Below are 69,158 nucleotides of genomic sequence, written 5' to 3'. Positions count from 1 at the left end.
GGAAGGACTTTGGCTTTTACTCCAAGTGAGATGGAAGCATTAAAACAACATGATCTGGGGCCAGCCCGGTGGCTCAGGCGGTTGGAGATCTGTGTTCCTAACTCCAAAGGCTGCCAGTTCGATTCCCACAGGGGCCAGTGGGCTCTCAACCACAAGGTTGCTGGTTCAACTTCTCGAGTCCCGCAAGCGCCCCCTGCAACTAAGATTGAACAATTGAACACGGCACCTTGAGCTGAGCTGCCACTGAGCTCCTGGATGGCTCAGTTGGTTGGAGCACGTCCTCTCAACCACGAGGTTGCCAGTTCGATTCCTCAACTCCCAGAAGGGATGGTGGGATGCGCCCCCTACAACTAGCAACGGCAACTGGACCTGGAGCTGAGCTGCGCCCTCCACAACTAAGACTGAAGGGACAACAATTTGACTTGAAAAAAAGTCCTGGAAGTACACACTGTTCCCCAATAAAGTCCTATTCCCCTTCCCCAATTAAAAAAAAACAAACAAGAAAACAACAACATGATCTGACTTGTGCTTTAAAAGGATCAGTCTGGCTGCTGGTAGGAGAAAAGTGCCATGGGGGGCGGGCAGTAGGGAGGCTCCAGTAATCCAGGAGAGGGGGACAATGGCCATGGAGGTAGCAGTAAAACTGGGGTGGGGGTGGGAGGGTGAGATGGGGTCACATTCCGTCTGCATTCTGAAGTCGGAGCCAACAGGACCTGCTTCCAAATTGGATGTGGAACGTGAGAGAAAAAGGAGTAAAAAATGTCTTCGGATTTTTAGCCCAAGAACTGTAAGGTGCCATTTGCTGTAGGAAGAGCAATTCAGTTCAAGAAGTCAGCTTTGGATGTGCAAAGTTTGAGAAGACTATAAACATACAAGTAGAGATGTTGTAAATAAATGAGCCCGGAGTTCGGGAGAGAGCTCTGGACTGGAATATATAAATTGGGGATTTGCCAGCACACAGGTGGCATTTACAGCTTGAAACTGGATGAGATCGACAAAGGGCATGAATGCAGACTGAAAAGAGAAGAGGACCAGGGAGTGAGTCCCAGGCACTTCACTGTTCACAGGTTGAGGGGATGAGGAGGAAACCACAGAACAGCTGTCAGTGAAGTAGGAGAAAATATCAGGACAGATATCTTAAAAGCCAAGTGAAACAAGTATTTCAAAGAGGAGGGAATGATCAGCTGTGTCACAGGAAATTGATAGGTCTGATATACCTGACAACGGACATGTATCTAGAATATATAAAGACCTTTCAGAACTCAATAATAATTTTCAAAATAACACAATTAAAAATGGGCAAAGAATTTGAATACACACTTCTCCAAAGATATAGATGGGCCAATAAGCACATGAAAAGATGTTCAATGACATTAGCAAATCAAAACCACAATGAGATACCACTTCAAACGCACTAAAATGGCTATCATCAAAATGACAGATAATAACAAGTGTTGGCAAGGATGTGGAGAAACTGTAACCCACATACACTGCTGGTGAGACTGTAAAATGGTGCAGCTGCCTTAAAAAATAGTCTGGCAGTTCCTCAAATAGTTAAACATAAAGTTACCTCGTGGGGCAGATGGGTGGCTCAGTTAGTTAGAGCGTGAGCTCTGGGCAACACTGCTGCTGGATTGATTCCCACAGGGGCCATTTTCCACATGGGCCAGCGAGCTGCGCCCTCCGCAACTAGAGTGAAGTCAATGAGATGCCCTGAGCTCCCCAGGTGGCTCAGTTGGTTGGAGCGGGGGGGGGGGCTCTCAACCACAGGTTGAGAGGTTTGACTCCGGTTCGACTCCCACAAGGGATGGTGGGCTGCGCCCCCTGCAACTAGCAACGGCAACTGGACCTGGAGCTGAGCTGCGCCCTCCACAACTAAGACTGAAAGGACAACAACTTGAAGCTGAACGGCACCCTCCACAACTAAGATTGAAAGGACAACAACGTGACTTGAAAAAAAGTCCTGGAAATACACACTGTTCCCCAATAAAGTCCTGTTCCCCTCCCCCAACAAAATCTTAAAAAAAAAAAAGTTACCTTATAACTAGTAATTCTACTCATATATATACCGAAAAGAAATGAAGAAATGACAATATACATCCACACAAAAACTTATACATGTACAACACCAAGAGAGCACCCTAATGTAAACTATGGACTTTGGGTGATTCTGAGATGTCAATAAAAGTCCATCAGTTGTAACAGACCACTCTAGTGGGGTTTTGTTGATAACGGAGGAGACTATGCATATGTGGGGCAGAGGCTAAAAGGGAAATCTTTGTACCTTCCTCTCAATTTTTCTGTGAATCTAAAACTGCCCTAAAAAAAAGTTAAAAGAAAACTTGTACATGAATATTCATAACAGCATTCATAATAGTCAAAAAGTGGAAACAACCCAAATGTCCATCAACTGATGAATGGATAAATAAAATGTGGTATATCCAGATAGCCATGGAATACTATTTGGCAATAAAGAAAAAATGAAATACTAATACATGCTACAACAAAATGAACCTTGAAAACATTATGCTAAATAAAAGAAACAAGTTACAAAAGACCAATGTTATATGATTCTATTTATATGAAATGTCCAGAATAGGCCAATCTATATAGAGATAGAAAGTAGTTTAGTGGTTGCCTAGGGCTGTAAGCTGAAGGGTTTGGGGGGAAATGGGAAGTGACTGCTAAAGGGTACAGGATTTTTTCTGGGGGGGAGTGATGAAAATGTACCAAAATTGATTGTGGTGCTGGCTGAATTATTCTGTGAGTATACAAAATAGCGTTGAGTTTTATAGTTTACATGGGTGACGTGCATGTTACGAGAATTTATCTCAATAAAGCTATTACCCCAAAAAATGATGATTGGATTTAGCAGTGTGAAGATCACAGATGACCTTGACAAAAACAGTTTTGGTGGAGCTGTGGGGGGAAAAGCCTGATTGAAGTGTGTTCAAGAAAGAACAGAACAAGTCAGCAAGTATAGACATTTTCAGAGTTTTGCTATATAGAGAAATAGGGGAGAGGGGAGGAAGATGTGAGGCCAGAGAGAGTTTTTTGGTTTTGTTTTGGGTTTTATTTGAGATGCAAGAAATTATGTTTTAATGCTGATTAGAATGATCCAGTAGAGAAGGGCAAAATCTCCCGAGTGAAGTCCTTGAGCAGGTGAAAGGTGGGGGTTCTGATGTATAAGTGGAGGGCTAGAGCAAGTGGAGCAAGTGGGTTCCTCCAAGGCAGCAGGAGGGAGGGTAAACATGAGGCCCAGACCCAGTGATTGGGTAGAGGAAGTGTTGAGAGTCTGCAGAAGTTCTCTTTTAATTGCTTCTGTCAGTGAAATAGGAAGTAAGATTATCAGCTGAGAGTGGGAGGAGCTGTCAGGAATTGAGGACAGAGGAGAAGGTTAGCAATTGTCTATAAGACTGTGAGAGAGTGAAAGGCCTGGGTCATATAGTAGGCTCGCCAGCCAGTGCCCTGAAGGATGGCGGAGGGGATGTTAAAGTGAGACTTTAAGGTCAGCAGGACTATATGTCTTTCTCCAGCTTCAGTCAATTGTCTGGGTACGAGTGCTGAGTTTGATTAACCAGGGTGTGGTTTTGCAAGGTGGGCACAATTTAACTAAAGAGCAAGGGGTTGAGGGTGTAGGCAAGGAAGTAATTATAATGATGGTCCATGGACTCTCAGCTGGTTAAGGAGGAAAGTCAGGACATGAGGGAGGCGAGGAACAAAGTGGGAAAAGGTGGGAGGATCAAGGGATTGAGGTTCTGGTGGGTGAAGAAACCATTGGAATGAGGGTTCTAGAAAGAGTGAGCAGGAAAGACAGGAGATGGTATTAGGAGCACAGAGGACTTGATATTGAAATTGTGCAGGGTAGGGGTGAAATTACTGGTGACGACAAGGTCCAGTAATTGATAGCCGTGAGGGGCTGAGGCAGGGTGGAGGACGAACCATGGCAGTAGGAGACAGGTGATTCACCACAGGGGAGGATCATTTGTGTGTAATTGAACAAACCGAGTCATTCTCAGAGGCAAGGCCCTGGGTAGGGCAAGGACAGGGAATTCAGCCCCTCTCTCCAAATGTGGGGCCCTGCACAAATTAATTAGCTTCTCTGAGCCTGTTTCCTCTCATGCAAAGTGAAAGATTGCTTCTGTGTCAGAAGATTATGTTCTAAAAATTGGATGAGAAACGGTGTGGAAAGTGCCTAGTGTTGTTCCAGGCTCGGGGTGCTCAGTAGTGTGACCTGATCCCAGAATGTTCTTGTCTGGAGTCCCAGAGCTGAGGAGGGGACAATGTAGAGACCAAGACTCTCCCAAGGAAACTTTTTCCCTTCCCACCACAAATTATACAAGGTGGGATTGGAACAGTCTAACTCCTATTTCACTCCCATTTTACAGAATAGGAAATTGAGGTCCAGATAGGAAAAGTGACTTACCTATGTTACTAAGACTCAATTAGCATAGAGAGTAAGTTCCCTTTTAAAATCAATCGAAGTCAGAATTAAGATGGGAAATTTGTACAGGGAGGAAAGGCTCATACATAACATTTGAAAGCCAGTTGGACTCTTGGATGTACCCCAGCTATCGTTCGCCTCCATTCACTGGGACAATTAAAAGTTGGTTTTGGTGAAAATAAGAAACTCTTCTGAGCTCTCTCTCATCTATCTTCTCTTCCCAAGTCACCCCCACACACATCACAGTGATGTTCAGGTCCTGTAATTGGGTAAACAGTGAACCAATTAGCTTAGGAATAGAAGTGTCTACAGAAGGGTGATTCACAGTGCATGAATTTGCTAATTGCTCCTCCTAGCCCAGATAGAAGGAAGGAGAGAGGAAAAGAGATCTTTTTTCCTTCCTAAAAGAACTTGATTCAAGTGTGTGGGGTGGGCACAGCCCCAGGCCACTGCCACAAGGCCCTGCCCCTATGTACTTCCAGCCCTAGCCAGTCTCCCTGGGGAAAATCCTCCCTGTTTACTGGATCTCAGTTTTCCCATCTAAAAAGTGCAAAGACAGTAGACAAAATGATTGTCAAAAGACCTCAGAACTTGGGGCCTTCGGGGTTCCAGGACCATGTAGTTTAGCACCTTCTCTGCTGCCCTGATTGTATAGGAACAAGCATGGGGAGACAGGGCAGAAGTGGATCCAGCACATGGAATGGAAAAGTTCACCTCATTAGGGAGACTTTCCATGATTACACCATCTAATGATGGAGATTGATCTCTCCAGTTGTCTCTTATTCTCACCATATCTTTTTCATACTCACACACATGGTTCCTCTCTCTCTCCTATTACCCTGTTTTATTTTCTTCTTAGCACTATCTGAATTGTCTTAAGTATCTGTTTACTTGACTACTGTCTCTCTACACTAGAATCTAGAAGGGCAGGAACCTTGCCTATCATACCTCAGGGCCTAGCCCAGCACCTGGCATGTAGCAAGTGCTTAGTATATACACATATGTGTTGGTTGATGAATGAATGAATGAATGAATGAATGAATGAATGAATGAATCTTGTGGGTGGTACCAGAGCTGTGCCAAGCATGACTGTGATCTGTACCAACTCTTCCATGAGGAGCAGTTGAAAAATAAGAGCACTGGAGTCAGGAGACTTGGATTTGAGTCCCACACTGCCAATTAGTGGTTGTGTGACCTTAGGCATTCCTTTTGACCTCTCTAAACCTTGGTTTCTTTATCTGTAAATTGAGGATAATGATCCCATATCTTGAGGTGTATGTTTAGTATGTAAAGTGATCTGGTGCATAGCAAGTATTCAGTAAATGTTAGCATTCCTTCCTCTGCTGGGGCATGGAGGTGGTGGGTCAAGGGTTTGGAGATTCTGGGCTTAGCCACAGAAGGTTTCTTACCTATTTCTTAGCTTTCAAGAGAAGGCAAAACAAATAGCAAGCAACTGTGCTAACCCTGCAAGTGACTTGCCCAAAGTCACACATCCAAGCAGTGGAGTAAGCAGCAGCTGCCCTCCCTGGGGGCCAGAAGAAACCCCTGATCCCAGACAAGATGGAAGGAGGGGACAAGGGCAGGATCTTGCTTGGGCTGGGCCTCCAGAAAGAGGAAGTGGCTGCTCTAGTCTGCAAGTCAGGATCCTGGGTTCTAGTCCTAGGTATGTCAGAGGCAAGCTGGTGCCCTTGGAATGTAGTGTAGAGAAGGCTGAGAAGAGGCTGGCATAAAAGATTTCTAGCAGCCCTCCAGGAAGCCCCTGCCAGATGCAGCTGCAGATGGTCCTGAAACGCTGGGTCAGGAACACCAGCCCCCTGTTCCAGCTTCCTCCATCCTCCAGTCTCGCAAGGCCCTGGGTCTGCGCAAGTGTAGCGGAAAGGGCATGCGCCCACAGATTCTGTAGCCCAGGGTTAGCACCAGGGCCCGACTTGCTCACTGTGTAACCTTGGGGGGAGTCACATCCCCTCTCTGGGAAGGTTTCCCCTCCTCTGAACATGAACATTAAGGCTGGCCAGGCTGTGGCTGGCAAAGGCCAATAAGAGTGCATTAAAGAATCTCTACCTTGGTATACTCTGAGTTTGTTACTTTTCTTGGACTCTGGAAGATTGCCGGAAAGCAGGAAGAGTGCTGTGTTGAATTGAACAAGTGGAGCAATTTCTCTGGGCTTCTGAAAATAGCGGATGACCAGGACCAGGCCAGGTGATTTCTAAATTCCTTCCAGAGCCAAAAACAAACAGCCAAAACAAAAAAACAAAAACTCTGGATTTTCTTAGTGGTCCGACGCCGCTACAAACTCCACCGGTCACTTCCCTCCGGCCGGCCCCTAGAGGGCGCAGTCCCTTTAAGTCCAGCCTGCTCCTCCCCAGCCAATCACCGTGAGCAGAAGTTCTTTAAGGACCAAAGGAGGGAATTCAGCCCGAGAAGGGGGCGGGGCAAGGGCGTGCCTTCCAGCCAATCGGAATCTCCCTAACGACTAAGCTCCCGCTGTGTGACAGCTTTCGGGACCAATGGGCATGTCGCCCGCGGCCTATAAGACTGGGCTGGGCCCCGGGCGACAGGCATTAGGGTCGGTTGGCTGTCTCCTTTGTAGGTGTACCCTGGGTTTGCCTCGCCCTACCTGCCGTCCGGTCGCCGCAGCTGCTCCCCGCGCCTTGGCCCCGGCCCAGCCGCTCTCCCTGCCATCCTCCCCTTAACCACCCCCCGGTTTCTGCCGTCGGGGCCCCGGGGCTAGGCTAAGGATGCCGTCTGGGAGCGGAGCTGAGAGCCGGGACCAAGCAGCTGCACAGGTGGGGACGGCTGCGGTCTCGGAGGTGGTCACGGCCACCCAGGCAGGCGGCGGCCCCGACCCAGAGACCTCATCCGCCTCCCTCGGACGGCACCTGAGTGGGCTGGGCTGGCCACAGGTGAAGCGACTGGACGCGCTCCTGAGCGAGCCGATTCCCATTCACGGACGCGGCAACTTCCCCACGCTGAGTGTGCAGCCCCGGCAGATCGTGCAGGTGAGAGGACGCTGGGTGGGGTGTCTGGCGTCTGTGCTGCGGCTCTCGTGGCTGGAAGGCACCCGGAGTCTGTTCGATTTCCTGGACAGCTAGGGGGAAAGAGGCTCAGTGAAGGACAAAATCGCACACCATGTCTCCTTCTCCCTACACCGCATAGTCCTTACCCACTTAGCTTTCTCGTCCCCTGCCCCTGGGGAGCCGCGATTCCCCTCGGACCTTTCACCCAGGTCCTGGCTTGGTGAGGGGAGGAGAATGAGGAGGGACCCAGTGGCCAGGGAAGAACTGTGCCGGCTGCAAGGACAAAAGATGCTAGGTAGCTCGTGGGATGGGGGGGCGGGGTGACGGGGGTGTAGGTGTGCATGCTTGGGTCCAAAATAGTTTTTTTCATCCCCAAATCGTCGTCCCTGGGCCTCACTCTCACCCCTGCCCTCTCTCAAGGTTCTGGGGGAAGAATATCCTGTGCCCCAGACAGCCCTTGGCTCAAGAGCCCCCTAGCTAGATGTAGATGGAAAAGCCTAAAAATCCTGACTAGGACTCCCTCCCTCTCAGTTGAGGTTGTAGCAGGAGATTAAGCACCAGACTAGACCTGACGCCCGCAGGCTGAAGGCAACCTCAGGTGTCCAGTTTAGGTGTTTTTTCCCCATCCCCGGGATTGGAAATGAAGGCTGGCCCAGCTCCCAAGCCCCATCTCTGTCCTGAGGAGTGGGAGAAGAGAATTCTGGCAACCCCTCTCTTCCTCAGATTCCCCCTTCCCTTGACCTGACTCTCAGCGACATTAAAATTGCTCTTTCATCTGTATAGCCCAGGCACTTTCACGCTCTGAAATACCAGGATATGACAATTGTACCCATTTTATAGCTGGGGAAGCTGAGGCCCCAAGAGGGGCAGTGAGCTGCCTAAGATTACCTAAACAGGTGAAAATCAAACCTGGAGAATCTTGGGTCTTTCCAGGAGTGGCTGCCACAATTTCAAGGTGTATGAACCCCTTCCCCAGCTCCCAAGACTCAACTTCTAGGTCTTAGGGGTGTCTTCTGGTAAGAAGAAAGCAGAAAATCAGCCACACATTCCTGCACATTCCTACCAGCAGATGGACTTTCTGCGAGGCAGCCTATTACCGTGTTTCCCCGAAAATAAGACCTAGCTGGACAATCAGCTCTAAATGCATCTTTTGGAGCAAAAGTTAATATAAGACCCAGTATTATATTATTATATTATATTATATTATATTATATTATATTATATTATATTATACCCGGTCTTATATTATAGTAAAATAAGACCAGGTTTTATATTAATTTTTGCTCCAAAAGACGCATTAGACCTGATTGTCCGGCTAGGTCTTATTTTCAGGGAAACACAGTACTAGCTAGGTGAAGCAGGTTATTGCCCTGCCTCCTGCTGCCTTAGTTTCCACAGTGGGGGAGGGGTGCTCGCTTGGGATTTACCCAAGGAATGGGAGGGAGTGGGGGCAGATTCCCCAGGGCTGACTCATCCGAAGCCCAGTGGCACTTAACAGAGGCATTCCGTTGTCGTGGGGTAATTAGGATTCCCGTTGAGGCTTTTCTCCCCAGGACAATCAGGTCAACCTTGGATCCCCAACTGCTGTACCTCCAGGACTGTTGTCCCAGGCATGGGAGGGGTGGTGGGGAGCTCAGTGTGGCAGCTCCCCTCTGCAAGGAAGGGCGCACCCTGCAGGAGAAGTCCCTGCCCTTGTCAGTTTGGTCCAAACTGCTGCCTGCTCTGTGCCAAGCTGTATTCAGGACACAAGGACATAGATATGGCTGGGACCCAGCCTCCCTGCCTTCCAGGTCCTCCCAGACAGGTGGAGGAGACTGCAGGTCAATAGCTGACTTTACAAGGGGATAATAGTAGATAATAGTACAGTGTCTTCCTAGACAAGGGTCAGAGACATCACAGAACAGGATGCTGCCAGCTGTGGTGGTGAGGGGCAGCAGAGACTTCAGAGCTGGATTGGGAAGTTGGACATCTGGCTTCAGGGTCTGCATTGTTGTCTGTTCCCTCTGCTGGGCCCAGTGTCCCCATCTGTTCAATGAGGATGGGTTGGACTGTTCTCTTTCTGGTTCTAGAATCCAAAGAGAATGGGTGCCTTCACCTGTTCACCTGTACAATTGCCTCCACAGGAAAGAAAGACCATCACCTGGCAGGAATCTACAGCTGGCAGCTTCACAAGCTGTTGGGAAGTGTGTGGTGGGGGTGCTGCATCTTGACTTTGAGCTTCTCACCAGTGCTGAGTTGCCCTACAGTTCAAGAATTAGAATCTTTTTTCTTCTCTCCCCAACAAGGTTTCACTTACAGAGCAATCTGAGTGGCTAAAGATATTCTAGCTTGTACTTAGGCTAGGGGGACCCATTCTTCTGTAGGAGGTCCCCTATCTTCTGGGAGGCTTGGTTCTAATTAAGCTTGGCTATTTCTTGGCTGTGTGACCTTGGATAAGTCCTTTGCCCTCTCTGGGCCCAGAGGATTGAATTAGACAATCTGATCTCTCCAGCTGCAGCTAGAGGGCCTGCATTAGGCAGCTCTGAATACGAATTTTATAAGCCTGCTGGCTGGCAGCACCTCCAGTCTCCCTACAGATCTCAGGAGTAGCTTGGGAGCAGAGTGGTTCTGTGGAGGGCCTTGGCACAGGAGAAAGGAGGGTGCAGCCACTGCCCCTTCCATGGCTGGGAAGTCTGATTCAGGAGGCTCTAAGCTGCCCTGCAGTGCAGTCCTTGGGTGTGGCGGTATCTGGGGATTGACTGCCAAGCTGGCTGTAGTCACACCTGGGAAAGAGACAACAGCCACTGTCTGGCTGACACAGCCAACCCCATGGCCTGACGCAGGTGATTTAACAAGAGTACTGCTACCTACTCACCAGGCTAGATGCCATGCCCTGGGGTGGGCATCAGCCTGCGAGTAGGAGCTGGCACTGAGTAAGGCTTAGTCAGCTCTAATAGGATTTGGGGAGGGGGCTGGTCTGTTCTGCAGGTCTGGCAGGGTACTCGGGACAAGATCTTTGGCCCATTTCTCTCTTTGGCCTACATGGACACAGCTGCCAGGGTGTGGGTGAGAAGTCCCATAGGCTGGACTGCAGCAACTGGCCCCTTACCTTCAGCCTCCCCTGTCTGCCTGACAAGGGCATCCTCCAACCCCCACCTTCCTGCTCCCCAACTACTCTGGCTCTGGGCTTCAGTGACTGGAGGGTGAGCCTCACTGTGAAATTTTGAAAGGGAGAGAGGATTCTGGTCTCTGCTCCTTCTGAACTGTGGGATAGTAATATGGTAGAAAGAGAATAGACTTTAGAGTCAGCCATACCTGGATGTGAAGGTACCTCTGGATGATCTTGGGAGGTGACTTCACTCTTGTGAGCCTTAGTGTCCCCATCTATTCCTTAGAGATCATAAGACCTATCCCCTATAGATCTGGTGAGAAGGTCTAGTGCCTGGCACCCAATAGGTGTCTAACCAATATTCCTTTTCCCCTCCCCAGCGGCTCCCCACCCCAAGTTCCTGATGGCCAGTTGTTTAACCTCTCCCCCACCCCCATAGCCATGACAATACCTTCCCCTAGTCCTCCTCCAGGAAGCCTTCCTGGAGGGAGCCGCCCGCCTCAGATTGCCCCACTGCAGCTTGCTTCCTCAGCACTCAGGTAAATTCTTTACAGTAATTCCCTGGGAGGCGAGGAGGGCAGCCTGGCCGGTGCTGACTTGGCAGCAAGGTTGCAGAATCACTCAGGGTAGGAATGCTGCCTGGTCTCTTTCAGGATGGTGTGTGAAGTACTCTGGGTTGCTGAGAAAATTGAGTGTCTAGCCTAGCTCCTCTCCAACTGGTCCTAGGCCCAGGAAGACAGGTTCTAGAATCCAAAGGGAACAGATGTCTTCACCTGACTTGTATAATTGCTAGAGGAGCAGGTTCAAGATGATTGTAGGTTTCTTGTCATGTTCCTGTATCAGCAGATGGGGTCTGCTATATCTTTTTCCATTTGGCTTGGGAGGCTTCCTGAGATCTTGACCTCCCCTCTCCTAAGAGCGGAAAGGGTCTGGGTTTTAACTTCCAGCCCTGCCATTTCTGAATGACTTCCCCTCTGAGTTTTAGATATTTCGCTGCTGTAAGCCTCAGTTTCCTTATCTATAAAATAAGTGTAATATTTGCCCTACTGGGTCCTTGTTAAGATGAATTAAGATGAATGTCTCATAGTCAAAAGAGTATGCATGGGCTTGAGAATCCAACTGACCTGGATTCTAGTCTCAGCCTGGCCACTCTGACCTTGGACGTGTTTCTTAACCTCTCTGTGCCTCAGGTCCCCATCTGTAAATTGGGATAATACTCAAACATAGGATTAATGTGAGGAATAATGTACCATGTTTCCCCAAAAATAAGACCTAGCCGGACAGCTCTAATGCATCTTTTGGAGCAAAAATTAATGTAAGACCCAGTCTTATTTTACTGTAAGACTGGGTATAATATAATACCAGGGCTTATATTAATTTTTGCTCCAAAAGACGCATTAGAGCTGATTGTCTGGCTAGGTCTTATTTTTGGGGAAACATAGTAGTAGTACGTGTGAAATGACAACTATATTCTCGATACATTTGAGCAGTTAGCATCATGTCTGGCACAAAACTGTTTTACTTGCAGTTTTAGAGGTAGAATAGCATATGATTAAGACATGGGCTCTGAGTTTAATTCCCTGCTGTGCATTCACCAGCTGTGACCTTGGGCAAGTTACCTGGCCCCACTGTATTTCCATTTTCCCATCTGTAAAGTGGGAATAATTACTACCTCACAGAGCTATTGTAAGAATTACTTGAGTTTATATCTTAATGTATAAAGTGCTTAGATCACAACCTGGCTTTTAGTAAATTCTATGCTTGTGTTTGTTTGCTGTCATTATTGCTATTCTTTCCTCCAAATGGGCCATTCTCCAGATTAGGAAATCGAGGCTTAGAGCGTTAAATGTCTTTCCAAAGGCACAATAGCCGCTAAGGGGTCAACAGTGGTTGATGTTATTGTTACTATTACATAGAAACCTATAGTGGAAGCCGGGGACCCAGGCTCCTGACACCTCTCCCTCCTGCCGTCCCCTCTGCAGGTTGTCCGCAGCAGCCTGGAGGCACAGGGACTGCACGTGCATGGAGTGCGGCTGCACGGCTCAGCTGCCAGCCACGTGCTGCACCCTGAGAATGGCCTGGGTTATAAGGACCTGGACCTAGTGTTCCGTGTGGACCTGCGCAGCGAGGGGTCCTTCCAGCTGACCAAGGAGGTGGTGCTGGCTTGCCTGCTGGACTTCCTGCCGGCCGGTGTGAGCCGGGCCAAGATCACGCCACTGACACTCAAGGAGGCATACGTGCAGAAGCTGGTGAAAGTGTGCACAGACACGGACCGCTGGAGCCTCATCTCGTTGTCCAACAAGAGTGGCAAGAACGTGGAACTCAAGTTTGTAGACTCGGTCAGGCGCCAGTTCGAGTTCAGCGTAGACTCCTTCCAGATCATCCTGGACTCCCTGCTGCTCTTTGGCCAGTGCTCATCCACGCCCATGTCTGAGGCCTTCCACCCAACAGTCACAGGCGAGAGCCTATACGGGGACTTTGCCGAAGCTCTGGAGCACCTGCGGCACCGAGTCATCGCCACTCGCAGCCCGGAGGAGATCCGAGGTGGCGGCCTCCTCAAGTACTGCCACCTTCTGGTGCGCGGCTTCCGGCCACAGCCCAGCACCGACGTGGGCGCCCTGCAACGCTACATGTGCTCCCGCTTCTTCATCGACTTCCCAGACCTGGTGGAGCAGCAGCGCACACTGGAGCGCTACCTGGAGGCTCACTTCAGCGGGGCTGACTCCGCCCGCCGCTACGCCTGCCTGGTGACGCTGCACCGGGTGGTCAATGAGAGCACCGTGTGCCTCATGAGCCATGAGCGCCGCCAGACACTGGACCTCATCGCCACGATGGCGCTCCAGGCGCTGGCTGAGCAGGGTCCGGCTGCCGCAGCCGCCCTGGCCTGGCGCCCTCCAGGCCCGGATGGGGTTGTGCCCACCACTGTCAATTACTACGTGACCCCTGTGCAGCCTCTGCTGGCCCGGGCCCACTCCTGCTATCCCACCTGGCTGCCTTGTAATTGACTCAGACCCTGGCCAGAGGGACTGAGCCTCCTCAGATGGAGCGGGGCCTCCAGGGGTGTGTGGAGGACGTGACCGGCCTGTGCCAGGTGGCCCAGCACCGGCTGCAGGTTTGGGCCTTGGACTGAACAGACCAGACTCCCCCGAGGGAGGCTCCTGAGGGCTTAAGTCCAAACGGGTCCTTGGCAGATGGACCTTTTGCTTATTGTACCACACTTTTAGACCAGCATGATTGTGGGGTACAGGAGCAGTTTGTCTTAGGGATCGATTGCCTTTAGGAGATGAAGCATGTTTGGGGTGGTAGCCTCAACGTCCATCATCTTGGGTTGATTTCTGTGGCCTAGAAAGGGTCTTTTTGGCTAGGACCAGCCTTCAGTGATCCAAGGGCCTGCAGCCTACACAGTGGCTAAAATATGGTAGGTTATGGGAACTAGTCACGTTGAATCAAGCTGGGCCACTAACAGGGCCTGGTGGTCCACCCTGGCTAATTACTGGGAGGAGGGAAACTGAAGCATGAGGCCGATACCTGGGTTTGGAGAGGGATGTGCCTGAGCTGTTGAGTTTGGTGAGCAGGAGCCAAGTGGCCTGGGGTGGGACACAGCCCATAACGCTTTTGGGGGATTGCTCCCTTCCCCCATGCCATGAGGAGCCCTCCTACTTGGGAGCTTATTCTTCAGAGTGTGGGCCCAAAGGGGCCACAGGCAAGTGCTCCCACCCCACTTGCCTGGTTACAGGGACCTCACTTGTGGGAGGAGAGCCATGCCCAGCCTCTTGTTACTATTTTGCACTCTTAACACCTGCCAATAAAGATTGTCTACACTGAGCCTAGCACCATGCTTTCTCCTGGGAGGACTTTCCATGGCTGTGGGAGCTGTGGCTGCCACCCCCAGCCTGAGTCTGGCTTATATTGTGGGAGGGTTACGTTTTGGGGTATGTGTCCTGGGCTGTGGCTGGGGGGAACACCCCTCCTTCCCCTAACACCAGCCCCAGCTTGACAACTGTGCTAGGAGCTCCTGTCCACATGTGGGACTGGCACCTGCCCGTTGCCTCAGCAAGTCTCTTATTAAAGAGTAAATATTTCAGCGTTTCCTACCTAGAGTCCTAATGACCCCGGACCTGGCCTCACACTCTGGTACTCAGGGCTGCCTGACCCTATCTCTGCCCGCTCTACCCCCACCCCCACTCCTTCCCAGGAAGCAGGTGGAAAATAAGCTGGGTGAATCCAAACTAGAGACCCCTCCCAATAGTGGCAAGGGAAACTGGGAGACTTTTAGAGTCCCCCAAAGCCAGAGCCTAGGTTTGGCCTCCCTACCTGGGAGAGGTTCCCTCAACCCTCTGGCTCCCTCTGTCACCCCCAAGTGCTGACAGTACACTTTGGCTTATTCCAAGCAGATCCCCTAGAGGGGCAGGTCTCTCCTTCCCAAACCCACTTGGGGCCGTGCCAGGCTGGGAGTGAATGTCAAGCTCTCTGGGAGCTATTCCCTCAGGCATTAGTCAGTCATGGGCCTCAACGCAGCCCACTCTGTTTACCCAGCCTCTTTGATCCAGGGATTGCAAAGCCCTTAACACGTTCAGCCTCATTAGTGGCCTCTGAAGTGGTGGCTTTGATGGTTTCATCCGGGGTGGAAAAAACAAATCCATAGAGGAGGCCCCAGGTCACCTGGGTGAACCCAGCCACTTCACCTGCTCAGTGGGTCCCTGCTGGGCTCAAAATGGTTTGAAGAGCCAGTGGAAAGGCTTTCTTTGCTTGGTGACTGAAAATAGCCTCCCCGCCTTCACTCCAACCAGGCCCACCCCACTGGGTCCTGGGAGGGACTAAGGTGGTCCCAGCTCCTGATTTGGGCATGTTGTGGATGCTCACAGGATAAGCATATAGGCTTAGCTTGTTGGGGTAGGGAGGGGGCCTCACCTGGATGTGCTTGTTTCCGAGGATGAGCAAGCCAGGAACCCGTGGTTCGTGCGTATACCTACATTCAGCCCACGGTGAGCTAGCTACCCCTCGAGGGGTTGGGAATATGTCAGTACACCAAAGACCAAGATTCCTGCCCTCGTGAAGATGACCTTCTAATGGGGTAGGCAGAAAATAAACTATATAATCTTAGAAGGTCTGCAATGCTCACAAATCTACGTAGCAGGGTAAGGGGTTAGAATAGCTGGCATATACAATTTTTAAGACTTCAGGGTGCACCTCATTGTAAGAGTGACACTTGGTTGAACAGATTTAAAGGTAGTAGAAAGCAAGCCACATGGATGTCTGGGGGCAGAGGGTGCGGGCAGAGAGAACTGGTCTGAGAATGTACACCTGCTCCTGGCAGGCATGGCTGTCTGAACTTGAGCAGGTGCCTGTACTCACCGGTGCCAGTGTGCAGCCTGCATGGGTGTGAGCAGCAAGACAGAGAAAGGAGCTTCTGGTCACAGCTACTGTTTCTGGAGTGCTATACTCCAGGGCAGGACTATGCTGAAGTCTCCCCGACCATTACCCTCATTTCATCCTGGCAACAACTCCAAGAGACAAGCGCAAGGATTATCTCCATTTTACAGACCGGGAAACTGATACCAGAGAGGCCAGAGGTTTGACTCCAGAGCCATTGCCATTAACCCCTGCACCGCCCTGCCCCTACACTCTGATTTCCCACGAATGAACTTGACAGTGTCTCCTGTACATATATGCAACGAGGCATGTTTGGCATTTGACAGAGTGAGTCTGCATTACTGTGACTGCCATTTTATGTACGACTATAGCAGGGTGCCAAGATGTAGATTTTTCTTGATGTATATGTGACAACAGCCATGGCTTGTGATGACTATGTCAGAGGCCTGGGGTGACAACAGGGATGCCTGTGGCTATGTTTGGGGGTGGTGCAGTGTTTCCGGGTGTGAGAAAAACACTGACTCAGTGGCTGACATTGTGCGCTCGTAGACAATTCCTGCAGCCATCTAAGATGCCAGGACAGGCAGGAATCAAGAACTGGAAATCAGGGCGAGAGAGAGGAAGGCCGAGGCAGGAAACCCCCATCCCCCACCCCAACCCCACAGTGCTCTCCAAACAGCAGTCCACCCACCCCTTAGGACCATAGTGGGTTGGGGGAATTCCAGAGGGAGAAGTAGCTTTGCTGCAAACATTGGCGAACAGGAGATACGCCCCGCCCCCAGGCAGTTACATGATGTGTTGGCCCCTCCAGTCCCACTCTCTGCCCTTCTCCCTGCTCTGCCCTGGGGAGGATGACCTCTAGGGACTATGCATCACTGGCTCCCTTGTTCCCTGCCTTCCTGTTGGGTTCAGCCAATGAGAGGCTCCAGCAGGAAACTGGAGAATGGGATGTTTATTCCCCTGCTCCCTCCCCACCAGGATGCCATGGTTGGCTACATCTCTCAATCAAAGGTCACTTCTCCTGTCAGGGGCCCTCTCCACACAGCTATACTCTCCAGATCCCTTTGCCCTCCCCTCTCCTCCCCACTTCAGGCCCAGGAGTTGTAAAGCCTTCTCAATGTTGCTGTCCCCAGAGAGCCGCACTGTTCCTTGTTAGTTTCTTAAGCCAACGCCTTTGGCAATAGTCCCTTTTCAATCTCTTCCCTGTTCGAGTGCCCTGTCTCCTGCTAGGACCCTGACTGACAAACAGGTCCATACGGCCGCCACGGTCACACACAGTCTTCCACAGATCATAATGCTGCCATGTTATCACAAACATGCAGGCATCCCTGTGGGTCACAGTCTCACGTGTGCCTTCCCACCCCCCTTCTTCCTCATCACATCCTTAATCGGGGAAGACTTCCTGGAGTGGGTCAGCTTTGAGCCAGGTCAAGGGAGAAATCAGTCTGCAAATCAGTCAACAGGCCCAAGATTGCCAAACAAAACTAACCAGAAGGTGCTCAAGGAACTGCCAGCTTAAAGAGCCGTGACAGACACATACAAAAGAAAGAAGGCAAGGATACTTGCAAAGTAAACTTCAAAACCACATGCATTTGTCTCACATTATTGAAATGTATTCTTCCTGAATGTATGAATCAAGGGACTGACTCAATATACATTCCTTATGCCAAATTCCACAAGTTCTGGGTTGTGTGTAAATGTAGCCCCCTTCCTTCTATAATCAGAATATTTGAATAAGTGTGGTTTTCTTTCCTCATTTAAAACTTTGCTTAGAGTTTTTATGTGGCTACCACCTCTTTTGAGAAAGAGGTGTGTCTCCCTCCCCCTGCCCCAGGAGCCAGAGTTGACCATCTTTCTGAGAAGCCACAGGCACCTCCCACACAGAGAGGGCAAGGACAGTGGATGAGGGAGACAGGGATTTTCTCAGACCATTTTCCGTCAAACAGGTCTCGCTGCTGTTAGACTGAGAAGCTATAGCAGCTACCAAGCTGCACTGTGACTTAAGAATGATGACTATATTTGTAAGAGAAATCCTTTTCACTTTCACATTGGAAATGTTTGCTGCACTCTTAACTAACCTGATTGCATATCGAGGACCTGTTGTAACACTTTCAATTGCACAGGGGAAGCCAAAGTCAAATGCGGCATACATAAAGAAATTCACACAGGCAACTTCCTGAGTCCAGCCCCCTGCTCCTGTAAAACGACACGCTCCTGCAAAGTGAGGAGGGCTCAAGGATGTGTAGGGTCCACCGAAGTCTTCCTGAAGGAGGTGCCCAGGGAAGGAGTTCAGATCCATACAGTGGAGGCTCTAAAGAGCTGGGAGGAGCTGGAGAAAATAATTTCAAGAGCTTTAATTACCTCTTTCCCACAGCCACCCAGCCCCACCCAAACCCTTCCACATCTACCTCCTTAAGAGGGGCCACTGTGAAGAGAAGGTACAGGAGCAATATTATGCAGCTGGACTCCACTGGCTCCCACCCTGGAAGGAGTGGGTGCTCCTGGGGTAAGCAGAGGTTCCCCTGAGCCTTTGTCCTTGGCTGGGATCCCCACTGGTCTAAGTAGCTGGAATGGAATGTTCCTGGGATGAAAAGCCTGACCCCTCCTCCACTTCTCCCCTTATGGAGTTCCCCAGGGCCCGCAGTGGGAGGGCAGGGGACTGATCCAGGGATTCCTGATTTGGCAATGCTCTGGAGAAGCAAAGGCCCACACTGCCTGGGGGCTCTGTCCTGGGAGGTTAGGCAGATGGGCTCCATCACGCTTTTCCAGATCTCCACTATGTGCCAGGCACTTAGTGTGACCTCTCATTTACTACTCAGAAGCCAGTTCCTCTCTAGATCCCCAAAACACACAGAAAAGAAACTGGCTCAGAGAAGGGAAGTCATTTGCCCAAAGGCTCCCACCTGAGAGGTTCCAGGCCAGGACTGAACCCCTGGTCTGTCTTGTTCCAAGCCTGGGGGTACTTTCTGCCCCAACACAGAGCCTGTCACCCTCCTCTGCCATCCCAGGCGCTGCTCTCCCTGGCAGGAAACATTCTAGCCCAGTTGTGCAGGGAGGAGGCAGCCCTCCAAGGCAAGCCCAAGCCCTGAGCATAGTCGACCAGCCCTTGCCTGAAGCCAGGTGTGCTGACTCAGCCTGACTCACCCCTCCAGAGCCCAGACAACCAGGCTGGGGAGCCAACCTCTGGAGGTGGGCGGTGGGTGCAGACCTTGGGGAGGGGCACTTTCTGCTACCCCTCCAGCATCTCATCACATTCCTCCCCAGAACCAAAGATCAGAGTTCGCTGAACCCAGACATAAAAGTGAGAGCCCAGAAATCCCCCCAATGGAGCCCTCATTCACCTGATAAATGAAAAGCCACATAGCCAAATGTTTAAGGGAACCCCACTTACAGGTTCTATATCCTTGGGCAAGTCACCTGTCCTCCCTCACCCTCAGTTTCCTTATCCAATGGGGATAATAACCCCTACTTTGCAGAATAGCTTGGATGACTGAAACAGATAATGGGTGTAAAAGGGCGTAGCACAATGCCTAGCACAGAGGAGGCGGTTAATGTATTATTCCAGAGCCAAGGATTCCCTTCCCCACTGACTCCGGGCCAGGGTGCAGTCGGGACTTAATGGAGGAAGAAATAGGCTGGGGATCTCTCAGCTTCCCCAAATACACCCTCCCCCCAATCCCTCCTGTAAAGAACCTCTCCTTCAGCTCTGACAGGCCTGGACCCCTGGGTTTTCTCTACAGCTGGCTGTCAGGGAAAGGGAGCCTCCTGCAGACTGCCCACTGCAGGCTTAGAGCACCTGAGCAGAGACCTGTTACTTCAGCCAAATCTCTTGGTCCCCAGGTGGCAGTGGGATGGGGCTGTCCTGACCAATTATCAGTGTAATAAAGTAGTGAGAAGTGCGATGACTCCAGGCTTTTACTCAGATGGTGACCACCAAGAAGAGCAACCTCTCTTCCTAGGACAGTCTTTCCTGACGGACCTTCCCCCCGGCCGGGACACCAGCCCAGCCAGAGTTCCTTTGAGCCCCTTCTCCAAGCCACCTCCACATACCGCTCTTCTGCCAGGCTTTTAAAGCTCAAGGCCTAAGAAGCATTTCCAGGGAAGAGGCAGGCTGGGGGTGGGGACACTGTGGTCCCAGCCTGCTCCTGGCCATCCCTGTGCCCTGGGAAGCAGCCCCACACTGCCCTCTGGTGGCACCATCCAGACACCCTCACTTGGCAGACACCCTCACTTGGCAGGAGCTAGCCAAGACAGGGAAGGAGCTGATCCAGGGAAGGGGCAGGTCCCAGACCACAACCCTGAACTGGTTTTCCAACCCCAGGCACTAACCTGAAGAAAGGCTCATTTCCCTTTGATGAGATCCCAGATTCACTGGTGGCCATCAATGTCCTCAATGCTCACTCAGGTCCCTCAAGATCCCCTGTAGTCAGTCCAGTCCCCAGGCCTGGTGGCCATCATGAATGTGTTCAGGAAGTCATGGGGGCGGGAAGGTCAGTTTCCTGGCCAGGGGCTATAGTTACTCCTGAAGGCCTAAAAATAGCCCTCCAACAACACACACTGCCCAGCCCCCAGAGGGTTCCCTGGGATGGTGACTGTCAGGGAAGGCTGCCTAGAGGAGGGCTGGGAGACACAAGCCCTTGAAAGCAGACACCCTCTGATTCAGGACTGCTTCTTGAGCCCCTGGACTGAGTAGACACCGATGTTTGTTGACTGAGGAGAAAACAGAGCTTCCTAGAGGGAGCCCTGGGTGGGCCAGGCAGAGGTAGGAAGGTTACTTTTGTTAGCCGGCTGAGAGATAGTGGGAAAAGCACTGAATCAAGAGCTGGGGTTCAAGTCACTGAGCGCTGTGTACTCTGGCCAAGGCCCTCTGTGAGAAGCAGTGGAGCATCTGGAAGTAGAAGGAAGGGAGAGAGCTGCCTGGGACACTAGGATCAATCTCCATTTCCTACACACATATACACCACTTTCTCCAGTAAGAGCCATCTCTAATTCCCCTTCTGCCCCCCCTCCAAATCAGGACAAAGCTGATTACCAATAAACCCCAGAGAAAGGCAAAATTGTGACGGCACCAAGCACTTTACACCATTAGCTAAAAGCTTCTCTGGACCAAGTGCCCTCTTCCGTGCAACCCAGAAAACAAACAGTTCTGGCTACAGCCCAGCACTGCGGCCAAAGCTCCTCACTGTGTCACCTCCAGAACGTCCTTGTCCTTTCTCAGCCTCTAGACCACAAATGACCCAAGGAGCTTTGGAAGGTTCTCTTTCTCTAGGGAGGCCAGAGGATGCCAGGGCCCCCCACTGCTCTCCTGGTCCCCAAGCTCCTTCAGTCTCTGAGATCTCCTCCTGGACTTCCCTTCCCCAGCTAAGAATGAGTTCAGGAAGGCCAAAAAGGCCAAAACCAGCCAAAAAGTCCGGTACCCGAGGAGAGGAAGGACTGATAGGTCATAGGGTCCCTGGGGCTCTCCCTTTCAGAGCAGTACCTGAACCTCAGGACTCTAGGATTAAGCCAGATTCCCAGGACTGTGACTCTGGTTTTCTCATCCTACCCCCTTCTCCCCATTCTCAAGCCATGACATGGGGGGCACAGCTATACTCAGAGAGACTGAGGAAACTAGCCCAAAGAGGGGCAGAGTTGTTCGAGGTCACATAGCAGACAGGCAGCTCTTTAGCCCCTGCCCCTGGACAGGGAAGAGACACTAGGAGAAGGACACACAGGCCTGGGACCTAGTTCTGTCCCCTTGCTGGCATGCGACCTTGCCACTTTGAAAAATAAGGACTTTAAATTAGCTCCTGGCTCCACTAACAAAAGCACTGCCTGTTTCTAGGCATGATTTAAGAGAATAAAACATTCTTCCATGACTTATGGGGGAAGAAGACCTCTGTCCTTTGTTAACCTCACAATAGCCCTTCCGGGAGGTAAAGATACCCACTTCACAGACTGACTGAGAAGTGAAACTACAGTCCACTCAGCTGGTGAGCAGCAAAGCAGCAGACAGGCCATTCACAGCTGGGTGGGGACAGGGAAAGAGGAGCCTGAAAGGCATGGGGACAGAAAGAGAAGCAGATCTCATTTTATGGCTGGCCCTTTAAGTCCCCCCAGTCTAGAAGCTGATGACATAACCCCCTTGGGGCCGGTTAAAGGCTATCATCTGGCTCCATTGCTGGGAGAGCCATCTTAGGGACAGGTTGGGGAGGGGGGCAGCTTAGGTGAGACTTAGCACCTGAGGCTTTAGGCAGTTACCAAACACTGGATACCTAAGTCTGGCTGTACTCTGAGCAAAGCTGCATGAAGGCACAAGAAAAACATCTTGTCTCCTAGAAATGGAAGGGCCTAAGAATGATGGGAACATATCCTCAACCTCTCTGGGATCCATCTCCCCAAATGGGAAACAGGGGTTTAGGAGAGAACTCAGGGGTACACTGCTATGCCAGCTCCCACCCCATCCTGGGACCTCATTATTCTGTCCTCCCCAAGGCATGCAACTCGGTGGTGCCAGAACACAGCAGCCTCAAGGGCAAGACTCTTCTTACAGCCCCAAGGGACTCAAGAAAGGCGATGCAGGTGGAGGTGAGGGTGGGGTGTGCTGCGTCAGTGCAGCAGGCTGCAATTGGTAAGTGCTGGTAAACCCCTCCTGTGGTCTAAGCACCCTCAATTTGTCCAACCTGAGGGAAGTTGGTGCTACCACCTCACTCCCAAGAAGGTCTGGGAGAGGCGGCAACAGAAAGTGGACTCCAAGAAAAGGAGATTCGGGACCCTGCAACACCCCGCCCTCCCCCTCGGACGCACCAGCCGCTAAGACCGCACCTCAGCCTGCTTTACTGGTCCCCCGGCCCCCTGACTGTCTCTTCCTGTGGTCGGTCAGTCCATCCATCCACGTCGGTGACGCCGTCCATCCAGCTGGCGTCCGCAATCCTTCGGTCGGCACCTCGGCGATGGCCTGTGGGGGGTGGCCGGGGGTCCTGGTGCTGAGGTCAGCGCTGGGGGGAGGCGGGGCCGCGGGGCGGGCTTCGGCGGAAGGGCGAGTCGGGCTCGGGGCCATGGCCCCGCCGCAGGCGTCCGGTGCTCCAGGGCACGCAGCTACCGAGACCCAGCGCCGAGGCCAGCAGCGCCGGCGGGCGGCCGCGACGGCCGCGGCGCGAGCCCTTCTTGATGCGCGACCCGTGAGTCGCCAGGTAGAGCTCGGACTGCGCCACGCCACCGCCCAGGCGGCCCACGCTCTCGGCGCGATGCGCCAGGCGCAGCTCCGCCGCTAGAAAGACGCGGTGCAGCTGCAGCACGCGGCTCTCCAACTCCGACACCAGGCGCCGGCGGCCCTCCACCTCGAGCAGTCGCCGCCGTGCTTCGGCCAGCTCCAACGCGCGGCCCCCTGCCCCCGCAGCCCCCGCGCCCGGGCCGCCGCCCGCGCCCCCTGCCGGCCCGGTGCCCACCGGACCCTCGTTAGCACCCTGGCGCCAGCGCTGCAGCTCCTGTCCCTCCGCCGAGCCCGTGGATGCCGGGGCCGCCTCCGTCAGCTGCGAGGCCTGAGCCGGGGTCTGGGTCCGGGTCAAGGTCGGAGTTGGGGGCGGGGGCTGAGAGGACAGCAGGGGCCCCCGGGGAGGCGGCGGCGGGGACCCTGGTTCCGCCGCCCCTTCCTGGGTCCCCGGGCCGCAGGCGCTGATGCGGCAGCCCGGCATCCCCCGCCCCCGCAGCGGTCTGCAGCGGTGGGTCCGCTGGTCTGGCCTGCTGCCCCCGCTCGGGGGAGGATGGACAGCAACCACCAGAAAGATGCAGCCGCGGCCCCCGCACCAGCGCAGCGCCAGCTGCTGGTGAGTCTTATAGAACACGGGGCGGAGCGATGGACTGCACAGCCAATCAAAGGCTGGCATGCCCTGAACCCGCCTCCCCCGCCCGGCGGGGTCACCACATTGCTCAAACACTTCAGGTCCTTGATCGGCTCTGCCATGGTAGGGCATTCAGTTCCCACCCACCTGCCCCAAAATTTTGGGTGGAAAGAGGACTGCATCTTTGGTCTGGGCCCTGAGTCATAAGCTCTGGTAGCTGGTGCTTAGAAATCATTTGCTACAGTCTCCACCTGGGGGAGGGTTTTGCCTGAAGCCACACTATGTGACAGTGAGAGGCTGGAAGTTTGACTCCTTGCACAGTGCTCCTTCTCGTACCGCACGCCGTCCCTCGGTCGAATCGGTTCTGCCTGGTTTCCTGGGCCACAAGGCTCACCAGGACCCCCTTCTCAATCTCTCTGGGACAATGGAGGGGTTAAAACAGTGGGGTGACTGGCGTCCCGGTGGGGATCTGGCCGGGTCGGTTCCCCACCCGACAGACCCCTCGCGTGCAGAACAAACCACAGCGCTGATGCTGAGCCTGGCGCAACTTGGGCAAACCTTGATGGCCTCCTCTGTGCAAAATTCTTTCCATTACTCTGCTTCAGTTGCTGTTCCCAGTAGGTGTCCACACACCTTTACATGGGGGGGAAACAGACCCAGAAGGTGCAGTAGTACCTTCCCCAAGGTCACTTTGCAGGTTGGTTTCTGAATCTGGGCCACTGGATAGGACCAGCTCAGCCATTTATGCCGTGTGGGGGCTCAGATACCTGGGTCTCCTCACTGTCATTGGGTGACCCTCCTTAACTGGGACCATAGTCATCCTGGCAAAATGATAAAACAACAGAAATGACCTGGCTGTACCCCCTCCAAACACTGATCCAGAAGCCATGGCCCTGCCTCAGTTTCCATCTGCTTAAAGTTACCATCAGAGGTGGGAGGTCTCTGTGATGGGCCGGGCAGAGGCTGGAGGGCCAGAAATCAGCTCTGACCCATTGGGAATTGCTGCCCACCAACCCTGGGCTCAGGGGGATTGCCAAAATTGTGGCCAGTGTGATTACTGCCTCAGTCTGAAGAGCAGGCAGATGCGGGAGCTGCCCTGGCTTGACGTGGAGGAGGACAGAGATGGAGCCTCCCCCAGCCCAACCCCCCACTCTCCCACTCCCCCACTCCCCCACTCCCGGTTGTCTCAAGTGCTTTCAGGGGCCTAGGATGGAGTGATTGGGACTCATGGGAGTGGGAGAGACAGCTAGGCTCCTGAGAGGCAGCTCAGAATGGGCTCAGAGAGGAGGGAGAGGCCCATGAAGGGGCGCCAGGCTAGGTGAAGAGGAAGGGAGGAGGACTTAGGAGGGAGTGAGGAGAAGGGTGTTCAGTGACCAGGAGTAGTGCAGGGTCAGGGGAGGAGAAGGAGAGGGGCTCAGTGAATTATGATGGGCTCAGGGAGAGGGGAGGGTTTGAGTGGGCACATTGGTGCTATAGGAGGCCCACAGAGGGAAAAGGAGAAGGGAAATGCAATGAGGGAAATAGGGCCTCAGGGGGTCAGAGGGACTCGGAATGACTGAGGCTCGGGAATTACCAAGTTGCCCCCAGGAAGGAGGAATGCCCTGCTGAATGGTGTCATCCCTTTGAATGGTCTCCTTTGTGTCATCAACCCTTGTATCTTTTCTCTGTGCAGAAGACCCCCTCCCCATTGTCACTAGGGACAGTGACAGGTGTTTTGTCTACATCAGGCATATATCACTGCTCCCAACTTCTGTGAGATGAATGAGGGGGACAAGACTAGGAAACTTACCTCTATCCCCCCCTCCATCGGCCAGATCCAGAGAACTAGCCAGATCTGAGTTCAAATCCCAACACATGGCCCATCTGAGTGACCTTGGGAAAGCCCTTTCTCTGAGTAGGAAGAGATACTCAACCTATATTTATTGAATGGATGAATGTTCTCTATCTCCTCACAATATCTCTAAGAAAAGCGCATCAGCAGCCTTTTCTTCCTGGTGAGAAACCAAAGCCCTGAGAAGTGAAGAGACTTGCTCAAGGTTACACAGCAGATAAGTGGCCAAGCAAGGTTTCAAACACACATCTGACTGACGCTAAAGTCATAGCTCACCTCCCTGTTATTCTTTGACATGTCTCCTCTTCCCATCCTCCATGGCATTTTCCACAAGTTATAAATGTATTTGTTTATTGTTTAGTTATTTAATAATGTCTCTCCCTGGACTGGTTTTGCTTATCATTAGACTCCCCTGAATTAAGTAGAATTCCTGCCCCCCCAATAAAGCACCCAATAAACATTTGTTTGAACTTAAAAATAATGCAAGGGTAGCTAGAGCTTGAGGAAAATAGGGAAGTCCCCTTCTTCATTCATTCATTTGTTCATTCATTCTTTTTTATTATTATTAAAGATTTTTATTGGGGAAGAGGTACAGAACTTTATTGGGGAACAGTGTGTACTTCCAGGAGTTTTCTCAGTCCAGTTGTTGTCCTTTCAGTCTTAGTTGTGGAGGGTGCAGCTCAGCTCCAGGTCCCATTGCCGTTGTTAGTTGCAAGGGGTGCAGCCCACCATCCCTTGTGGGAGTTGAACCGGAGTCAAACAAACCGGTCACCTTGTGGTGGAGAGCCGATGCTCCAACCAACTGAGCCACCTGTCCGCCATATTCATTCATTCTTTATTTCACTTATTCGACAAATTTGACCATTACCTTCTCTGTTGGGCTGGCTGCTGGAGGAATATCAACGATCAGATGGGCCCCTACCCTCAAGGAACACATAGTCTAGGGGGGACACAGACATGTGATGGCAGTTCCGTGAGGTATCTACGGGGAACACAGAGCAGATACTGAGCTCAGCTGGGTGAGGAGGGGATTAGAGAAAGTTCCCTGCAGATGATATTTAAACTGTAACCTAAAGGCTGAATCAAAATGAGTGATGCAAAGATGGGAAGGGAGAAGGATTCAGGATGGGTACATCCTGTGCACAGGACCAGAGGTGAGAGCTTTGGCATCAGCCAGCTTCCTTCCCAGATTCCTTAATCGCCCTGGGTTCCGCACTCCCAGGCGTGGACAGGAGCCCAGCCAACCTCCTCTTAGAGCACAGCCAGCCTGGAAAACACAGCATTTGGAATTAGGAAATACATTTTTAAACTATAATGATTGTTTTTTCTGATTTTATAAGTTATACATTCTTTTTGTAGATATGGGAAATAGATAAAATAGTAAGACGAGAGAGAGAGAGAGAGAGAGAGAGAGAGAGAGAGAGAGAGAGAGAGAGAATGAATCTGGAATTGGAGACTTGTGTTTGAATTGAAGCTGAGTCCTTTCCTAGCTGTGCCACCCTAAGAAAGGCACATTTTCCCTGTGATCTTGAGGGTCTGAGGAATGGAACTGCTAATACCTATTTCATAGGCAAGGGCACAGATAGATGCAAGGATTTGTCCAAGGTGTCACAAGCTAGTAATATCTGTCATTGGTCTGAGTCAGAGACCCTGAAAGAGAAGAGGCAGCCCGAGAGGGACCTGGGTCCAGAGTCCTGTCCATTATGTACACATCCCTCCCAGGACAGCAGCCAGCAGAGATAGAGCCTTATGGAGGGAGAGTGTGGCTGCGGCCCAAAGCTGGATACCCTCCATCAGCTGACAGTGTGGTGGGGCATGAGGTAAAGGCCTGAGAAGTCTTCTTGCATCCCAGCCTAGAAGATTCGAGGCTCTGCTAAGAGATCCAACCCCTCCCTTTCAGTCTCTTCCCTGCAACCTGGCCTGGCACCATCCAGGATGTGATATCAGTTTAATAATTTAGCAGATGCAGACAAAGATAGCAGCTCTGAAAATAACCCAACTAGGCCCAGCCTCCATCTCCTCTTTCCCCAGCAGACTCCCTGCCCTCCCCCCAAGGTTTCTGGTTGCCCCCACATCTGTCAGTGCCTCTGCCTGACAGTGGGCACCTGACTTGACACCTCCTCCTTTTCCTTCTTCTAGTCCTTCTTTTCCACCCTCTTCCTCGTCTCTTCTTTCTCTCAATTCTCATATTTAGAGGTTTTATATTAACTGGAGCTTAAAAAAGTCTTGTGATCAGAAGCTTGTCAGACTGTTAGGTTTAATTCATTATGTACACTTGAATAAGTCCTTTCTCTCTAAGCCTCTGTCCCCACATTTGCAAAATGAGGCCTCTGGATTCCGAAATGTGGCAGGAATAAAATGTTTGGGCAGTGGCAATCATTTGGACAGGGGACTGGATGTCTTCCCCAGAAACGCACAACTGCAGTGTCAGTGCCATCTCAGCCAACAGCACTTCAATCCCCCTTGCTGCTCCATCCAGAGGCTCACAGGTTTTCTTTGTTTTTAATTTCTCTTGTGATGAAAATTTTGCCCTAGTTATTATTCCTAGAATAAAAGGCTGTGATTTGTGTTCACATACCGTATTTCCCCCAAAATAAGACCTAGCTGGACAATCAGCTCTAATGCATCTTTTGGAGCAAATATTAATATAAGACCTAGTCTTATTTTTCTATAAGACCGGGTCTATAATATAATATAATATAATATAATATAATATAATATAATACCAGGTCATATATTAATTTTTGCTCCAAAAGACGCATTAGAGCTGATTGTCCGGCTAGGTCTTATTTTTGGGGAAACAAGGTAGATGTAGCAGGGTCCACGTGCGTTTGGTGCTTCATCACGTTTCTGACGATTGTATTTCCCTCTGGGAGGTTGAGAAGAGCAATACCTTTTCCCCCTTGATGAGTCTTTGCTCAAATCACACCACCTTTATGGGTCTCAGTTTTCATATCTCTAAAGTGGCCAGTTGTTGAAGGGTAAGTAGGACAAGGTAAGACTCCATGATCTCTAGATTGTCAGCACCCAAAGAGGTGAGAGCACTTCTGTTTTCATGCATTCATTCAACAACATAATTAAACACTTGCTATATACCAGCCACTATGTAAGGCGTTAGGGGCACAGCAGTAAATAAAAGAAGCACAGTCCCTTTTCCCTCGAAGCTTACATTTCAGAAATATAAATAATTAAATCCCAAGGCATGTGCCATAAAGGAATAATAAAATACCTGCTAATATTTACTTAGTGCTTACTCTGTGCCAGGTACTGATCCTGTGAGGTGCTATTATTAGCATACCCCATTTTACAGATCAGAAAACTGAAGAACAGGGTGGTTAAGTAAATGTGGCCAAGGTCACACGGTCAAAGAGTAGCCGAGCTAGGATTCAACGTGCAGTCCGTCTGCCTCCAGAGCCTGTTTTCGACCATGAGGCCACAGAGCTTCCCTAGAAATTGGGAACGAGGAACAAACTGGTGACATAATGGAAAGGGGAATCAGGGGGGCTTCTCCTTAGGAGGTGACATTTAAGCTGAGACCTGAAAGATAAGTAGGAGCCAGTCATGTGAAATCAGGGAGAGAGATTTCCCAGCAGAAAACAAAGATCCTGTGACAGAAAGCTCAGTGTGTTCAGTGCCTGGTAAACCAGCAGGAAAGTGGGGACAATTGAGGTCAGAGGAACAGGCTGGGCCTGGAGGCCAGGGTGAGTGTTTTGGATTTTACTCTTAAGTGCAGGGAAGCCTTTGAAAGGTTTAAGTGGGGATCAACATGATCTGATTTGTTTTGGGTGGGTTGTTTTTTTTTTTGCAGTTTTTTTATTAGTTTCAGGTGTGCAAAACAATGTAATAGTTAGACATTTACACCCCTCACAAAGTAATAACCCCCCTCCACCAATCTACTACCCCTCTGAAATTATATATAGCTGTTACAATTCCATTGAGTCTGTTCGCTGTTGTACTCCACATCCCATATATATATGAAATTATAGTTGACATACAATATTATTCAGCTTCAGCTTCAGGTGTACACTGCAGTGGTCAGGCATCTATACCATCCCTGAAGTGGTCTCCCTAATAAGACAAGTGTCCATCAGATACCCTACAAAATCTTTACAACATTATTGATGATATTCCCCAAACTGTCTTTCATATCCCCGTGGCAATCTTGTGGCTACCAATTTGTACTTTCTAATCCCCTCACCTTCTCCCCTATCCTCACCCCCTCGCATCTAGCAACCAGCAGTTTTTTCTCTATATCTCTGAGACTGTTCTGTTTAGTTTGCTCGTTTATTCTATTCTTGATCTGATTTGTTTTTAAAAGATCGTGCTGTTTGCTGTGTCGAGAATGAACTTAAATGGAGCAAGCGGGGGAATGAGGGAGATGAGTTAGGAGTTACTGCAGTAACTCCAGCTGAGAGAGGACGGTTCCAGGTCGGGTCTAATGGCAAGAGGTGGGAGGGGGGATGAATTTGGACTTTATTTGGTTGTGAACTGAGGATTTGTGGCTGGATTAATGTGGGGGTGAGGGAATGCTGTCTGGGTTTGTGGATGGAGCAGCAGAATGCATTGTGGTGCCCTTGCCTGAGATGGAAAAGAGCAAAGACCAAGGGAGGAACAGGGTTATTGTAGAAATCAAGGTCAACAGGCTTTTTTCCCCCTAAATAACAATTGCTTCATTGCAACAAAACAAAAACAAAAAAGAACAAAAAGGGGTCTACAGTATTAGCCCATTATAGCTTCCCATTTTTCAGTCCAACTAAGAAATATTATACTTTGCAGAGGGTGTACCTTCAGTTTCAAAGGTGGAAAGGTTATTTGAAGTAACTCATTAACGTAGCATTCATATAATATGGTTTGCATTACTGTGCATTGGAAAATGAAGGTCTAATTTGTAAAATCATGTTCATTATTTACCAGTCTAATGAGAAAAAGTAAAACAATAAAAAATAATACAGAGAGGGAAGAATATATTTCTGCTAAAGGTCTACATACATAGAGGATAGATAAACTTATGGAAATAATTTTGTTTTGGACACCTGTTTTGGAAACTGTTTTCTGCTTTCCTTCTCTACTTAACTATACTCACAGAATAAATTACTTCTGACACTTCTGGTCACCAAATGTGTCTTTGTTTTTTTTTTCCCCCCACACCAACCGATTCTCCAGTACCACTGGGTGTCCTGCAATTCAATTCAATTCTGACGTTAACCAGAGTTCACACAGACCACAGAGGTTAAGGGCTCATTCCCACAGGACTGCCCCCCCATTTCAGATGCTAATCTCAAGTAGTAGGGCCCCAGATTATCCACAATTTCTGTCGGATTTGGCCACAAATCAGAGGTTCTCATGACCCCCTCCTTGGATTCAATCCCTGCTTGAACAGCTCTGGAACTCATGGAAACACATATACCAGTTAATTATGTAATAAAGGATAATAAATGATACAGAACAGTCAGATGAATAGATACAAAGGCAAGGTGTGGAAGGGTGCTGAGCACAGGAGCTGCTGTCTCTATGGAATTGGGGTACGCCACCCTTCCAGCATGTGGGTGTGTTCACCAAACCAGAAGCTCTCTGAACTCCATATTTTGGGGATTTCTATGGAAGCTTCCTCACATAGGCATGATTGATCATGAACCCAATCTCCAGCCCCTCTCCCCTTCCCAGAGGATAGGGGTGGGGGCTGGGGCTGAGAATTCCAAGCTTCTAATCATGGCTTGGTAGTTCTGGTGACCAGCTCCCATCCTGAAGCTACCCACGTGCCCACCAAGAGTCACTTCATTAGAACAAAAGGCTCTGCGGTGACTCAGGAAATTCCAAGGGATGGAGTTGCTCTGTGTCAGGAACTGGGGGCAGACACCAAAACTGGCACGCCTCATTTTATTGTGCTTTACTTTATTGCACTTCACAGATGTTGTGTGTTTTGCAAACTGAAGGCAAGACCCTCTACCAGCAAAAAGATTATGATCCGCTTTATTGCGGATGGAACTGAACACACCATATCCCCCAGGTATGCCTGTATATACTTTTTCTATTATTTCACAACACCCAAGTTGGATATCCATGATAAGAAGGCAGGTGTATAGATGCTTCTGGGTCAGCACTGGAGAGGGTCAGGGCTGGAGACTTGAATTCGGGGAGTCATCGTCATATAAATGGTACTGACAGCCATGGAACAGGATGAATGGCCTCAGGAGAAAGTGTTGATAGAGGAGCGAAGCAGATGGAGGCCTGAGGTACCACAGTTAGAAGTCAGGATGACATGGGGTAACCAGCAAAGGAGCCTGAGCAGGAGTGCTTGGCCATGAGGGAGAAAACAACCAAGTGGCTGAACAATAAATTCAAGGTGAGGGAGTAACCATGGCAAATGTAGACCACTCTTCTGTGAAGTTTTGTTTTGTAAAGGAGCAGAGAAAGGGGTGGCAGCTGGCAAGAAAGTGAGGTCAAACGGGTCTGTGACTGAAGCTTAGTAGGAGCAGCTTCATATGCCAATGGCCTTGATCCAGTAGAGAAGGAAGTACGGTTGCCTGGCATGAAGTAATAACCTCAGGTGGGAGATTAAGGAAGCAAGAGAGGATAGGTTCTCCAGTTCACAAACCTCGCTACAAGCCTTCATTAAGTACTTACTGTGTGCCAGACACCATTCCAAGTGCTAGAGGGATATACCAGTGATTCAGACAGGCAAGGTCCTTGCCTTCTGAGCACGCTCAATCCAGAGGAAGAAAGGAAGGCCATAAAGAATCAACAAGATCATTTCCGAGTAGGTTACATGCCTGCTTTGAAGGAAATAAACAGGATGATGTGATAGGGAGTAACCGAGATGACGTACTTTAGAGGTCAAGGCTGACGGAGTGCGCAGCTGTGGTTTTTGCCTCCCATCATCCACTTGTCCTACTTTTGATAACAGAGCCTTTATATTTGGATGGGGCCCACTTTTCCTACATGCTTAATACATGTTTTTTGTGGAGCAGACTCCAGCCCATCTTTAGGAATGGGCTTGTGATCCCGGCCTAGCCAAAGAAACTCAGTTCTAGAATGTTTACCGACACTATTGGGAAAAAGAAACTTTCTTTGCTGGGAATTGTTAACTGAGTAGATTATAAACCTGAAGCGGCGGGCAGTCATCTTACCACCACAAGGGAAGTGCCTGCCTGTTACCTGGCAAGAAAGTCCAGAAACAGAGACCTGATGAGTGGAGAAATCACTGAAGCACCTGATTTCAGCTATACCTGAAGGTAGTGCTACACTTGGACTTTTCAGCTAAGTAAGCCAGGAAATTCTCTTGGTTTTTCTTAAGCTATTTTGAGCTGGGTTTTCTGTCACTTATAATTGAACAAATCCTGATTGATGAAGAAGGCCTGAAGGACACAAAGCAGCCAGACTTAGATGAGCCAGGGAGAAGCAATTGAGGTGGAAGGAACAGAAAGTGCAAAGATTCTTTGCAGAAGAGTTTGGCATATTTGGGGAACATGAAGGAAGCAGGCGAAGCTGGAATATGAGCTGTGGTGACAGAAGGAGACGGGATAGAATCACAGGAAGAAAGTTTCATTTCCAGCAAAATGGCAGACGAAGGGTGCACAAATGCTTTCCCATATAGCACTTTAAAAATGATGGATACATTTTAAAAATTATCTTTTGCAAAGTATCTATGAGCTGACTACAAAATAAGGGAAATAATACAGGCCAGAAATGACAAAAAAGGTCAATGAGTAAATGGGCCTTATAGCTGGTGTTTGTCCTGAAGGCACCTGTTGAACTCTGGGGCCCACACCAGTGAAAATTTTTTACTTCAACCCACAATAAGACATTTTACAACAGGACCCAGGACATAGACAAAAGTTTCACAAGCAGTACTCACCCTAATTACATGGGAGGTACCCTGATGTTTCCTGGTCTAGTCTATTTCATGCTATTTGATTCCTCTTTTTTTTTTTAAATGCTGCTTGGGATCCAGTAAATGAGGGCGTACCAAGAGTTGAAGAATATTCTATTTGGAGAGGGGCAGCCAAGGTGCAACCAAACTACAAGTTGCACTCAGGAAGCATTCAGAAGAAAGGGACCATTTGGGGTTCCAGCATTTTGTTCAATTTTTCTTTTCTAGGGAGTTAAATTTTGGCCATGTTGAGTTTGACATATGCCTGTTGGATAGATAGTCAAACAGAAATTTCAAGTGGGCAATTGAATTTATGTGTTTGGAGCTCAGGAGAGAGGACTAGGCTGCAGATATGAATTTGGAATCATCAGCATATAGACTGTTTAACTGCATGAGATGCTCATGCAATGAGCGAAGGCAGAGAAGAAAAGAGGACCAAGGACAGAGCCTGGGGCAGTCAGATGTTCAGCAGCCAGTGAGAAGACATGGCCCACAACCTTTGCCCTTTTCTTTCTCCTTTTCTCCATTCTGCTGTCAGAAACATGGACGTGGTAGATACCATCCGGGACCTAAGACAAGGGCCTCACTCTAGGGATGGTAGGACAGTGACCTGCTATGTGGGGGTCTGTGTCTTCCAGCTGAATCTAATTCTTAAAGTGATACAGGAGCAAAATTGAGAAAATCCTGGCAAGATTGACCAAAGCAAAATAAAAAGGGAGGTGGCACAAATTACCAGTGTTAGATTTGAAGAATGGGACTACAGAACTACAGCTGTAACAGAGATTTAAAAGGCAATAGGAGAATACTATAAACAATTTTATGACAAATTTAAAACAAAAACAAATTCCTGGAAAAATAAAAATTTATATCAAAACAGTCAAAGACAGGATGAGAAAGAAAAATTACAGAAAAATATTACTTATGAACATAGATGTAAATGCCCTAAATAAAAGATTAATAAGCTAAATCTAACAATGTATTTAAACTCATCACCAAGTAGAGTTTATTCTAGGAAGGTTGATTCAACAATAGAAAATCTACCAGTTAACTATAATATTTCAGAGGATAAAAAACAAGTAAACGTTTCAATTTATACAGAAAACACATTTGATAATTCAACAATCATTTTTGTTAAAAATTCCTAGCAAACGAGATATAAGGCACCATTAACTTGATAAAGCGCCCCCTTCTGGAGCGCGGTTGTACCTACATATATTGGAATTATGTAAGGAAAATGTCTCTTCTCCCCCATTTATTTATTTATTCAATCATCTCTGATTTTAAAAGAAATTAAAACATTTTTGTGGGCTATGAAAAGTATTGTGGGTCTTAGGTACTGTGCTTACTGTGCCCGATGGATAAATCACTCGAATGATTAAAGCCATTAAGAGAATGATTACCATCATGTTCAGGATGTTAATCTCTCAGAGGATAGGCAACAGAGGAGGGCCATGCAGAGGGCTTCGAAGGTACTGGAATGTCCCATTAAACTAGTGGTGAGTGCCTAGTGGTGGTTCATTTTATCTTTACTCTTTAAACAATACATATACTTTTATATAGATACATGTATAAATATATGTATTACTGTATATATAAGTATACATACATGTATGTACATGCACATATATTCTTTTGCATGTATGACATTTCACAATCAAGTTTTTAAAATAAAAAATGTGTAAGGACCAGGGCATGTGGGGCCTGTAGAGCAGGGTAGGGCCTGCCCACTGCAGACACGCCATAAATGTGCATCGAATAATTTAATGACCATCTGGCTCCGGGTTAGGTCCCTCCTGCTCACTCATGACAAAGCTCCAGCTCTGGCTGTCTGCCACTCCCCCACCACCATCACAGGGGTGGCTGGTGGAGGTTCTGGGGAACACTCCCCCAGGCTTTCTGGCTGGGCCTGAAGCCTCCAGGCCCCAGAGGGACTGCTGGGCTGGTCCCAGCAGCTCAGCTGTAGGATGCTGAGAAACAAAGACTGTGCTAAGCGACAGGTCCCTAGACCCACGGGTCAGAGTGTCACAGGGATATGGCTCTGGGACAGACAACTGCCTGAGACTTCTAGAGACCACAGTGGGAGACTCTTCCCCAACCTTTTAGATGGGGGCTGGGGATAGCAGTTCAGGCTCCCCTGTCCCAAGGAATGGCTAGATCTAGACCCTGGGTTCAAGGAGTCAAGTGGCATTCGGAAGACTGGACCTCACATTAAGTGGCTCCCAGATCACCAGTGATTCTATGCTCCAAGCATGGCTGACACTGAATGGCATAGTCTCTGACCTGATGGAGTCCTGCTGGTCAGGTGACTAGGGAGGCCTGGTGACCAGACTGAAGGACCTTGTCCACATCTGGTTATGTAACTTTTTTGGGCCTTGGCTCAACTCTAGGGGCTGTCATGTGTTGCGAGAGCCCAACAACAATGGAGATTGGATTTCCCATGGGCCAGGTGAAATGAGGGCTCTGAGTGCACTTAAAAAGTAAACAGCCTATTTCTTGCCTACCTAAACGTGTCATACCCTTACACTTACTCCTGCCTATTTTCTCCCTTCTATCTCTTTCTGACTCTCTAGGTCTGTCTATACCTCCCTCTCCAGGCCTTTCTGATTCTGCCTTCCCCTCCCAACAACCTTCCTCATTACTCCTTCACCCCACCCCCTCAATCTCTCTTTTGCTGGCTTCCAGCCCTGCTACAAAGCACTCTGGTTCCAAGGAAAAGAGGCTTTTGCCATGAGTGCATCAGATGCCAGGACCTCCCCTCCCCCTTTGTCCATCTCCTTCCACACACACCTCTCCTGTGGTATCTCTGCAGCCTGTACTCAGCAGCCATCCCCATAACTACCTCCAGAAAAGCTGGAAGGAACAGTAGGGCTCTGGCTGGGCTTGGATATGGGGCTGCCTTTCCCTTCAGAGGGGAGGCCACAGCTCAGCTGGCTCATGTATTATTGAGCTCCTGTGCTGGTGGCTCCACTTGACAGAGTGCTGGGGACCCTCGGCACCAGCCTAGAAGAGTTGAGACAAACTCAAGTTTGCTCAGGCTGAGGCTGATCTGGGCCAGGTTCTAAGCTCCCAGTCTCCCTCCTACTCCCCCAGTTTGGGTTCCCAGGGCTAAACACGGGAACCCCTCACCCTTCCCCACTTGATAGGGAACAGGGCTGACACCTCACCACAGGTACCCCATGCTCTCCCATTGCCCTGACCCCTGACCTCCATTCTTCATCCCTCAGACCTATGTTTCCCCCCACCACCTCCTCAGACGGGGCCCCTGAGTGCTGGACTCCATGGTGGGGGTGGGGTTGGGGAGAGAGTCCTGAGGGCAAGACCGAGATTCTTTGCTTAGACTAGGAGCTCCAAGTCTGCGTCTGCCCACCCCCAGTCCATGCCTTCACCTCCCTTTATGTCTCTTCACAGGGCTCTGCCTTCCTTAAGGAGGTGGCACAAATCCAGGACACAGGGAGGGGCACTTCACAGCAGCCCCTCCCACTTCCATGCCAGCCTGTCATCTTTATAAGCTCAAGAGAGAGCCCTCTCCTCCACCACCTTCCCTATGCTTTCAGCAAGAACTGAACAGGGTGAAAAGAAGCCCAGGATGTAGGGGCTCTGTTTAGGTTAAGTGACTTCCCTATTCTGCGCCTCAGTTTTCTCATCCATAAAGTGGGAAGATTAATATTTGCAGGTGATCTTCCCAGAGCCCACTTGTGGGTCTGCTTCCAGTCTTTCACTGCCAGAGCTGCACCACCTTGTCTGACAAACTGTTTATTCTTCTAGCACTCCTGCACTGGAAAGCACTCCTAGAATCCCTCCCCTGGAATCCGACAGAGTCTTAGACAACCTTCCACTGCATCACTAAGCTGTCACCTCTCATGCTGTGGTGGCATCTCTGGGAGTGCTTTGTCTCCCATCACACTGTAAGCTCCCCAAGGTCACAGACTGAATCTCAATTCTCTCAGTGTCTTCTGTGCTCACCCCAGGGCAAGGCACAGCGTAGGGGCTCGTGGATGCCTGTTGAGTGATGAAATGGTCCAGAGACTTCTGAGGTCCTCTACCATGATTACTACCCCATCTGGTCTCTATCCTCACCCCAACCCTACCCCCGCTTCACCATACCTGCCAAGGACTGTGTGCGTCCACTGCTGTTGGCTCTCCCAAACCCACTGTCCTCCTCAGGGTCTCACGTGGGAGGTCCAGGGGCAGGACACTGCACCACCTGTGGTAAACCCCACCCTTTTTGCTCTACCCTTGAATTTCACCCATTTCTTCAGGCCACAAATGGTGGGGGCAAAGGGGGGACTGTGTGCTAAATTGACACATTGGTGGCCTCCAATGAAGCAGGCCTCCAGGTAGCTGTGCCCTGTGTGTCCCCTCCTAAGTTGACTCTGGGCTTGGCTATATGAATTGCTTTAGCCAATGGTACATCAAGAAGCATGAAGGAAGCAGATTCAATAGGTACTTGCACATTGGGGCTTACCCTCTTGGAAACCAGCTGCCACGCTGTAGGCTAGACTTCTGAATGATGAGAGGCCATGCGTAGAGAGGTCCTGGGGGAGGAGAAGTCAGCCCCCAGCTAAATGCAGCCACATGAGTGACCCCAGGCTAAACCAGCAGAACTGGTCAGCTGACTCTGGCGGAACCATAGAATTTTTAGAAATAATATATCATTGTTGTTTTAAGCCAATTACGTGGGGTTTTTTTTAAAGATTTTATTGGGGAAGGGGAACAGGACTTTGTTGGGGGAACAGTGTGTACTTCCAGGCCTGTTTTCCAAGTCAAGTTGTTGTCCTTTCAATCTTAGTTGTGGAGGGTGCCGTTCAGCTTCAAGTTGTTGTCCTTTTTTCAGTCTTAGTTGTGTCGGGCGCAGCTCAGCTCCAAGTCCAGTCGTAGTTGTTAGTTGCAGGGGGTGCAGCCCACCATCCCTTGCGGGAGTCGAACCGGCAACCTTGTGGTTGAGAAGATGCGCTCCAACCAACTGAGCCATCCGGGAGCTTAGCGGCAGCTCAGCTCAAGGTGCCGTGTTCAATCTTAGTTGCAGGGGGCGGAGCCCACCATCCCTTGCGGGACTTGAGGAATTGAACTGGCAACCTTGTGGTTGAGAGCCCACTAGCCCTTGTGGGAATCGAACCAGCAGCCTTCGGAGTTAGGAGCATGGAGCTCTAACCGCCTGAGCCACTGGGCCAGCCCAAGCCAATTAAGTTTTGGGGTAGTTTATTTCTCAGCAATAGATCCCTGAAACAAGGGCTATCCTGAGTCCTCTCTTCCCTTATCTTCCACATCCAGTCCTGTGGGATACACCTCTAGAACAGATCACGCTCCCAACCTTTCTCACCATCTCCCCAGGCGCCACCCTCATCAGCCACCATTGTCTCTTGGTGGGGTTATTGTCACAGCCTCTTCACTGGACTCCCTGTCTCCAGTCTCACTCCGGCAGTCACCATACAGTGACCAGAATGAAGCTCCTGAGGGATTGGGCAGATCAAGCCACCCCCCGCTGACGACCCTCCATTCAGTTTCCATATCATTTGGATTAAGAGTCAGACTCCTCAGTCATCTTCGAAGCCTGTGTGGTCTAGTGCCTGCCATGTCATTCAGTCATTCTCCCACTTCAGTCATTCTCCCCCAGCTCATTGCATTCCAGCGGCACCCGCTTCCTTTCTGTTTCTGGAACATGCCAAGCTGATCCCCACCTCGGGGCTCAGAAGAGTTCCTCTAGGTCTTTCTATCTAGATCTTTCAGTTCTCAGCTTAAATGTCCCCTCCTCAGGAAGGCTACTTCTAGAAGAAGAAACTGAGGCTTGGTGAAGTGAAGTCATTTCCCAAGTTCACACAGTTAGGAAGAAGCTGGGCTGGGATTCCATCCTAGGTCTGTGTGACGCCACACACACACACACACACACACACACACACACACACACACACACACACACACTCCAGGGCTCTTTCTACCCTATCAATGGTTTGGGAGGGTGAAGGTGGTGGGCATGGGCTCCTGAGAAAGGGGAGGGCTTGGAGGGGCTTCCTTCAGGTACTCCTTCCACAAACACTCCCCGCCATAGCCTTTGGACCCTGCCCTGGGCTGGGGACTCAGAGATGAATTAGACCAGACTTTGCCCTCTGGGAGTTCCCATCTGGGCACAGGGAAAGCAGCAGAGGAGGTCAGGGCCATCAGAGGGGCTCAGGCAGCCTTCTGAATTAGCTCAAGGAGACAGCCTTCTAGCTGGGAGCTCTCAGAGAAGGCTTAACAGGGGCTGTGAGATTGGCTGAGGGAGAGGGGCAGAAAGTAGAGGTGGTGTTCAGCGGCCAGACCTGCCTATTGTTCCCTGTAGTTTACCAAGAGACTCAGCATGGGCCATATGTGTCCACGCCAGTGTGTGTGTGAGCAGTAGCAGGGGTGAGGTGGAGGGGCGGCAAGAGAAGGACTGAGTGAATAAACAGATTTTACTGATGCGGAAACTAAAGCCCAGAGAGGCTGAGTCACTTGCCCCAGTTCACAAAGCCACTAGGTGGTAAAGGCAGGATTTGAATCCAGGTCTATCTTGATACCACACAGACCAAGGTGAAGGAGTGGAGGTCTACCTCCTCCAGGGCCCATGCTTATCCACCACGTAACCTCAGCGAAGGTCATTCCCCTTGTGGACCACACTTCCTTACCAGCAAATTGACGGAGTTGGATGAAGCTTCTTTCAGCACAAACACTGCAGAAAATACTTCTACTAGAGCCTGGAACAAAATTCAGGACCAAAGAAGCAGCCCCTGCCTCAACCTGGTACAGGATGGAGTCTCAGCTTGCAACTCCCTCCAGGCCTACCAACTGGGTGCCTGCTAGCTAAAGCCAGGGAGCCCCAGGAATCAGGTGGATCTGGGGTGTCCCACCCAAAATCCCAACTTAGAGTTCCAGAAGCCCCAACAGTCCAGCTCCTTAGAATTTCAGGGCTCCAGCTGCACCATCAGCCCAGCCCAGACCCCAGCTCACCTGCCCCTCACTCCCCAGGGTAACTCCCGGACTCCCCTGGTTCTCTCCAGCCTCCAGGACACACCATCCTTTGGCCAATGAAGGAAAGGGGAGAGGCAACTCTGAATGGTCATTGGTCCATTGTCTGACCTGCACAGACAGACCTGACCCATCAGAGAAGCCGGGACAACCTCAACTCCCACATTCCAATTCTGCTCACCCTCTACCTTTCTGTTCCCTTTCACTTCACAGTGTTTCCTTGCAGTTGGTTCCAGTCCATTTATTCCATCCAGAATTCCAGGAAATTCTATCTGGGAAAGAGAGGTATGGTAGGCAGAATTGGAGCTGATTATAGAAGGGAATTCTTGAGGAGAGAATCCCTGATTCTGGTGGGGCCTGAGGCAATCTCCAGGGCCCAGTTTCTGAGGTACCCAGAAGAGTGACGGCCAAGAGCTCAGCCTGTGAACAGAATGGACTTGGGCTCAGCTCTGGGCTCCACCACTTACTAGTTGTGTGATCTTGGGCAAGTGGCTTAAATCTCTGAGCCTCTGTTTTCTTAGCTATACAGTGGGAATATGGGATCTATTCAGTGAGTTATTGTAAGGAATGAGGCACATAATACATTTAACATGTAGTAGGTGGTCATGGTCAGTAGTAGCAATTTGTTCTCCTGCTTATTCTCAGAGGTGCTGGTCTTGCTTTCAGAGAGTGCTGACCCTGGAGAGGCAGCGAAGGGCTCAGGAAGAAGGGGTTAAAATCAAATAGTTATTATCTTTTTAGCACTTCCCATGTGCCAGCCTCTAATGTAATCACTACATGAAACTATTACTACTTTCACTTTATAGGCAAAGTATCGGGGGCACAGAGAATGTCCATAACGTGGCCAAAGTTACCCAGCTGGTAAGTGCAGAGTTGGGGCACACATTCTGACTCCAGAGTTCACACTATGAACCACTGTACTATCCTATCTCACATTAAACACATTTTCAGATGAGAAATGCCGAGGTTCAAAGAGGTTAAATTTACACGGCAGCTAAACAGGGGTGCTCCTAGGACTCCAACTCAGATCCTGTGACTCCGAAGTTCCCACAATTTACGCTGTTACGTGCTGCCCCCTAGTGCCCCCTATGGAAGAAGCACACCAGAAGCCAGGAGCAGACACCCATGGATCCACACTCCCCTGAACCACTGCTCCTCCCCACACCCAAAGCTGCAGGTCTTATAGCTTCTAAATATTACTCTGAATGTCACCCACATGTACAATCATATTTCTGGGCGATCTCACAAGTCCTCAGATTCAACACCAAGTTTACACTTTTATATCCCAACTTATCTTCCCCGTCATCTCCATCCATCCAATAGCACACGCCTGAGCCCCAGCCATCTTTGACACACATCCCCGTCCCCCCCACCCCCACCTCCATCTCCCCAGCCCAAGAAACTGAATGATAGTCAAGGAAGAAGACCAGAAAAGTAAACATTGAACATAGCAAAGCAACAGTGGTGGAAGCAAAGGGTAAGGACAATGGCCCCCAGTCAAGGCCAAGAGGTAAAACTGAGCTCGGGTGGCTCTGGTCAGAGAGGCAGGCCTTTCTGCTTAGAAAGAAGCCCAAATGCAGCCTTACAGCTTGGGGGAGGGCACAGGAAGGAGCATTGTACTGGGAGCCAGAAGAACAGTTTCCACCCAGCTCCACTACTCAGTCACAGTAGGGCCTTCGGACTTGATGAGCCTCAGTTTCCCCATCTGTAAAGTGAATATGCCTACCTAGAACTGCTATAAGGAACACATTAAAAAGTGTTTGCTTTGTAGGCTGTAAAGGGAAGTGCACAGAAGAGATAGATTGTTATCTCATGAATTCACTCTTTCCTTTGTTATGCTGAGTGGTGGACCCATAAGGTACCTTGTGTTTTTTAAAGTTGTGTTTAAAAATACATATACATATACATATACATATATATATATATATATATATATATATATATATATAAAGTTTGCCATTTTAAACATTTTTAAGTGTATAATTCAGTGGCATTAATTACATTCACACTGTTGTGCAATCATCACCATTATCTATTTCCAAAATTTTTCATCATCCCCAATAAAAACTGCACCCATTAAGCAAAAACTCCCCATCCCCGCCTCCCTCCAGCCCCTGGTAACCACTAATTTCTGTCTCTATAAATTTGTCTATTCTAAATATTTAATATAAGTAGAATCACAATATTTGTCCTTTTGTGTCTGGCTTATTTCACTTAGCATAATGTCTTCAAGGTTTATCTCTGTTGTGGCATGTATCAGAATATCATTCTTTTTAAGGCTGAATAATATTCCATTGTATGTAATACACCACATTTTGTTTATCCATTTATCTGTTGATGGACACTTCAGTTGTTTCCACCTTTCTTTCTTTTTTTGAATTTGCTTTTTTTAAACTTTTATTTATTTTGAGTGTGTTTTTCAGGACCCATCAGCTCCAAGTCAAGTAGTTGTTTCAATCTAGTTGTGGAGGGCGCAGCTCACAGTGGCCCATGTGGGGATTAAACTGACAACCTTCTTGTTAAGAGTACTGTGCTCTAACGAACTGAGCTAACCGGTGCCCCCTGTTTCCACTTTTTGATTATTGTGAATAATGCTGCAGTGAACACTGGCACATAAGTATCTGTCTGAGTCCCTGTTTTCAATTCTTTTGGGTATATACCTGGAGTGTCATCGGTTTTTGATGGAGTTTTTCAGTATGTACTGTGGCGGCGGAACACAACAAGGTCCAGTGTGTTTGCATGTGGGAGGGAGAGGGGCAGAGAAGGAGAGAGGTTTCAATGTGACTGGGGTTATTAGAATAACAGCTAACTTGTGCCTTTTGCAAAACACTCCACAAAACACTCTAGAAGGGGAAATATTATCATTCTCATTTTACTGATGAGGAGAAGGGAAGTGGTTTCTCCAAGGCCACAAGCTGGCAAGAAGCAAGGCTGGGGCTCCAGAGAAAGTTTCCCCCACAACATCAGAAAGTACAGCCAGAGGTTCAGAGGTCATATTTTCCTTCTTTTTCTTTTTCTTTCTAGGTAAAGAAACCAGTTCCAAGCTGCTTCAGTCATCATGTTCTTACTTATTACTCTACAGCATTTTAGGTACCACAGAATGAGAATTTTGTAGTGCAGTTCCGCAATTTCACAATTAAACATGTTCTGGAAAAAACAAAACTACTTGTATGGATGGAGACGGAAAAAAGATCAGTAGTTGCTAAGGACTGGGGTTGAGGGGAGGGATTGACTACAGATGGGTTTAGAGGAATTTTCGGGGGGTGGTGGAAATGATCTACACCTTGATTGTGGTAGTGGTTATGCAACTGTATGCATTTTTCAACACTCACAGAACTGTAATCCAAAAAGGTGAATTTGACTGTATGTAAATTATACCTTAATCTTAAAAAAAAAAAAAAAAAAAGGAATGAGCGAGTGGCCAGTTAGCTCAGTTGGTTAGAGCGTGGTGTTAATAACACCGAGGTTGCCAGTTCGATCCCTGCATGGGCCACTGTGAGCTGCACCCTCCTTAAATTAAAAAAATAATAAAAAATGAATAAATGAATGGGAGAAAAACTAAATAAGACTCTAGACTCTCACAGTTTTGCTACCTTGAGAACTTTGCAAGTGACAGTGCCCTTAATTATTTAGAGCATACATTTTTACTTTTTCTTCATTCATTCATTCAAAAATGAAAATCCCTGAATCTTGATCCAACCCAAGAACCAAAACATTACTAAAAATTAAATCTCCTAATGGGCTAACCCATGCCCAGATAATCATGATTCTGAATTTTGTGTTCCTCATTCTCTTGCTTTTTTTAATATTTTTTCACACATAAATTAGGCGGAACTTTATGAATTTGCTGTTTTTATAGGTAAAAAAACAGTAATTTCATATGATTTAACCCAATATTATGCCTAAGCATAGTAGTTCTAGTTGTATTTGAACCTTATAAAAAGGATGCCATTCCATATGTACTCTTCTGGGACTTGCATTTTTTCACTCAGTATATCATCATGATCCAGCCATAATTGCTGCTTTTCATTCTTTATCTCCTGTCAATGGCATTTGGATGTTTTTGGTTTGGGCCTACTGTGAACCATGTTTCTACTTCCATTCTTATACACATCTCCTGGTGCATGTGTGCAATTCTTCTACCTCAAGAATGGACTTGCTAAATCTTAGGGTACACAAATGTTCACCTGTACACGATGTGACTCCCTTTCTGAGCTCCAAATGAGGACACATGTGCCACTTGCCCCAGGTGAGAAGGTGGAGAAGATGTGGTGGGAGGGGTTACTACGGAGGGTCTCTGGTAGAAACTGAACACCTACTGTGTGCACTTGGTAGGGCACCTGTGGAATGAGATGATGGTGCCCTGAGAGGTGAGATAGGGAAAGAAATCCCCTAGTTGCTGCAGGAATCATCTTCTAAGAAGTGTCCCACCCTGGCTGGGCAAGGACAGGGCTTGGCAACCCAAACAGGACAGACAAAGGGCTCTGCCCTAATTAGCAATATTTCCATCCGGGGGCTGGGAGGTGAAAGGAGGCCTAAAGCTGGGAGGGCGTATATCTTTGGTACCTGGAAGGGAATGGAGCTTGGCAGTACTGAATTCCTCCCACTTACCAAACCTTACCCCAGTCATCTCTTCCCATAGCTTTTATCTCACTTTGCATCCATTATCTTTTTTAATTATCCCAGTTGAAGAGAGGTACTATTTATTTTCTCCACAGAGAGGTACTATTTATTTTCTCCACAGAGGAGGCATAGAGAAGGAAAGTGCCTTGCCCTAAGTCACGGTTTGTGCCAACTGCCTGAGCAAATAATTTCCCCTTTCTAATCCTCAGTTTCCTTATCTGTAAAATGTGAATAGTAACACCTGCCCACCTCCCAGACTAGTGGAAGGATTAAATAATACTATGCAAGTAAGGCGTTTAGCATGGATCCTGAAGATGCTCCCTAAAAGTCACTTATTTATTGGTGCTATTGTTGCTCTTCACTTATTGTTATCGAGGGGAGCAGGAACCAGAAGAGTCTGAGCCGTGACTTCTTGCCACTCAGTGATGTTGCCTCTTGTAGAGACCCCATGACATGGGGTGATCCTGGCCCATTTTGGACATTTCTGCTGATGTGGGATGTGTCTTTCAGGACTGCATAACCCAGCCCCCGCTTCCTCTTGCTCCCAGGCCCCAGAATAGAGGTACTCTCTTCTGCAGATTTCCCAGGATAGAAATGGTGAACTGACCAGCTAGCAGAGAACCAAGGCCCCCAGTTCTGCCTCAGGGCAAAGCAAGAAATCGGAGCCAGTGGTTCATTCGATCTAGAACATCTGCTGAGCCTCTACTATGTGCCAGGTCCTGCACTAGGCACCAGGAAGCATTGGGAACAAGTCCAGACTGTCTCTTCAAGGTCAGAGGCTAAAGGAGGAGACAGAAAACAAGAAAACAACGGTATGCTGAGCATCATGATAAAGAAATACAGAGAACTGTTCTATATAACAGAAAAACAGACAGTCCTAGGAGTCAGGGTAGGCGTCCCAGGAGACATGCCCTTCGCGCTGGGTCTTTAAGGCCTAGCAAGCGCTCCCCAGAAGCTCAGAGATGCTAGGACCACCTGCCCATTTGACAACAGAAGAGACCGCGCCCTAGCGTCTGTCCACTCTGCCCGCCAGGCCTCCCTTACCTGGACTCGACAGAGCGCGGCTCTGGAGTCCGCCGGCCGAGCGCCTAGGCCAGGACGCGGTGCCCGCCCAGCCCTCGGGGCGGGGCCTTGGCCCAGGTGTGCGGCGGCGGCGCTTCGCGGAGGCAGGAAGTGTGTCCCCAGCGGCGGCCCGTGCAGCGCTCCCGCGAGACGCTCACATGCGCCCCAGGTGAGCGGCGAGGGGGGCGGGGGGAGGGGCCGAGCCGGAGGCCGCTCACCTGGCGGGACAGGTAAGCCCCGCGCGGGCCCGAGGGGGCGCGAAAAAGGGCGATACCAGTGTGTGGAGACCCCTGAGGCTGCTCCCGGACGAGGGAGGGTCCCGGGACCGGTTCCTCGGGGAACCACCCTCCCACTTCCGGGGTGCGCGGGCCGGGCCGGGGAGCGGCCTGAGCGGGCGCCTGGCCGGGCTAGCAGAGTGGAGTCAGGGAGACAGTGCTCGCCCTTAGGGCTGCGCTGGCTAGGGGTGGGGGCCATGCACACCCTGAGGAACGGTGTCTGGGCGGGAGAGAGGCTGGGTCCGCCGGTGGGCGGAGGGCCCCTGCAGCTGGAGAGGGTGGTGTTCGCCCTCAGGGCACTGCTGGTGTAGGGGCTGTGCTAGTCTTAGGGGCAGTGCTGGGGTCCGGCTCTCCCTTGTCCTGGGACCAGGTGCCCTCGGATGCGGGAGTCGGGGGCTGAGCCTTTGGCGCAGGAGATCGAAGGTGCATTGATACCCGGCGCGAGAGCCGACGGCTGTTTCATCTGGTGTGTCCCTCCGGGCGGGTGTGCAAGACTCGACTGGGCACGGGGGTGGGGCAGAGGCCCGTGCAGCCGGGACTGTCCTGGAGACCTTGGGAGGAGGGGGACGGTAGGGAGATAGACCGGTGAGTGTGTGGGTTCTCAGGGACTAAGTGGGAGGGGAAGAGCATCAATACGAAGTTTGGGGAGGGTGGGGCCGGGACCCTGAGGAATATCCCTGCAGTGCCTTGGGGTGCCCAGTCCAGTCCCTCCCGGGTGCTACACCCCCTACATGCAGTATCTCATTTAAACCTCCCATGGACCATGAAGATATTCAGCTCTCCCCTTGTTAAAGATGAGAAAACAGGCCTAGAATCTTGCTCCAGACCACAGTAAGAGCAGGGGCCCTCCCCTCACAAAACCAAATGTCCAGTGTTGCTAGGATTTTGGAGGTGGGGGCAGCAGCACCTAGGGGGAGATATAGCCTAGACAAAATGGGCTGAGTTTGACTTCAGGGCTTAAAGAGGAGGGGAAAACTGAGGCCAGGCACTGTCCTTATCTCACATTTTGTTCCCCTTTCCTCCATGCCACTGCCATTCGAGATGTGTGGCACAGAACAAAGTGCGTGGGCTCCGGAGTCTGGCGGACCACAGTACAAATCCTCCTCCATCCCTTTCCAGCTAGGTGTCTCTGGGCTTCTATATAGCAGAGATAGTATACTTACAAGGCAATTGTGAGTGTTAAATAAAGCAAAAGTCCTCTTGGCTGGAGCCTGTTTCTGGCCCATTCACTGCTGTTTCCTCAGCATTTAGCACAGTGCTGGGCTCATGGTAGGTGCTCACTAAATATTTGTTGGATGAATTTAATGAATAGTGATGAATCCTAAAGCCTTAGAGGTGGAAGAGGAGACAGTTAACTAGACTATCCATCATCAGTAACCCCCTGTTGTTCTTACCAACCACAGGTACCCCAGAGCTCAGTGTGTTTGAAACAGTGTAGATACGCTCACCTTCCTCATCCAAGGCCTGAGCCTCGAAGACTCAGGGCTCCCTTTTTGGGCCCTCCTCAGACACAGGCTTGTCCATGGAGCTGGCCGCTGGCCACTTTGACTGCCCCCTCCTCCCAAGTAATTGATGGGATGGGGTAGTGGATAAGAGTCTGGGCCACGCTGGTTGGGTACAAATAGATATGTGGCTTTGGACAACTTATTGAACCTCTCTGTGCCTCAGTATAGTAACAATAATAATAATACCTGCAAATAGAGTTGTGAGAATTAATTAGTTTAATACATTTAAAGCACTTAGAACAATATAAGCCATCAATAATTAACTTTCACTAGAATGCAAACCCCTGAGGTTAGGGTATTTTGTCTTTTTACCACTGTCCACAGAATTTAGACTAGTGTCTGGCACACAGTAGGCCCTCAGTTAATATTTATTAATTGACTGAATAAATTAATCCATTCCCACTGCCACATTGCTCAAACCAAGGCAAAGGTTTTTAACCACTTGCCCCTCTGCGCTGTGAGGAACTATACAATTTCATTTTGCACACCTTTGGAGGGGGGATTTCACACACAAACACATCTCCAGACACTGCTCCCCCCACTCTGGTCAGCCTGGATGGAGCATAAGTCCTTTTTCTTTCCACCCAGTGCTCCTGTTTCTACCCTGCAGTCATACAGAATGTGCCAGTCCCCTGAAGCACTTACTGTACTCAACCCTGTTCCAGACGCTGAGGCAGAAAGGAATCAGACACAGTCCCTGCCCCTCAGGGTCACATAGGCTTATCTTCAAACAATGGGTTCAAGGCCAACTCAGCTGAACAGAGCCCAGCAGAAGGCTGTGGGGAGAAGGGCTCCCATCTGACTTGGGGTTCTGAAGGATCCTTGGAGAAGGAGTGCTGAGTGGGGGCCAGGAAGTGCGTTGAAAAGTTGCAGACATAGTTAAAGAGCTCCTGCGCCCTCCGTATCCCCATTTACCATGGCTAATGTTCCCTCCTTCCCTCCCACCCTTACTCTGATTTGGGGGGAACCTTTGAGATTAACTTGCAGACATCATGCTCCTTTATCCCTAAAGGCTTCAGTGTATATTTCCTCAAATGAGAATATTATGTAACCATAGTAATCAAATTCAGGAAAGTTAACATTGACGTGATATTATAAAATCAGTCGATTTTTAAATTTCACCAGTTATCCACATTATTCAATTTCCAGTTTTTCCTCTTGATCCAAGATCTAGTCCAGGATCATATATTGCACTTCGTTGTCATATCTCTCAACTTGGGCTTGTCTCATGTTTCCTCATGATAACATTCAGATTATGCATTTTTGGCAGAATACTTCATAAGTGATGTTGTATCCTTAGTGCATAGTATCAGGAGACACATGATGTCAGTACATCCCATTGTTGGTGACATGAACTTTGATCATTTGATTAAAGTGATTTTTGCCAGATTTCTTCAGATTTGTCGGGGGGAGTTGTTTGTTTCTCACTGGCTGCAGCAAATGGAAAGGAATGGAGGTGGCCAGAATGGGCGCCTTGACAGTATCTGGATGAAAGGTGATGGTGGCCCTGTTTAGAGAGGTGGCACTGATTCACTCAAAGCACATTGCCTATTAGAGCCAGAACTGGGACTGGAACACAGATAGCCTGACACCCAGTCCCAGGTTCCTCGCATATCACCAGTTCTAGGACCCCAGTGCCCTTAAATCAGGAATAAAAAGATAACGGATCAATAGCTTAGAAAATCCAGGCTGAGGATTGTTACTGCCCTGCAAACCCCTATATGTGGTCAAGGACCCTTCCAAATACATCATTATATAATATTCCCTGACTCCCTCTGGCAGTTATTTACTACGATAATGCCTCATCCACGTTCCAACTTACAAGCTTTTAAGCATCTGTTTTCCCTACAAAATCGTGTGAATCACAACAACAGGATTGGTAGTTCATTCATCTTTGGTTCTGCTGTGCCTAACACAGGGCCAGGTTCAGTGTTTATGAAATGAGTTAAGACTTAGCTCTGAGCTCGCTGGCAACCAAGTTAAACAGGGAAAGAAGTATTTTGTGGCTCGGCTTTCTTGTCTAATCAAAAGAAGCAAAGCTGCTTGGTGTTAAATGTTTCCAGAACAAATCTGAGCCAGACTGAAATATTGACGGGGTACCTGTTACATTCCTATGTCTGATTTGAAGGAGGAGGGGAAGAAAGAGAAGGTGGTAACTACCGTGTTTCCCCGAAAATAAGACCTAGCCGGACAATCAGCTCTAATGCATCTTTTGGAGCAAAAATTAATATAAGACCCGGTCTTATAGTAAAATAGAGGCTCTATGCTGGGTGGGCTTACCATAGTGGGAAGAAAGTGGGGGAGATCATTCCCCAGAAATGAGGTCCCAGGAAATTTTTCTTTTTATGTGGTAAAATATACATAAAGTAAAATTTACCGTTTTAAGTTTTTAAAAAATCATCTTAACCATACAATCGTGTGGCATTAAACACATTCACATTGCTGTGTAATCATCACCACCATCCATCTCCAGAACTTTTCCATCTTCCCAAACTGAAACTGTACCCATTAAACACTAACTTCCCATTCTCCCTCCCCCCAGTCCCTGGCAACAAGCATCTACTTTCTGTTTCTATAAATTTGACTACTCTAGATATTTCATATAAGTGGGACCATACGTATTTGTCCTTTTATGTCTGGCTTATTTCACTTAGCACAATGTCTCAAGGCTCGTCTGTTGCAGCGTGACTCAAAATGTCATTCCTTTTTAGAGCTGAATAATATTTCATTGTATGTGTATACTATGTTTTGTTTATTCATTCAGCTGTCAACAGACCTTTGGGTTGTTTCCACCTTTGCTTATTGTGAATAATGCTGCTGTGAACATTGGTGTACAAATATATGTCCGAGTCCCTGTTTCCAGTCGTTTTGTATATACACAGAAGTGGAATTGTGGGTCATACCGTAATTCGATGGTGAATTTTTTGAGGAACCACCATACTGTTTTCCACACCAGCTGCGCCGTTCTACATTCCCACCAGCACTGCACATGAGTCCCACCTTCTCCGCATCCTTGCCATTTTCTGTTTTTTCAATAATTATTCTAATGTGTGTGAAGTCCTAGGAGATTTTCCCATGTAGGTTAGACCACAGAGAGAACTTCCTCCTTGGGGAGGGAGAGAACACTAGATGAGTGTTCGTGGGCGTACTTGGGCCCAGCCACCTCGCAGGCCTGTCAGAAACCAGAAGTCTGAAGCTCCTCAGGTCACAGCAGGAGCTTGCCCCTGACCTCTGATCCTGACTCCTTCCTGGCCTCTCCCCATAGGTGCCTGGCTGCAGCAAACCATGTAATGAGCCATGCCCCGTCCTGGACACCCCCGCCCATCATCTGGGCCCCCACGCTTGGGACCCTGGGAGCAGCCTACGGAGCTATGCCTGGAGACCTATGATGAGCCATCTCAGCTCCCACCAAGCCGCCGCACCCGTAGGCCAGACCCCAAGGATCCTGGCCACCATGGGCCCGAGAGCCTTACCTTCATCTCTGGCTCTGCTGAGCCCGCTGCAGAGCCCCCAGCCTGCTGCCTGCTCTGGCGGCCCTGGGTGTGGGACTGGTGCCGGGCTGCCTTCTGCTTCCGCCGTTGCCGGGGTTGCCTCCAGCGCTGCGGAGCCTGTGTACGAGGCTGCAGCCCGTGCTTGTCCACCGGGGACTCCCCTGAGGGGGCTGCCGAAGCCAACTGGGCCAAAGAGCACAACGGAGTGCCCCCCAGCCCCGACTGCGCACCCCCCAGCCGGCGGGATGGCCAGCGGCTCAAGTCAACCATGGGCAGCAGCTTCAGCTACCCCGACGTCAAGCTCAAAGGTATCCCTGTCTATCCCTACCGCAGCACCACCTCCCCTGCCCCTGATGCGGACTCCTGCTGCAAGGAGCCACTGGCCGAGCCCCCACCCCTGCGGCACAGCCTGCCGAGCACTCTTGCCAGCAGCCCCCGGGGCTCTGAGGAATACTACTCCTTCCACGAGTCGGACCTGGACCTGCCTGAGATGGGCAGCGGCTCCATGTCGAGCCGAGAGATTGATGTGCTCATCTTCAAGAAGCTGACAGAGCTGTTCAGCGTGCACCAGATTGACGAGCTGGCCAAGTGCACGTCCGACACCGTGTTCCTGGAGAAGACCAGTAAGATCTCGGACCTTATCAGCAGCATCACCCAGGATTACCACCTGGATGAGCAGGATGCCGAGGGCCGCCTGGTACGCGGCATCATTCGTATCAGTACCCGCAAGAGCCGCAGCCGCCCGCAGACCACAGAAGGGCGCTCAACCCGGCCTGCTGCTCCTGCTACCGCTGCCCCTGACAGTGGCCATGAGACTATGGTGGGCTCGGGGCTCAGCCAGGATGGTAGGTGGGGCCCCACAGGGCCGAGGGGCAGAATGGAGGAGCCTCTGGCCAAAGGAGGGTTGCACTGGGGTCTTTGGCTGCTGTGGGTCCACCCCTCTCAGCCAGTCCCTGCTGTTCTTCCTCCTTTTCTTCTGTTTTTCTCCACTCCTTTGCATCCCCTAACAGGCTCCTTCTATCCTTACTGTCACCTGCCAGAGTAGTTTCCAGGCCTGGCCCGCTTAACAGGACAGGAACCCATGTGAATTTGGATCTCTGCCCTGTCCTGGCCTAGTCAAAACCCCACCACCCACCACTGCACATGCATGTTATCTATCTGTGTCTTAGTTTTAAATGTTTCTCTAGCCTGGCCAGGGGTGAGTGCACCTCCCTCGTTGGGCTGGGGGCAGAAGTGGGGAGTAGGGTTAAAAGGATGTGATGATGACCGCTGCCCCCCTCATGTTCCCTTCCTAGAACTCACAGTGCAGATCTCCCAGGAGACGACTGCAGATGCCATCGCCAGGAAGCTGAGGCCTTATGGAACCCCAGGTTTGGTCCTGACCTGATGAGGAGTGAGGAGAGGGGATTGCCCCAGGGGCCTCCCCGTGCCATCCTCTCCCAGCTTCCTCCTGGGGTGGGATGAGATGAGATCAGAAAGGGATGAGAAGCCACAGATGCCATCCTAATCCTTCAAACTTACTTAAAGGGTTCAGTTGGAAGATAACCAGCAGGGGTCAGGTGCCCAGAACAGGCAAGCTGGAAGCGATGAGACCAAGTCACGGGTGGTGGGGAGGGTAAGTGGAGGGCGGGAGGCCATCCAGCCTGGTGCTGAAAAGGCAGTGTGCTTTCTACTGCTGTCTTCTGGGCCTTCATAACAAGCCCAGGAGCAGAGTCGTTACCCTTTGAGAGAGAGCGAGGATGGGGCTTAGAGGTCAAGAAATTGAGTGGGTCACCTAGCTAGGTCTGACTGATGGGGGCTCAAGTCCCACTCTGCTCTTTCTCAGCAGGCTTCTCCCTGCCCGTAGGACCCGGATGAGCTCCTTCCCCTCTCTGAGTCTGTTTCTTCCTCCCTTCCCCCTCAGGATACCCAGCCAGCCACGACTCGTCCTTCCAGGGCACTGACACAGACTCCTCAGGGGCACCCCTGCTCCAGGTGTACTGCTAACCCCCGCCAGGCCCAGTGGCCACCACCTCGTCTGAAAGAAGCACAGCCTGCAGAATGAAGAGGGGCACCAAGACCCCCTTTAGGGAAGGCAGTGCCCTCTGGCTCCTCCGCCTTGGCTGACTGGTTCCTGGACCAAGTGCATTTCACTGGGCCATGGTGCCCAAATTCTCCTACTAGATCCCCAGCTGGCCTGATCTGTCCCTTTCCGCCCCTGGCGTCAGGTGGAAAGCAAAGACTTTGGAGTTACCTTCTGGGATTGAATCCCAGTTCTACCCCTTATAACCTGCCACCCTAACCAATCATGGGGGTTCGGGGGTGACAGCTAAAAGAAGCTTATCTTACATTGGGTTGGGGGCAGGAGGGCCTCTGAAATTTTGTGGGCAGTGCCTACTCCATGTCATATTCTGTTGAGCAGTTTAAATCTTCGTTGTTCCACATACTAACATGTCTAGTTGCAAGCACAAAAGAAATAAAGTTGTCTGTCTTATCTTGACTGATCCTGTCCTTTCTGTCCCATTTGCCTGACTGCTGTCCAGAGCAGGAAGCAGGATAGAGTCCAGCCTAGCTTAGTGTTGCGGGGTCTAAGTCAGAAGCCTAAAATGAGAGCGATAATGCCCCCCCCTCGGGTTCACTGTGAGTTCTAGATGAAGAGCCCAGCAGTGTACCTAAGAAAGGTCTCACACGTGGCTTCTGTCATTTTGAGAGGTTCAAGGCTGGCTGTCTGGACTCCCCCTGCTGCCCAGGTTCACTGGCTGCAGGCTGGCCAGCTTCTGGCCATCCCTGCAGTTTTCCTAAATCCTGGAGTATTTGTCAGTCCCCAGCTAGCCCGACCTGCTGTTCCCTCCACCTCTCCCTGGTGTGGACACAGCGCTAGGGTTGTTACATTGTTGGCCTTCCCAACAAGCCTCGTGTGGGGTCCTTGTTTCACAGAGGAGTCAAGGAACTCAGTGGGTCACACAGCTAGTAAGTGTGGGTCTGGACCCCGAGGCTGGCCTTTGCAATTTGGCCCCCAAGCTGGCAAGCTTACCTGCTTGGGACAGGAATAGGGTCCCCTTGTTTGGACACTGGAAACCAGCGGGGTCAGGATACTACTTAGCAACTCAAGGCAGCAGTGTCTTTCAACAGGGAGGCCGGAGCAGGCCCAGCAGCCCAGCTGACTGATGAACAAGTCGGAAGGTATGCAGGACCCTCTCTGCCCTCCCTTACCTGCAGCCCCCACAGCCCTTTTATTGTCCTCATGGGCACCCTTTGGAAAGTGACAATTAGACAAACTAGACTTGTCTGATTTCCTGTTGGACACACAGGATGGTCCACTGGGGCTATGACCAGAGGGTCTAGTACCAGTGATAAAACCGGCCCCACCCCTTAAGCCCTGCTGTCTCATCCAGCTCAAGGCCTCTCCAAGACTGACAATGACCACAGGGCCGTGGAGTCTTGGGAGATCACGGAACAGAGTAGGCGAGTGATGCCATAGTCCTTCCACCCTAATCCTGGCCCTAAAGTGCCAGCTTTGGTAATTACTGGCATTCCCAGAAAAAATGGTTTATCAAGTTTGGATAACGGACAAAACTACCTCTTTAAGTCTTTAACAAGCTATTCTGAAATGCCGAAAGGATGTGCTATGTTCTAGAAATTCAGGGGTCACCCTTGGCCCACAGAGCAAAGCACTCTGGACAAGTCAACCTAGTCATTGCTGTAGCCTTAAGCTCTGTGGCCCCCTGCACTCAGTGACCTCCACTCTCTGGCCAAAGGGGGTGGGGCAGGGTCAGCTCTTAGGACTGAATTTGGGCAGAGGCACTGCCCTAACTAACTCCTGCCCTGGCACTGCCCCAGCTAACTGAGAAGTCCTGGAGTCTGCAGACATCCAGGTCAGAGACAAACAATAGGGCCCCAATGGACTTCACCCTGCCCTCTGGACCAGGCCCCTGCACCACACACAGCACAGATGTGAGCACAGGGCGGTCCCCCCAGCCTTTGCCTCTCTGCCCCTGGAAAACAACAGTGTGTTGCTTCTGAAACACTTGATCTAGGGCAGTACAGACCCAATGCACTTGGAAGTTGTCTTAGAGATGAAAACGAAATCAAGTCCAGCTGGTCTTAAACTCTGTTGAGTCATGGGCCTCTCTGAGAATCAGACATATGTTCTGGTCCCTATAGCCAGAAAAACTCACCTTTGCTCAGAATCATACATAAACTAAATGTCTTGTCTCAATCTTCCCTTTAAGTAATGAGAAACTGAGTCCCAGAGAGGGGCAAGGACTTTCCCTAGGTCACGTGGAAAAATCAGCAGGCGAGCCCCCAGCTCCCTGAAGCAGCCATAAGAGGCCTGTCCCCCAGGGAAAGGCTAGAAGAGAGGACACAGGCAGAATGGGTAAATAGTTTTAATGTGTAACAGCAGGCCAACCGGGAGAACAAGACCCCCGGAGGCCCCAGCCCTTCCCCAGGACGCTCTGGGGCCTGTGTGCCTGGGCCAGTCTCATGCCTGCCTCAGCTCTGAGACCCTTAAGTCCCAGGGAAGGGTGGGAAAGGAGGTGGATAGCTGGGGGCTCAGCCCAAAGAGTTCAGGGAGACAAACAGGCTAGTTGAATTTGGCCTTGGAAAAATCCATCTCCGGATGCTGATCCATGAACCTGGGAAGGGAAAATAGGAAAAAAGTGAAACAGGCTATCCCTCTCCCACAAAGTTAGTGCCTTCTCCCAGCCTCCCACATGAGGTCTAATCTCTCTAGAACCCTGAGCAACCAGGAGCCAGGCCAGGCAGCGGGTGGGGCCCCAGGGTCTCTGCAGGGTCCCTGAGGCCCATTTGAACCCCTGCCTGAGGCTGGAAGCTTAGGTGCTGATATTGACACTGCTCTCCTCTTGGTGGCAATGACCATCTATAACCTTCCTTCCTATCCTCAGGTGGCCTAGTCCTCAAGATGACCTCAGCAAGTGATTGGGGTAGGCAGGCTGAGGCTTTCAAGCCATAAACCTGGCTGGCTCACGCTCAGTGACACACTTGGCTGCTGTCACCCAGGTCCACGTGCCCCACCCCCCACCATGCCCAAACACCCATCTCTACATTGCTTACTTTTTCAGAATTTCCTGTTTCTTCTGTTCGTCCGAAGTGGGCAGCCCCATGGACTTCTGTCTCTGGTCATACATCATCTTTTCCACCATGCTGCGCGTCTCACTGTCTAGGTCTGACAGCTGGGAACAGCAATGACAGGGACAGGTGAAGCTCTGGGGCCACCTAGGCCTCTCATCTCCCAGCTGGAGCTCCCCCAACCATCCAGGGCTCACCTTGGAGTTCTCAGGGTTGATTTTCTTGGTATTGATCTCAGGGTCACTGGACACCAAGCGGCTCCACCACTCCATCTTGTTGATCTGTGAGGAAAAGGAGGACCACCGGGCGATGGGAGGTAGCTCATTCTATGCCCAGGAACCCCCAACCATTCCAGAACCAAACTCTCCCATCCACATGCTGCACTTGGGACCCAAGCAAGCCTATACTGGGACCTGGGGTACAGAGGAGCAAGACTTCTGCCCTCCCCAGCTACTGGGGAGACAGACCCAGACATAAATCAGCACGATAAGGGAAAGAATAAAGTACACAGGCAGATACTCATCCAGGACGAAAGGAGAGAAATTAGAGTGACACCTAGCTGGGATAAGCAGTATATCTGATTTAAAAAGCGGGAAAGACATTCCAGTTGAGAGAAAAGTGTAAGGGCATGGAGGGGTCAGTGAGGCAGCCACAGCCAGCCAGGTAGGCTAGGCCAGGCCTTATGAGCCATGGGAAGCTCTCCTTGGCCCCATGGCACTTCAGAGACCACCTTTATTTACTGGTGTCTAGGTCCCATCTCTCTTTTTGAGGGATTGAGGGAATGTAGGCTTCCTGAGAGCAGTTTTCTACATTTTGTTCATTGTTCTCTCTCTCTAGCATATAGAACAATCCCTGGCACATAGTAGGTGTTCAAGTATTTGTTGATTTGAATGCATACATGAACCTATTGGAAAGATGAGCCTTTGGCACCAAAGACTGTTTTAATCCTGACTCCAACCCTTCCTAGAGGTAAGAGCCTGGGCAAACCTCTGAGCTGCCCTTTTCTTGATTCTAAAATGGGACAGATCTACTTTAAAAGTCTTGCTGTGAGATTAAATAAGGTATGTCCACCAGGTCCCCAGCATGACCCGAGAGTAAGCGCAGACGCCCTCCCCTCTTCCTCCGTCAGAGCACAGGCCAGGGGGCCGGGCCTCTCGCACCTTCTCCAGATGCACCGTCACCACCTTGCCGTCCTCAATGAGCCACGAGCTCTCTTCCACCTTCACCTCGTTGTACAGCTCCCCGTCAATGACTGCAGGCTGCCCCTTGAGCCCAACCCGGAGGTGCCGCCGCTGGATGTCCACCACCACGTCCTTCCCCTTCAGCCGGAAGTTCACACAGAAGGGCACTGCCAGCTGTGTGGGGTAGGAGCAGTCAGGAGGGGGCCCAGACTGGCTCCCTCACCTCTGCCCCGGCCCTGCCACTCACGTCCAGCTCCGACAGAGTCTGGGTCCAGCGGTAATTGGACAGGTCTGCCCCGTTGCCGAGGTTGGGCTTCAGTTTGCCTTTGTCCTTCTCATCCTCGTCGTCGTCCTCCTCAGCTTCCTGCTCACAGTACAGCTACTTACTTGACAGACAGACTGAACTCCCCTAGGCCAGGCCCCGGGCTAGCTGGCCTGGGCATCAGCCACAGAGTAACACAGACCTGGTCCCTGCCTACTCCATGGCCCACTGGGAGACAGAAGTAAAACCTTCTTTTGATCTCTACCTGAGAGGAGCTCAGACTGTTATAACCATGTGACAAAGGACACAGCTGGGGGACAGTGACAGTCAGAGATGGACCCATGGGACCCAAAGTGGGGTTAAGCCAAGGGACTTGGGAAGAAAGCCCAGCACAGAACAAAAGGCCACAAGGTGGCCATGAACAAGATTGTACTAAAAGAAAACCAGGCTGCCAGATATTCTCTATCCTTTCCTGTGTCTGTAGGACTGAGACTCCCAGTCTCAGAGCAGAACCTCTGGAAAGCCAAGTGAATGCCTCTACGACTGCTTGGGCTCCACCCACAGATGTGTCACAGGCCCCCACCGCAAAGGGCCAGGCTGGCCCTCAGACCCCAGCCCACCCTATACAGGGACTGCCCTCTCTGGCTCTTGGGCTTGCTTTCCTCCAAGGCTTAAAGCCAGGGGGTTATGGTTTTATTTTTAACACAGATCCTTTGGTCCAATGTTGCTGAGTGCAATCTTGAAGTATGGGGAGGATAACCAAAGCTGAGCGAAGGGAGGTAGGAGAGGGCATTCCAGAGACAGGGAAATGCTGGAGAGTCCCCCAAAGTTCCCAAGCTCCTGGCTCGCCCCGAGTACCCCCAGTCCATCTCACCTGCTTCCCAGGTGAGTCAAGGCTGCCATTCTTGAGCTGGGCCTCATGAGTCTCTGCATCCTTTTTCTGTGGCAAAGGGCAAAGCTGTTGGCAAGAGGGTCCCCTCTTCTAGTGCCAATAGGGATCAGGGGGCAGGGGAGGGAAGCCCACTCTTACCTGGTCAATCTCCAGCTGCAGCCTCTCTGCCTCCTCATCAGTCAGCTCCTTGATCTGGGGCCCAGAACTCTCTGACTTGGCCTCCTTAGCCAGCCTGGCTGCCCGCTCCGCCTTCTCCCGCCGCTCAGTCTCCTGCCGCGCTCTCTTCTCCCGCCGGGCCTTCTGTGCCAGCTGGTTGTGGTGGTTGAAGCTCTGTGTGATGAGCTGGGGAAGGAAGTGAAGGAGATGAGGCATCAGGATAGGGGACAGTGCATTCAGATCCAACACAGTGCACTCAGATCCTCAGTTTCCTCATTTACAAAATGGGGATAACAAACACGTGTCTCACAATTGTAATGAGAATACCTGCAAAGTACCTGGCTCAATAAACAGTGGCTACGTTAAAAAAAAAAAAAAAAAAAAGCCTAGTGACTAAGAGTGCAGACACTGTAGTTGGACAACCTGAGTTCTAATCCAGGCTTTGTCACACACCAGCTATTTTATTTTTGGCAAATTACTGAATGTGTAAGGAGCTTCCAACTCCTCATCAGTGAAGATGAATCCCCAACTCACAGGGTGGTTGTGCAGACCAAGTGCTGAGTGCTCCGAAAGCCCTGCACTAGAGAGTGAAGCTGTTCCAAGTCCAGCCTCAGCCCCTCTGAGAAGCCTTTCCGGAGCTCTCAGGCCCACCCTGACCACCTCCTCTGCCTGCTCTCTCTGACCTCCCTGTGTACCTGTCTCCAGGACTGCAGCCCAGCCGTGCAGAACTCAGCACCACGCCCAGAACCGCCAAATTAGCAGGAAGCCAGAGAGCTTTCTTGAGGGAAGAGGTGCCTCTTCCTCTCCTCAGCCTGCAGCCTTGCTCTCCCACTACACCTTCCCAGGATGTTTGCACCCTACATCCTGCTGGCTGGCCTCACTGCTGCCCAAGAGCTACCCCAAAACTATTTCCATCTGTCACTGTCTGGCTGTGTAGCCTTGGGCAAGTGAACTTAGACATTTTCTTAGCCCATTTCCTCACCTGTCATGGGGATCAAATATGACAGACACTCGTCTAGAGCCTGGCACAGTCGTTGCCACCTCATAGCCACATATAGTGTTGGCTTCCCAACACCCCTTACCTGGCTGAGGCTAACCCCATGTCAGCTGTTGGGGGTTGGGGAGACGCACCTTCTCTACTATAATAATACGATGGGCGCGATGGCTTGACCAGTAGCTCTCAAAGTGTGGTTCCCCCAACCTGCAGCCATCAGCATCACCCAGAATGTGAGAAATGCTCAATCTCAGGCCGCATTCCAGACCTAGTAAATCCGAAGTTCTGGGGACATGGCCTAGCAATTTGTATTTTTAACAAGCCCTCCTGGCTAAGTCTCATGCACATTGGAGTTACACGTAGATTTGAGTTCCTGGTCTCCTTCTTCCACCTGTGTGACCCGGAGGCCGTCTCTGTCCCTCTTACTTTCTAAAAGCAGGTCTTGCATAAGATGTTTTCTGCCTAGAACGTCCCTGTCCCTACTCTCAGGTCACCTGGCAAACTTCTGCTCCTCCTCCAAGACCAGCTCAAGTGTCTCTTGAGTTTCACCTCTTCATCTTTAGTAAGTCCTGGAACATACCAAACTTAAGAAAACCAACTCTGTGTCGACCCACACCTGGAGGCCTCGCAGGGCACCCATCACGTGATCAGAGGTCAATAAACCATCTTTCAAGCATCTCTGAGCCCGAGTTGCAGGGGTCTACACAAGCTGAGGGGCCCATGTGGGGCTCAGGTTCACCAAAGTTACCCATGGGCTCCCAGACCGAGGGTTCTGCCAAATGCCCATGACTCCTCATTCATTTGATGCCAATTCCTCCTGCTACCCCAAAATCTCCAACCCCATGCCACAATGCAATAGCTCTGTACTCTAGGAAGTTAAAGGTCACCAAAAGCAACCCCCCCCACCACCACCACCAAACTAACTAGATTAACAAAATGGTGTCTGTGAGAGAAACGAGCCACCTGAAGGCCGTTCTGCTGTCAACAGAATCAGTCATGAGACAACAGAATCAGTCATGAGACAATTACGCCAGCAGAGGCTGTTCCACCATAGGGCCTTGGTCCCAAGTCCCTAATCGGGGAGACCTTGAACTCAAGCCATTTGCTAACCAGTGGCCAAGGGGAGGCGGGAGCAGGGTCCTCCCCTGCCCCAGCTCCAGTGAATCATGTTACATCCCATTTGTCCTCTTCCTTCCTAGCTCCTGGAGGTTAGGTAAGGGCACAGCTGAATCACAGGGCAGAGTCAGGCCACCCACAGGAGCCTCTGACCCCTCCGCCCCGCCTCCTCCCACCAGGTTTACCCAGGCCCAGCCCCAGCCTCAGGCAGACCCCTGGCAGTGTGTAGCCTATTCAGAGGTGCCAGCTGGCAGGCTGTCAGAGTCCAGCTTCTGGTGCTGTACACATCTTTGGGAACCACAGCCCACCAGAGTGGGCAAGGGGTGAGGAATGCTGAGCCAGTTCCAGAAGACAGGCCCCAGAATGCTCAGTGGGCATACCCGAACACAGGCTTTTCCCGGCCTAGGCTGGGTGACAAGCGAGTAAAGAGTGGTTCCCACCAGTCTAGCCAGGGAAGACATTGAGAGTTATTTAAGCCTAATCCAAAGGTGTGAAGTCCTGAATCTGCCTGGTGGCAGGGGACAGGATGGCCTCAACACATCTGAGGGAGATGACATATTCCTATTCTAGAAGTTCATATAAATGGAATCATGTGTTCTTTTGTGTATCTGTCTTCCTTTGAAAAGCTGAATAACATTCCATTATGTGTACATACGACATTTGGTTTATCCATTCATCTGTCAACGGATGCCTGGGTTGCTTCCACCTCTTGGCTATTGTGAACAGTGCTGCTATGAACACGGGTGGACGAAACTCTCTTCAAAACCTGCTTTCAATTGTTTTGGGTATATACCCAGAAGTGGGATTGCTGGATCACATGGTAGCTCTATTTTTAATTTTTTGAGGAAGTACCATACTGTTTTCTACAACAATCACATCATTTTACATTCCCGCCAACAGCAGTGCACAAGGGTCCCATCTCTCCACATCCTCACCAACACCTGTTACTTTCTGGTTTGACAGCAGCCCTCCTGATGGGTGTGAGGTGGTGTCGCGTAGTTTTGCTTTACGTTTCTGTGATCATTAGTCATGTTGAGCATCTTTTATAATGCAATGTTTTTTTTTTTTTTAAGATTTTATTGGGGAAGGGGAACAGGACTTTATTGGGGAACAGTGTGTACTTCCAGGACTTTTTTCCAAGTCAAGTTGTTGTCCTTTCAGTCTTAGTTGTGGAGGGCGCAGCTCAGCTCCAGGTCCAGTTGCCGTTTCTAGTTGCAGGGGGTGCAGCCCACCATCCCTTGCGGGAGTCGAACCTGCAACCTTGAGGTTGAGAGGACGCACTCCAACCAACTGAGCCATCCGGGAGCTCAGCGGCAGCTCAGCTCAAGGTGCTGTGTTCAATCTTAATTGTAGGGGGCGCTGCCCACCATCCCTTGAGGGACTCAGGAATTGAACTGGCAACCTTGTGGTTGAGAGCCCACTGGCCCATGTGGGAATCTAACCGGCAGCCTTTGGAGCATGGAGCCTTTGGAGTTAGGAGCATGGAGCTCTAACCGCCTGAGCCACCGGCCAGCCCATAATGCAATGTTTTTAAAGAGCTACAATAATTCATTTTTTCCATCAATGTCCAAAGAGTACCTTTTTTCCCCATCCTTTTGTTGATAGGAAGAAAAAGGCATGTTACTGTTTCTTTTCATTTCCTTGAAAAAAGGGCATGTCACTTTCATTTCCTTCACTACTAGTGAATTTGAGCATCTTTTCATATGCTCTTTGGATTTGCTTTTCTTAGAATTGGTGATTTTTTTTTTTTTTTAACTGGGGAATATTGGGGAACAGTGTGTTTCTCCAGGGCCCATCAGCTCCAAGTCGTTGTCCTTCAATCTAGTTGTGGAGGGCACAGCTCAGCTCCAAGTCCAGTGGCCGTTTTCAATCTTAGTTGCAGGGGGCACAGCCCACCATCCCATACGGGAATGAACTGTCAACCTTGTTGTTGAGAGCTTGCGCTCCAACCAACTGAGCCATCCGGCCGCCCCTCTGGCAGCTCAGTGGCAGCTCGTTGTCTACAATCTAGTCGTGGAGGGCGCAGCTCACTGGCCCATGTGGGACTCGAACCAGCAACCCTGTTGTGCAGAGCTCGTGCTCTAACTGAGCCATCCGGCAGCCCCTAGAATTGCTGATTTTTTGTTTATCCTTTTCTTCTCAATTTATAAGATTCCTGCATATTAAATTAGCTATTAAATTTAATCTGTCCTCTGCATTGCACAATTTTCCAAATCTACTGTTTTTCAATTGGCTTTCAATGTCAGTATCTCTTTTCCCATATACAAGTTTTCAAAGTTTGAAGAGGCACACAGCTACTTTCCCTTTTATAGTTTCCAGGTTTCTAATCTTGTAAGGCCTCTCCACACAAGATTATAAATAGTTTCTTAGCTTTCCTTGCAAAACTCATCTTGATCTGCAATTTATTATTACATGAGTAAAACAGATGGTACATTAAGGCAGTTTTGTTTTATTTTACAAAAAGCCACTTGCAGCAACACGACTTATTAAATCATCCTTTGCCTACTGAACTGAATTACCACATTAGATACACATAATATCCTCATATATGCTAAACTTTTTTTCTTTTAACCTATTCCGCCATCTTGGACCTTCTCTCTATGCTAGACTTCCTGGGTTCTCATTTCTGCTTCACTGGTCCATTTCTCTTCCTATGTCCGTACTGTGTTGATACAGTCATTATGACTTTACTCAAATCCACAATCCCTTATCCACAATTCCCAGACCCCAAACCTAACAAACTAAGTGTTTCTGTACTTTCTGTAGCTCTGTGGCATGAAGGTATTTACAGACTTCGTACCTCCCACTTGGTATAAACACTGATATACATTTCTCTACAGAAATTTTAATGTTCTTGATTACAGGATGCTGCTCCTGACCCCTTGATTGGGGTATGTAATGTACATATGGGGTATGATTGTATGTAATGTACAGTATATGTGTTGTATTGCCTCCTAAAATCCAAAGAATTCTAAATCCCAAAACACATCTGGCCCCCTGGAGGTTCAGACACGGAACTGTGAACCTGTATTCTCATATGCCAGCCATATCGTCTGTATTACCTTTTTAATCCTCAAAACAGTCCCGTGAGGTAAAGACTATCTCCACTTACATGTAAGAAAAATGAGGCTCAGAGACACAGTGATTGACCAAATGCCATACAGTTTTAAGTGGGGAGTGGGGAGACCAGGATTTGAACTCATGTCTGCTTGACCCCAGAGCCCTTGCTCTTAACCACTGCACCTGGAAATGATGTATCTGGTGGACCTGCACATAGTAGGTGCTCAACACAAAGGAATTACTATTACTACTGGAGACCAGGTGAAAAGGCTGGACAGGTTTCTGCCTGCTTGAGAGTCTGACCAACCTCCTGGGAAAGAGCTGACCCTAAGGGAACAAAGAGCCAAGGAGCACAACAAGGTCTAAGAGGGGACCTGCAGACCGCCAATATATGGTAGCTATCATCACCCCGATTCTTCTGAGGCCTCTTAATGTTATTCATCTCTCTCCCTTCTTCTAGCTACCTCTTATTCAGCCTTCATACCTCATTTCCTCATGAAGTCTTCCTTGAGCCCCCAACCTAGATTAATATCCATTTTATGTTCCCAGGACTTCTGCCCAACCACCACTTCTTAATTTTCCTTTTTTTTCTTTGAGGGACTTCACTGTGAGATCCATACATACAAAGACCACATCTGTATTCACCTCTGTATTCCCAAAGAGTTTGGCATAGTATCTAACACAACGTAAGTGTTAAGTGTTCAATAAATATTCATTGAATGAATGAATCACTATTGATATTATAAGGTAGTCTGTCTGGCCCACAGAAAAAACGGGAGGCGCTAGTGCTAATACAAAAGTCCACCTTCTTTCATTTTACAGATGTGAAGACTGAAAGGCCCGAGTATTGTGGAGAAATCAATGAGGCCATACAGCTAGACCAAGAACTTGGGACTTCTACTTCCAGGCCAACATGTGTACGACAGAGTAGCCCTAGGTTGTCAAGACACATTATGGAACACTCTAGCTCATGAGAACTCTGAAGCCATAGAAAGTGGTTTGCAAAACGTCTCCTTCTTAAAAATGTCTCCTTCTTATTACTATGTCACTTAAGTTTAAATGAAAACAAACATCAAGGTTATAAAAATCATAAGTTCACTGAGATGACATCTTTATGATTTAACAATCTTCAAAATCGCAACTACAACCTAAGGAATCAGCAGGCAGTTCAAGGTCTCCGAACCTGTACCACAAAAAACAATTCCCAAATCCCTGAACTTTTGATCACAACATCTGTGAAAAGTGGGATTGGTTGGCTTTGAACTTTCCTACATTTTTAAGTTCAATTTCTAACATTTGCCCACTCTTACCTCCCAGCTAGATAATTAGATAAACCTCCTCCGTGGTAAAGGAACCAGGAAGCATGGTGTCAAGGACAGAAGGTAGTTTTACAACAGACTCTGGTTTCAACCCTGGCTCTCCCATGACTCAAGACTTTGGACACAGAGCCAAACACTCCTGAGCCAAACTCCTCATTTGTAAAATGGGAAATAGTAATACCTGCCTCTCCAAATGCCCAAGGAGCACAGGAAAAAGGGTAGGTAAAGCACCTGGCAGGGATAAATGACAGCTTGCTTCCCTTCCCTGACTCTTTGTCCTTGTTATTTTGCTTCTGCTGAAGGTTCTTATTATGTCAAAGGAAGGCCAGATGAGCTTTTCTTCTGAAGAGCTTCCAAAGGATAGCAGCCCCCAACACTCACCTTTTCTGCCATCCCCTCTTCTCCTCCAACAAAAAAGTCTGTTTTGCGTCGAAGGAAGCTGAAGAAAGTATTCACAAGCTGAAAGACAAAAACAGACTGAAGTTATGGAGATGCCATTTTGGGAGTCCCTCAACTGTACAGAAGTCAACTTTCTTAGTTTAGGAGGAACATGGGACTTGAGCGTTTTACCTGAGCCTCTCAACTGAGAAGACATCCTCCCAAACAGGCTCAACTGTTGTCACTTCTGCCAGGAAGCCTAACTTAGCCTTACCTATCTCACCTGAAAGGCAGATTCCTCATTTTTCGTGTGTGTTGTATATTCCTTGTGTCCCTAGAAGCAGCCTAAGGATATAGAGGACCCCTCTGCATCCAGGGTTTGAAAAGTATAGGTCCTGCTTTCCTCTCCAGATAGTAAACAGCCCAGCCAAAGTGCACCGGCTGTTACTAGGGCAGAGCCAGAAGGAGGGGAGCAAATGAATACACTTCAAAGAAGGTTAGGACCAGCTAACTCTGGTGGGGGCACCAGTGTAGCCAAGTGGTTAAAAGCATGGGTTTGAGTATCAGACTTATCTGTATTAGCTCTGTGACCTTGGGGAAGTTTCTTAACTCTGTAAAACAGAAATAGCAGCAGGACCCATTTCTAGGAAGCTTGTGAGGATCAAATGAGATGATGGAGGTGAGGGCCTTAGCAGTGTCTGGTCCAGAGCAAGAGACCTCCTGCCCGAGAGTGAATTCTTCACAAGTAGGCACCATGAACCATGGCTAATTCTGTCTACATGTCCAATGTGTGGCACCAGATCTGGCTCAGAGTACATGCTCAGTAAAACTTTTGCTGAATGAAAAGATCTAGTGGTAACCTAGGGTTAGCACATACAAGCCTTTTTATTTGCCCAAATAAATGGTTCTAAATATGATGCTAGAACTTATCTTAATGGTTTCAATTCCTGCTTCTAGACATCTTTTTTAATTCACCCAAAAATGAATTCATTCCCAAATTCAGTTTTGTGTCAACAATTTAGGGGGGAGGAGGGAGAGAACCTTTGCATATTTGGAAATTAGTAGTGATTCTCTTCCCACCTCAAAGGGCTTAGGAGTCCGTGATCACCAATAGCACCTGGATGAAGAATGGGACTAGAAAGCTCAATGAAAACTTGTCCCCAGTGAGACAGAGAATCGGCAATGGACTGGAAAGCACACTGGCTGAAGGAGTCTGGTCCTGTCTAGATCAGGAAACTATAGGATGATCTTGAGTAAGTTCCCTGGGTTTCTTTACAGAATGACTGATCTTTACAGGCTTTTCTACCTCTTAACTTTCCACATTTCTGGTCCAAAAAACCAACTCCAGAATCAATACTAGTTGGTTCTTATCATTCATATGCACTGTTACTGTGTGTGGTCACTTATATGAATTACACTTTTGAAAAGCTCGTTGTAAGCTCCATCAAGCCAAGGACAGATTTCTGTTCACGGCTGTATTCCCACGACCTGCTCCTGTGAGTGTCTGAACCCACACCAATCACTCAACAAATACTTGTTGAATGAACAAACCTGGTTACTGAGAAGTCCTCACTGCCCTTCACTTCAAGACACTAATCTCCTACAAAGATTCACAAAATAGGGATTCACAACTCTGTTTCAAAGACAAAGAAGCTGAGGCTTGGAGACGTGGGAAGGTCCCAAGTTGGTAGGTGGTGGAAATCAATTGTGAACCCAGGCCTCCTATTCCCCATTCAAGGCCTAAACAGACCACGTGCTAACATCACCCCACCCCCCAATTCCCACTCACCCCCACCCCACATTCCTCAGTTCGCTCGAAGTCGGTGGATGCAAATCCCAATGTCTGGGATGATTCGGACTAAGGGATGCCCTTCGTTAAGGAAACGAAGGCGGACGCATGTCTGAGACTATTGGGGGGATGGGCGGGGGGGGATGCCACGGTCTGGGGTTTTTCAGAGCCAGGTTCAAAATCCCCGGAGTTGCTCAGATAGGAGATGCTGAGCCGCGCCGGGCCCGGGACTCATACGAAGGGGGGCAAGACATGTGGCGGGGAGGCCAAACCGGAAACTGGGGCGCAGTGAGAATGTGGGGGGATCCCAGAAGCCCGTGAGGCCCAGGAATGGATCTCGGCCCTTGAAGGTAAAGGAGGGTGGGGGGAGCCTGGCTAGAGTCGCCCGGGTTGGCGGGCGCCGCTGGACCAGGCCAGGCCGACGCCTAGCGGGCCGTTACCTCCGGCACGCCGCCCTCGTGCTGCTGCGCCATGGCCAGCAACATGCCGTCGAACCGCTCGTTCTCTTGCTCTCCGCCCATCGCGCCAGCCCCTAGCCAATCTTCGAGTTTCGAGCTTCGTTGTTGCGTCCCGGGTTTTCCAACCTCGTTTGGGTTGTGTCCTGCCCAACGGCTCTAGTCCTCCGCCTTCCGCAGCGGAGCCGGAAACACGCAAGTGCTCCGCCGCCCAGCCCCGCCTGCTTGCTCTCTCTCTTCCCGCCTCCCTCCCGACTCGCGACCATTCAGCGCGCGCAAACAGTTCGCTTCACCGACCATTGGTCAACTTGCTGAGCCAATCAACGAGCGTGTCCATGAAGTGGTGGGCGGAGCCGAGAGCGCCAGAGTTTGGCGTGAGTTGCTATGGTCACCAGATGCTCTGGAGCCTTCCAGAAATCCCTGAGCTAAAATCTGGCGGGGTTGGAAGTTAAAAAGGGACAGACTTTGCTCTTCCACCTTAAGAATGCCCTCAAAGCTTGTAAAACGGTGAAGCTGAAAGTGTCCTTAGCTCTTCCAGTCCTTCCATGGGGCAGTGGAGGCCAAGAAAGAAGGGACCTGCCCAAAGGACCGCCGGTCTCCATCATCATCACAAACTCTGCCAGGACCAGCTTCATGGGTATACAAACTGAAGTTGCACTGGCCCTGGGCTTAGACGAGCTCTATGCTTGGTTTAATGCTCTTCTGTTGCAGTCCTGAAATTTTAAATAATTTTTTAACAAGAGACCCCACGTAGTCATTTTGCACTGGGCCCTGAAAATTATGTAACGAGTGTTGTATTCTACCTTTACTACTGTTAATGTGGGGGACAGGTCGCAGCCTAAGGGCAGTCTCTAAGGGCAGCCTCTCCACGTTTGCAGTGAATTTCATCATCTTAGTCTTTTCAGGGATTCTACCCTTGGTATTATCCTTTTTTAAATCTCCTGTATCACAAATTTCTTTCTTCTGGATCATTCCCTTCAACTTACAAACGTGTTTTCATGTCACTTACCTTTTTACTATTTTATGACCCCACTTTCTCCTCTTATCATATCACCCCAATTTTCAGTTCTCATTCATAGCAAAACTTGAAAAGATGACTATATTTG

The 69,158-nt window shown here is 49.8% G+C and overlaps 4 protein-coding genes across 7 annotated transcripts; 2 read left to right on the top strand and 2 right to left on the bottom strand.

Annotated features, from left to right (window-relative positions):
- Positions 1 to 6,353: 6,353 nt before the first annotated feature.
- TENT5B (terminal nucleotidyltransferase 5B) lies at positions 6,354 to 14,899 on the top strand. Its single transcript, XM_033114710.1, has 2 exons — positions 6,354 to 7,443; positions 12,532 to 14,899. The coding sequence occupies exons 1-2, from the start codon at positions 7,183 to 7,185 to the stop codon at positions 13,552 to 13,554; spliced, it is 1,284 nt and encodes a 427-aa protein (XP_032970601.1). The 5' UTR covers positions 6,354 to 7,182; the 3' UTR covers positions 13,555 to 14,899.
- A 2,590-nt stretch (positions 14,900 to 17,489) lies between these two features.
- On the bottom strand, positions 17,490 to 23,721 carry TRNP1 (TMF1 regulated nuclear protein 1). Of its 2 annotated transcripts, none has more exons than XM_033114712.1 (2): positions 22,709 to 23,721; positions 17,490 to 18,251 (listed from the first exon to the last, which is right to left on the bottom strand). In XM_033114712.1, exon 1 carries the CDS (start codon positions 23,593 to 23,595, stop codon positions 22,894 to 22,896), a length of 702 nt encoding a protein of 233 aa, XP_032970603.1. In that variant the 5' UTR covers positions 23,596 to 23,721; the 3' UTR covers positions 17,490 to 18,251; positions 22,709 to 22,893. The 2 variants fall into 2 exon arrangements, with proteins under 2 accessions (XP_032970603.1, XP_032970602.1); XM_033114711.1 differs by having other exon boundaries at positions 22,727 to 23,721.
- A 22,497-nt stretch (positions 23,722 to 46,218) lies between these two features.
- KDF1 (keratinocyte differentiation factor 1) lies at positions 46,219 to 53,859 on the top strand. 2 transcript variants are annotated; one of them, XM_033113342.1, is made up of 4 exons: positions 46,219 to 46,339; positions 51,155 to 52,225; positions 52,676 to 52,750; positions 53,284 to 53,859. In XM_033113342.1, exons 2-4 carry the CDS (start codon positions 51,187 to 51,189, stop codon positions 53,364 to 53,366), a joined length of 1,197 nt encoding a protein of 398 aa, XP_032969233.1. In that variant the 5' UTR covers positions 46,219 to 46,339; positions 51,155 to 51,186; the 3' UTR covers positions 53,367 to 53,859. The 2 variants fall into 2 exon arrangements, with proteins under 2 accessions (XP_032969233.1, XP_032969234.1); XM_033113343.1 differs by having other exon boundaries at positions 46,242 to 46,278.
- A 1,872-nt stretch (positions 53,860 to 55,731) lies between these two features.
- On the bottom strand, positions 55,732 to 68,254 carry NUDC (nuclear distribution C, dynein complex regulator). 2 transcript variants are annotated; one of them, XM_033113155.1, is made up of 9 exons: positions 68,038 to 68,254; positions 65,812 to 65,889; positions 58,924 to 59,127; positions 58,768 to 58,851; positions 57,879 to 57,995; positions 57,611 to 57,805; positions 56,648 to 56,731; positions 56,436 to 56,554; positions 55,732 to 55,996 (listed from the first exon to the last, which is right to left on the bottom strand). In XM_033113155.1, the coding sequence occupies exons 1-9, from the start codon at positions 68,116 to 68,118 to the stop codon at positions 55,945 to 55,947; spliced, it is 1,014 nt and encodes a 337-aa protein (XP_032969046.1). In that variant the 5' UTR covers positions 68,119 to 68,254; the 3' UTR covers positions 55,732 to 55,944. The 2 variants fall into 2 exon arrangements, with proteins under 2 accessions (XP_032969046.1, XP_032969047.1); XM_033113156.1 differs by having other exon boundaries at positions 58,768 to 58,833; positions 68,038 to 68,253.
- Between the last annotated feature and the right edge of the window lie 904 nt (positions 68,255 to 69,158).

Source organism: Rhinolophus ferrumequinum, chromosome 9 (assembly GCF_004115265.2).
Source record: "Rhinolophus ferrumequinum isolate MPI-CBG mRhiFer1 chromosome 9, mRhiFer1_v1.p, whole genome shotgun sequence".
Lineage (NCBI taxonomy): Eukaryota > Metazoa > Chordata > Mammalia > Chiroptera > Rhinolophidae > Rhinolophus > Rhinolophus ferrumequinum.
The sequence above is the reverse complement of the archived record's forward strand: the minus strand, read 5'-3'. Positions and strand labels throughout refer to the sequence as shown.

Excerpts from the sequence above, each read along its gene's own strand:
- TENT5B (XM_033114710.1), top strand. The coding sequence starts at position 7,183 with ATGCCGTCTGGGAGCGGAGCTGAGAGCCGGGACCAAGCAGCTGCACAG. Across the intron at positions 7,444-12,531 it reads AGCCCCGGCAGATCGTGCAG|GTTGTCCGCAGCAGCCTGGA; the intron begins GTGAGAGGACGC and ends TCCCCTCTGCAG.
- TRNP1 (XM_033114712.1), bottom strand. The coding sequence starts at position 23,595 with ATGCCGGGCTGCCGCATCAGCGCCTGCGGCCCGGGGACCCAGGAAGGG.
- KDF1 (XM_033113342.1), top strand. The coding sequence starts at position 51,187 with ATGCCCCGTCCTGGACACCCCCGCCCATCATCTGGGCCCCCACGCTTG. Across the intron at positions 52,226-52,675 it reads CTCGGGGCTCAGCCAGGATG|AACTCACAGTGCAGATCTCC; the intron begins GTAGGTGGGGCC and ends TTCCCTTCCTAG. Across the intron at positions 52,751-53,283 it reads GAGGCCTTATGGAACCCCAG|GATACCCAGCCAGCCACGAC; the intron begins GTTTGGTCCTGA and ends CTTCCCCCTCAG.
- NUDC (XM_033113155.1), bottom strand. The coding sequence starts at position 68,118 with ATGGGCGGAGAGCAAGAGAACGAGCGGTTCGACGGCATGTTGCTGGCC. Across the intron at positions 56,555-56,647 it reads TCAACCCTGAGAACTCCAAG|CTGTCAGACCTAGACAGTGA; the intron begins GTGAGCCCTGGA and ends TGCTGTTCCCAG. Across the intron at positions 55,997-56,435 it reads AAACAGGAAATTCTGAAAAA|GTTCATGGATCAGCATCCGG; the intron begins GTAAGCAATGTA and ends TTCCCTTCCCAG.